General features: G+C 42.7%; 2 protein-coding genes and 1 long non-coding RNA gene across 3 annotated transcripts in view; 1 reads left to right on the forward strand and 2 right to left on the reverse strand.

The window, feature by feature from the left end:
• Window positions 1-7,236, reverse strand: part of SYVN1 (synoviolin 1) — an 18,457-nt gene extending 11,221 nt beyond the window's left edge. Inside the window, exons 1-5 of the mRNA XM_078608460.1 lie at window positions 6,925-7,236; window positions 3,436-3,528; window positions 1,957-2,109; window positions 1,026-1,074; window positions 50-153 (exon numbers count right to left, since the gene is read on the reverse strand). Of these exons, the coding sequence (XP_078464586.1) occupies window positions 50-153; window positions 1,026-1,074; window positions 1,957-2,109; window positions 3,436-3,528; window positions 6,925-7,053 (528 nt within the window). The 5' untranslated portion in view covers window positions 7,054-7,236. The remainder of the gene's footprint in view (window positions 1-49; window positions 154-1,025; window positions 1,075-1,956; window positions 2,110-3,435; window positions 3,529-6,924) is intronic.
• Window positions 7,237-11,550: 4,314 nt separating this feature from the next.
• Window positions 11,551-36,316, reverse strand: XPO5 (exportin 5). Its single transcript, XM_078608461.1, has 32 exons — window positions 36,091-36,316; window positions 34,501-34,622; window positions 33,795-33,867; window positions 33,142-33,279; window positions 32,598-32,780; window positions 31,567-31,599; window positions 31,267-31,452; window positions 30,530-30,606; window positions 29,920-30,019; window positions 29,718-29,801; window positions 29,460-29,585; window positions 29,277-29,367; window positions 28,131-28,253; window positions 27,469-27,611; window positions 26,484-26,636; window positions 26,222-26,278; window positions 25,989-26,078; window positions 24,821-25,017; window positions 23,115-23,214; window positions 22,540-22,721; window positions 21,191-21,291; window positions 20,651-20,741; window positions 19,855-19,991; window positions 18,585-18,682; window positions 18,289-18,335; window positions 17,374-17,462; window positions 16,710-16,769; window positions 16,510-16,592; window positions 15,958-16,065; window positions 14,827-14,964; window positions 13,337-13,540; window positions 11,551-12,882 (listed from the first exon to the last, which is right to left on the reverse strand). The coding sequence occupies exons 1-32, from the start codon at window positions 36,190-36,192 to the stop codon at window positions 12,730-12,732; spliced, it is 3,669 nt and encodes a 1,222-aa protein (XP_078464587.1). The 5' UTR covers window positions 36,193-36,316; the 3' UTR covers window positions 11,551-12,729.
• A 142-nt stretch (window positions 36,317-36,458) lies between these two features.
• Window positions 36,459-50,639, forward strand: LOC144728802 (uncharacterized). The gene is made up of 3 exons (XR_013587569.1): window positions 36,459-36,532; window positions 41,688-41,911; window positions 44,268-50,639. It is a non-coding gene; the product is annotated as an uncharacterized LOC144728802 (long non-coding RNA).
• Window positions 50,640-72,089: the final 21,450 nt, after the last annotated feature.

Raw genomic sequence — 72,089 nt, forward strand, 5'->3', positions numbered from 1 at the left:
TGCAAAAGCGAAACGCAAAACCTTGGTCTACGACGTTTATTTCACTCACCTCAAAGCCAAAAACGAGCTGTACTGAAGCTCCGCGGGTGATGACACTGTAATAAGCGAGGTGAACCAAAAAGCCATCCGCTGCAGAGAGCACCAGCATCAGGGCTGAAAGGGCAGGCACATCGCAGAGATCAAAAAGACTGAATGGAAAACACCGTCTAGGAGCCACAGACACAAAAACCCCACCGCATGAATCGGTCTATGGAGCTCTTTTTGGAGGAGAGCGGAGATGCAAAAATTAAAATTTAAATCACTTTGCAGCAGAGGGATTCTACTTAAATTGCCATGTGCATGCACAACCCTTGGTTCTAGCCGCTGCTGAATGAGGGGCTAACCCTGCCATGTGGGTCACGGGGGTCATTTTGCAATATTGCTCCACGCTGGGCACTGTAGATTGGTGAAGGCGTGGAACGTAAGATGTAGAATTACACTGCAACAATGGGTTTTGCTGGACTGCCCTCTGCTGAACACAATGTCGCTGTAATATCAGGTGTGCCGCCTTAGCATAATGCATACAATATTGTTAGGTCTCAAAACAATCACAAGGTGTACAAATTACAAAGCCCAATTTGGTTGTGCTTACGCTGTGCATTCTCATTACAGTGACTCGAGATTTAAAATTCAGTCTATGACCGGTTCACACATTACTCGCCAATAACATTAGCCATGGCCGGGCTTCGAACTCAGGTTGCCAGGTTCATAGCACCGTGCAATAACCAGTGCTCCTCAACATATGGTTTGGATTATTGCAAGCGATAAATGCATATTTAGTTGTAATAGCATAAGTAATATACTGTAATAACACTTTAATATCGAAGTAATTTTAACGGTTTACTTTAATAGAGAACCTTTGCACTGCCGAACTGTATATTTAGACAATATCAGCGAGTAAACACAACGATATACTCCAAGCGAATGTGAACATGGGAAATATATTTCGTTCACTGCGCACATTACAAAAAAACTACGGTACTCACAAAAAACACGAATGTGAAAAAGCCACGATATGACAGGACTTCTTTCCATCTGCAGGATGAAAGGACAGGATCAAAACGTTTAGTTTTTTTGCTCAAAACATTCAGCACAGTGCAGGTGATTGTTTTATGTTTCCATCATTTGAAAAACAGTCACCGGATAGATACCCACAGCAGTGCATGGATCATTGGTAATGTGTACGCTTAAAATCACTACCACCAGTAAATACTATATACGGAGAAAAAGAAAGCATATATGTATTGATTTGATGACAGACATATTTACGAAAAAAATTATTTTAATATGCAGCTTATGTTCTGAACGTAATGCTAATATAATTTACAGCTATGTGTTAATCCACTGCTATGTAAAGAATTTTCCACGCTACGTCGATCAAGGAGCTTGTTTAAGAATACTTCCCCATGTGGGTTAAAGGATGAGGCGATGCCCAAGACCGATTCGATATCGCTCGCCAATGACATTAGCCGTGGCTAGGAATCAAACTCGGGTTGCCGGGATCATGGTGCAGTGCATGAAACACGGCGGTGCCCCAGCTGGTATCCAGGAGGTAATGGTTTCGATCCCGACCCTGACACTATTTTGGAGTTTGCATGTTCACCCCGTGGTCCTGTGGATTTTTCTCCGGGTCCTCCGGTTTTTCCCTACACATTTAGAATCAACATGCGCGCTTAGAGTATTTGGCTGCTATAAATGTCCACATGATAAGCCACTTCATTGGGCTATAATGTGGCCAGCTCGCTCCTGAAAAAGAGCTACATAGCTCAGTGGGCTTTACCTGGCAAAATAAAAAAAATGTATAGCTGCTGCGGTTTATTTAAGCGCTTAAACTTAAACGCCAACAAACAATGGGTAAACAACAGAGCTGAGACATTGAGTGCAGAGGACAAGCGGCGAGTATAGTGCCATACTCACAAAGTCAACGCGATCCTCGGCCAGCCAGTGAAAGCACTTGAGGAAGAGCAAGAGGGTGAAGAGAGCCACGAAGCGAGGGCTGACATCGTCCCTGAACACCGTGAAGGCGAGGCAAGTCTCCGTCACGGCGTACCAGGAGCGCTCGATGAGGTGCTGAGGAACGCAAGGATCCGGCGTACACGTGTATCAGTCAGTAATATACCACTGCTGGATCGAGGCTCTCCCCCCCACCATGGTACTTACGTCGTGGGAGGGGGTTAATTGACCATGCTTTGCTGCGCTGGACAGTGCAGGCTGATGATGGAGGGGAGGCATTGATGTGGGAGCATTGAAGCACAGTACAACAAGAGTGGGATGCAGAGCGGCTTCACGGTCCAGTTGCAGAGTTTGAAAAGTTACCCGCAAATTACGTAATTAGGTAAAACCACTTTGCAACATCGCCCACTGACAGACTATATCCATGAGTGAAATTCACCGCCTTCATGATAACCTTTGTGCTCAAAGAATGGCGTGAATACAAAATGTACCATATTTCAAATAAATGCATGTTCATGTTTTTGCTGGAATGCCCTCTCCTGTCCAGAATGTAGCACAGCCCCCGTGGATGCCTATGAGAATCTTATGTGCATCGTAGTTGCCCATCCAAGGACTATCCAGGCTTCAGCCAGCTTAGTTTCCGAGGTCTCATGGGATCGGGTGCCCCGATCATTGGTGGGGCACACATATGATCAGATGAAAGAGTCTTCAATTTTGTACCGATATTTGCACCATTACATTCTAACAGTTGCAAGTAGTTTCATGACCGTGACAACCACATCCTGATATGAAGTGACTTGCCACAGTCGTGTCCTGGCAAGTTGCGGAAATACAAATACTGTATAATCTATATTTGAACAAGTGCTTTTACCATCTCACAATGTGTGGCATTGTGCAGTAAAGAGAGAGTTTGATAAAGATGGAGGAGACCGTGCAGAAATTTCCACAGGGTCTCATACAAACACATGCTTAAAAATAACCCCGCTGTACTCTGACACACATGCAGATGGGTCATGGGTTTGGTACATGTTGTCATGACAAACACTTTTAATGCAAATAAGCAAATAATGCCCTCCATTGGCAATAGAGCTTGTGCCAGGCTATACGCACTGAGACCCCGTTAAGTGTCGATGACTCACTGGAGACACAAGCGTTATGGGTTAACCGACTGACTCCCCACTATGCACATCCACATAATACTGTTTAGAACTGCCCGTGAAAACAGTGTCCACATCTCCTGCCTGGAGTTTATTTCATATATACACATACACATTTTCACACACACACGATGACTTGGAGGACGAACTGGACTGGCGTTAAAGCTGGGGCTAGCCCCAATCCTTTTTTAGCTTATTATAAGAATAACATGGGGGCTTAGCCCCCTTATATAAACGAGTTCAGTGGCTCAGCTTAAGCTATCTTGAGCCTCACCATAAGCCTCACCTCTGTTTCTGCTGCTCGCAGTTGCCCGAAGAAAACTTTTCGCATTAACTTTCCCAATAGGAAGACCAGGACGAACGCCTGCAGGTAGAGCACCTACCAGAGGGAATACAGCAGCAGCAGCACAAGTTAAGCACCTGTATTAACACAACCCTTGGCAAACAGTTCGACTCTACCGATTACCAAACAAGAGTATTAAGTAAACGAACAACACAATCACATCACATTTTTTATCTAACTTTTCTCCCTTTTGACGTTTGTTTCAAGGGCAGCCTCGCTAGTTGGCGTGGCATTTTATGAAGACTCCGCTTGGGGTGCTAGCCCATTCATTCTACGTGAAAAGTTATATGCTAGTGCCACGTCACCATCAAGCCCACATTATAAACAAGCACTGTGTGAGTGATGTAGTGAAGTGTTGAGCCCCGTTTGATAAGCTGTTGACAGAGCAATAATGATAACAAACCCACATAGATCTTCGAGGTATGTAAAGGTGTATGTTATGAATACATTTTGATCAATTCATATGCGAATGATGCATTATTTTATTCGTGCACTCAATAATATATTTTTTTACATTATTTTAAGTTATTGATTCACGTGACCTCTGCAGGCATGAGACTCCACATAATGATGCTAATTACTTAGTTAACCAGGAAAGCCACACTGAATCTGAGAACTGAATCTGCAGACTTTTTTTCAGGGGGTCCTGGCATTGGGATGCTTGTCCAACACCAATGACACCGTATGTTTGTATCTTTGGGAGGAAAGCGGAGATCCGGAGGAAACCCACGTCGAACAGCAGGCGAGAACATACAAACTCCACGCAGAAAAGTTCCCAAATTCAGGAATCAAACGCAGGTCATTCTTACCATCAGCCATGAGTGTTACCAATGTGCCACGCTGCCACCACCGTGATGAAAATGAGTGAATCTTTGAGTTGAATCACAAATACAAAATCATGAAAATCCATCGATCCTGAAGATATTGTTGCACACCTTGAACCCACAATATTTCCACATCATTGGAAGTTTTTATTTATTTACTTAGCGACGATAAATGCCGCACGGAGAACACACAATAAAATACCTTACACTGTACAGTATGCACATTACGAATTAATAAAAACGTGAAACAATAATCACCATTCCCATACGAGAGTTTTATGTTTCACATAAATAGTTTCGCGTTCAGAGAAAAATATTTAAATGACAGAGAACGTTTTCATTGATTAACTTTTTAAAATTTATTTTCCGACTCAACTGGTTACAACAAAGGAGTGTTTGTAGATGCCCTCTTTTGCAAGCCTGTCTGATTAGAGGTTGACAATATTTTCAAAACCCGTTTTGAAAAAAATCAAACAGGAATCCTCCTTTGGTAGCTGTGTTGGCATCAATCAACGACAAAATAAATTGTGGTTGGTGGATCGTGGTGAGATTGACTGAGACAGCCACCTACTGGACACCTGGGTGATTGATACTTTGAGAGAGCAGAATAAGAAGCAGGATTCCAAAGCCTTCATATGCAGCAGAGTTTGAGTATTATTTTCTCACATGTGGGCACTCCGGTTACCTCTCACAAGCAAAACACTCATGTACAGTAAAGGGACTGGTCAAAGATACCAAGAAAGACCATCTTGAAAGAGTAGAGATTCCGTTTTTTTCTGATTAAATAATTACATCGAATACAGCATGCATGGTTATCAGAGCCAATTCAAGTGTCTAACTTACTTATCCTTCATAGGCCACGCTGAGGAAGTGGTGGAAATTCCACACTTCCATAGAAAGTGGAGGCTCTCCATAGCAAATTCAATGTAACCAACTGGTATCATTATTATCAGCACCACCATCATTACGACACTTATTTGTTACATTGCGTATGGCTTTATTTTGGGGATTTCGAAAAGTTTTTTGGTTTGACCATGTTTGCTTGTTGTAGTACGGAGTTAGAATGATGGCTTTAATCTAAGTTGTCTTGTGGTTGTTGTTTGATTTGCATCCCACTGGGATGTTTGCACAGCGTTGGTGTACGGTGCTTTTTTCTGGAAGACTTTGCAGTTTTTTCCTGGATGTTTCTGTTTGCGCAGTCACTTTAAGATGTTTTCTTGTTCATGTTTTTGTTTGTTGCGGTTGCACCCGATTCAAGAGCCGAATGGCTCACATGGCTATACCAAATAAATGAATCTGAAACAACACTGAAATTTATATCTTCCAGTTTTGACAACACTACCACTGCCATTGAGTCCAAACAGCCTGGGCCCTGCTAGTTTTACATGCGCTTGCATAAGATAGCTAGGAGTTGAGTGTCAAAAGACAAGAAAGCAGACTGCTGGTGAGAGTGGTTTGTAGCGGTGGTGGTCGTGGGGAAAAATGTCAACCTGAGTTCAATTCGTTCGACTTTTGGTAATGCCAGTGGCAAGTGTTGTCCTGGGGACCAGTTTAAAACAGCAGCTGCTACTAATCAAATGATTTGTGAGGTGCGTTGGAAGCGAGGCACACGCGCAAATAACACAACTTTCACATTCTTCAATAACGCTGCAATGAAGGCAACACTATACAAAAGGCGGCGTTTCGGGCAATGCCCCTACTTCATAGGTGATACAATGATTATCAGGTTAACTTCTCCAGTTTTTAAAATAATCCAAGTACTTCACGTGAAGTGTGTTTTATGAAACTGGTTGGTCAACTCGGCATCACCGAGGCCGACTTGGCCTTACACATCAAGAACCAAGTGAAGTATGAACATCAACAGCGGGGAGACAAAGCCATCCTGATGGATGTACATGGTTCTGGCCACAACACCGCCGAGTGCCCGTAGACAGCCCTAATGTGTGCTCACGAACAACACCTGCTCCAGTGGTGGGCTATCCTTGGCTACACGCGGGATCTTTGTTGTATGGTGAAGCGATGCTAACGATGGTGGTGAAAATGCTGGTGATGATGGTAAGCGGTTGTGGGAACAGTGGTAGTACTGGCGTTTTTGTTGATGGTAAAACAAATGCCTGTACTGGTGGTATTACTGCCCCGGTCGTGCTGCTGATGAGAGTTGATCCCACTGTCGATGCCGAGATGTGATACTAATCCGATGGGTGCTGCTGTTGCTACTGCTGGTGTCGATAGCTTTGGCAAGTGCTGTCACTGCTGCTGGTCGTGGCGATTGTGAGAGGCGCTGCCGATTCTTGGTGGCGTTGACATCGTTGGCAGTGGAGTTTCTGCTGCTGCTGCTGATCAGTGCTGCGTGCGGCTGGTCGTGTTGCTAACGCTATTGAGTACTGCTTCTGCTGGTGGCAGGGCTGGTGGTGAGAGGTGATACTACTGTTGTTGCTGCTGCTGAAGCTGCTAATGGTTGCTACTGTTGGTTTAGATAGTGGCTGGCGCTGGTGTTGATAGAGCTGTTGAGTGCTGATACTGCTGCTACTGCTGCTAAGTGACACGGACTGTTGCTGCTGCTGCTACTGATGGGTGGTTTCCCCCACGAGGGTGCCGTCTCACTCACCGCTAGGCAGGGGCTGGACTTGGTGAGGTAGACAACGGTGGGGTAGAACTGCCGCTTGGTGTAGGTGGCGTGCAGTACCACGGCCGAGGTGAGCAGCGCGCTCACCCCGCTCAGCACCGCCAGCCGCATCGCCGCCGCCGCCGCCACCGCCGCCGTCGTCAACAGCTTCTTCTTAGCAGCAGCACGGTAGCAAAGACGTCGCTGTTTGTACGGCGGTCGGGGTACTAGCCAGAGAGGTGGAGGAGGAGGCGGTGTGGAGATGAACGCACGTACAGTGGAGCGGGCAGGAATGTACACGACATCACATTGCCGTGACCCCTGACCCCGCGCGCTCTTCCGGGATATACCATCTCGCCCCCCCCCCCCCCCGTTCGAAGCCACACGTTTAAACGCCGGCAATTTTCGTTAGATTGTTATGTTAGAAACTAAACTAATTTTGTAAAATTTATTTTGTTTGTTGTTGTACCGAAAAACGCTATACTTGCTTAGCCGTTGCTGCTGTGAGAAATTCCACGTTGTATATCTGCTGTGAGTAATTTGATGGGTGGAGTTTGTTTGGGTGGGGGGGGTGTTTGGCGTCGAGTGGTACAGTCCGCAGCCCGTGGTGCTGATATTTCCGTGGCCGCCACTGATTGGTGGAAATTCTCCCCGGAGGTGTCAGCGTGGCGGGTCGCTCGCACGTGGCGCTGTTCGTCGTTTAACACAGGGGGGGGGGGGGCATGGGATGGGTTTTAACCTTTCTGGCAATGATACAGGTGTTGTTAAGATGTTAAAGCACCAGCTTTTTGAAGTCTCGGTGTTAGACCAGACAATGCAATGTCGGGGCATTGAGGGCGCGGGGTTGAGCGGCTACTTCACGTGACGTCCCTTCAAGTTTTCAAGTTCATGTATTAGGTATAGCCCTGTGAGCCATTCGGCTCTTGAATCGGGTGCAACCGCAACAAACAAAAAACAAAAACATGAACAAAAAACATCTTAAAGTGAATATGTAACTGAGTGCAAACAGAAAATCCAAGAAAAGAGCAAAATATTGCAGAAAAAAACACCGTACACCAACGCTGTGTGCAAAAATCCCAGTGGGATGCAAGTCAAACAACCAACAACAACCACAAGACAACTTAGATTAAGGCCATCAGTCTAACTCTGTACTACAACAACACAAACATGGCTAAACCAATACACTTTTCGAAATCACCAAAATAAAGCCATGAAACCAATGAAACAGTGATCATAGGAACTGTGACGGAATTTTCACAATAAAGGGCATGAACAATATGTACTACCAAAACCCTGCAGCCATAGCTGGCTGCATGAGTCACTCCACAACAGCAGCAGGAGCATCAATCGGAGTATTCTAATTTTTCAATGCACCTTTAAGATCAGCACACTAAATCAAAACACAGGTACTTTGTAGCGATCGTCCGGAGAAATCAAAATACAAGAATAGGTTTTTACACTTTCTGACAATAAAGCCAGGTGTGAAGATGTTAAAACACCAAAGAGAAATCTTTCACAAGTGGAATCATGTCTGCATTAACCACGCATAGTTGTGGTGAACATGCAAACAAAACAAACGCTCGGGTAATTTTTGGATTGCTTTTGAAACTGGTCCACACCAGAGACAAGCTTTTTTTAGTTTCAGTATTAGAACAGACGACGCCAAAAGGCGAAAAGCACAAAGGCAATTCACTATCAGGGTATTGAGAGCTCGGGGTGAGCAACGAAATCATGGAACCTCCCATGATGTATCACCAGAGGTGTGGACTCGAGTCATGTGACTTGGACTCGAGTCAGACTCGAGTCATGAATTTGATGACTTGCGACTCGACTTGGACTTGCATAACAATGACTTTGTCCCACCTATGAGATGTGGACTCGAGTCATGTGACTTGGACTCGAGTCAGACTCGAGTCATGAATTTGATGACTTGCGACTCGACTTGGACTTGCATAACAATGACTTTGTCCCACCTCTGTGTATCACCATTGATACCATTATTTGACAAATTATTAGAAACCCAAATTGGTAAATTTATCTTAGAAAATAAGCTACTACATCCTAAACAATCGGGTTTCCGTAAAAAAATACTGTACTTCACAGCTTCTGCTGTTTTGGACTCATGTTTAATATTCTGGAGAGAAACGAGTACTGTGCCTCCGTATTTTTAGATTTATCTAAAGCCTATGACACAGTAGACCATAGCATTTTATTAAATAGACTTCGAAGCCTGCAATTATCGGAGCATACAGTTAACTGGTTTAAAAGCTGTCTCTTTTCACGTAACCAGCTAGTATATTTTGCTAACCTGGTTTCAACCAAAATTTGTATTACAAAGGGTGTACCTCAAGGATCCGTTCTTCGTCCAATATTCTCCATACTGTATATGTAAATAACTTGGGTACCCAGCTTCAACATTCTAGGATCAACATTTTTGCCGATGATACTATATTGCTGGTCGCTGATCATTCCCCCCCAAGATGTTTACATAAAGTTACAAAGCGACTTTATTAAAATTCAACAACTCATCACACTTAAACTGGTCCTTAATACCAGGAAATCAAAAGTAATGTGTTTCTCTCAGAAAAAGACAACCTGCAGTTCTTCCCCAATTATATACGCTTGAAAACAAACTTATTGAGCAGGTAGACAAAACGAATTACCTTGGGCTCATAATAGATTCAAAACTTACGTTCCATGATCCTATTGATCATGCTGGAAAAAAGTAAAAATTTAAACTGGCTTTCTTTATAGGAAAAAACATTGTTTCCCAGATAAACTTCGTCTTGAGTTGATAAGGGCAACTTTCCTGCCTTTGATTACTGACATATTCTTGGTTCTTTCGGTAAAGTCATGTAGAAGGGAAAGCTTTAAATCAAAATTTACTGTGACATTGTTTATTAGTCTGCATAAATTCATTGCTAAATAAGCTCAACCCAATATATAATTCGGCTCTAAGATTTGCTCTGGATACCCCATATAAAACTCATCATTGTTACCTATATAGAGACTGGCCTAACATCCCTCCATGATCGCATAATTATTTACCAGGCTTTTTTTTATTTAAAATGTCCTTAGTTCCAATTCGGCAGAGTATTTGTTGGATCTGTTGACACCACGGGATGCCAGACCTAACCTGAGGAGCTCACCATTGTTTTATGTTCCTATAGGTACAAAACAGCATTGGCTGTGGTGGGTTTAATGACACATTTATATTTACACGATCTAACTCAAATACACCTTTATTATGCAGCGTGTTGTGTGGGGTGGGGAGGATCCCCACCTACTAACCACATACCGGAATTCCATTTGAATGTTTTTTTAGAAGTGTTAATTACTCTGCAAAGTCAGTTTTACGACTCAGTTCCTAAAATGTGCTCGGAGTCGGGGGAACGATTTTGCTACGCCTGTTGGAATAAGTGTAGTTTTATTTATATATGTGTAGTGGAGTAGAACGACACTGTATTGGCTCGGTATGGGGGCTGTAGGCAGGTGTCACGGGGGTCGTGTCGGGCCGTGACACTCTGCGTGAACCCAACAGGACACGTGACCAGATAAAGGGGGGCCAGGGGCCCCAGGGGGGTCACATGGTTGGGGTTCGGGCCTTACCCGAAGGATCGGGAAGGGGGGCGTGGCCTGGGGCGGAGCCCACCATGCCGGAGTGGTTATAAGCGGGGTGTGGACGGTGATCTGGGCTGTTCTGCTGGGTCCACTCTGGGATGAAGCCACCATCTACGATCCTTGGTCTCCGGTCCAGAAATGTAGTATCCCCGTGTGTTAGCGAAGTTAGGAACGGTGGTTACCACCACCCTATGTCGTTATCCTGTTAATGTTAAGAGTTACCCGTTGTGTTTAGATAAGTGTTGCCTCCAAAGTCCCAGTGTGCGCCTGAATTTAACCCACTATGTTTGAGTGATTTGCTTCCCGTTCCTATGCTTTGCACTCCTATCGTGCTTTGGTATTGTAACGTTCTGACCAACTCCTACTGGATATGTGGGAAAGAACTTTATCGCTCAACAGATTCCTCCAAATATTCTTGTGTAATGCCCAATTAAGTAATGTTCAAGTAATTATTCTGCATTTGCTATGTTTGGCCAGGACTATGCTGTACCAGTCAAGTATATTCGAGTTTCGTGGGGTTTAAATGTTATACTGTATCACAGTTAATTTGGGTTTCTAAAATGTGATGTAACCTCAATTTGGTTGAAAACGGCAAGTTTGATTTTGTTTTAACGACCGCACTTGAGGCAGAGGTAGTACAGTAAACACCGGTTTAAGTGTCCAGGTACATCGGTTTTCATTATCCAGAGCTTTTTAAATGCACTGCAACCTGCTCTCCTTTCCACACCCCTAATTGCAGTTTATTGTCAGTCCACTGCAGGATGAAATCCTTCTCCCCCATACCTTGTTGGTCATGGCCCATAAAAGTTGTTTGAACGTAACGCTTCACGCGAATTGACATCACTCACCAATGATGCCCGTGTGCGTTTAAAAGGATATCCGTTGTAATTAGCACTAATCCCAGTCTTGTTAACGTTGAATGCTTCGCCATCACTACCAGACCTAAATTGTGAGCACTGTTTACAAGATGCGTTGAAGTGCGGAATGAGTGCATCTCGAGGCCACGTGTGGATAATACATCGACATCATTTATTGATTTCATAGAACAACAGTGTCAGTAAACGGATATGGAAAGTCTCCAAATCTTAACTGTGCCACTTTTTTAATGTGAGAAACCAAGTAACGGCTTCATTCGTGAGGGGAACACTACATGGCAACACACATATAAAACAATGTGGCGCACTCAAATAATCAGTTATTACAACTAGACGATTGGCTTCTACATATAAAAAATACAAATGTATACTCATCACCTGTCACAGCACGCTTGTAAATTTGTACACGATATTTTCCAAACACTAATGAGTCAAGTTTTAGTAAGACTAACACAACTGTATCAAACAAAAAAAATAAGATTTTCGTTTTAAAGATTGAAGCATCATCTCGTAGTTTAAGCTCTTTACACCCCTTAAAAATGCAAGTGACAGACAAATACATAGAAATTTAACGCGTAAATCAATAATTAAAGGTCACTTACATTTTGGGTTTAGGGCAGGACAGTACAGTATGAAAGGGAATAAAAAAAAGCTGCAGCATAAACCTTATAAAATATTCCTTCGTTTTGAATTTCATAACTTAGGCAAAACTAACACTGCTATTTATATTATCTTCCCAGTTAAAATGCCTGGGGGCTACATATCATGTCTAAGCAGACGCTGCTTAAAGAGAGTGCGTACCCTTGGTCATGCTCTCCAGAACGTCATAAATTATATCAATGTCTGAGAAAGTATAGGTAAAAAATAGTATGGTGGGTTACCATATAAAAAATGAGTTAATGTGGATTTAAGACGACTGGTGGTTTTATGATTAAGAAATAAAGAATAAGTAGCCATTAGGAATCTGTGTTGGCCATAAGTGGCTTGTAACCCATTAATGAGCCGATTCGATGACAACTATTACACCAAAAAATGTTCAACTTTGAATCAAAAGCCTTTATTAGACATTGATTAACTCAGTCATGAGTGTAGGTGTATGGCAGTGCTGATGGCAATCAGATAAACAAGAGTACTTAATTGAATCAAAACGCTGTTCATTTGTGTGAAATGAATGAGCTCGTTTGCAGCATTACATTTTAATAGGCAAGTAATTTTTTTATTTTAGTTCAAATAAGTACCCAAAGAACGAACCACGCAAAATGAAATTAAGATGTACATACCCCATGTGCATTTAGGTTAAGCCAAGTGGTAATTATATAGACTGGGCCTGAGGAACGAAGAGTGCCATGATGCCAATGTCACTTTTCTCCTGGTCTTCAATACTTACGGTCCGCTTTTGCCGCTGAAATAACCGCGGCAGGTCACGGATCTGAATTTCGTTGCGGAACTTCTGCCCGATGTCCTTCTGCAAGCCGTGAGCAGACATGGAAACAGATGAACAGTGGCAGGGTCATGACACAAGTGTGAAAAGGTAAAAGAGCAAAGCACAGGAAAAAAAATACGCCAGAGCACCCCACTGCATTGAAATTCACGGTCATGTTGTACAGCTCCGTGTTTTCGGGTTGGACCACATGTTTGGCATGATGTCCAACGTATTGATCGACATACCAGGAGCTTCTACAATTAGAGGTTGCTGTAGTTCTCAGGACATGGCGCAAAACATCAGCCATTATGCCCAATTAGCTATGTACGGTGCGAAAGAAGTTTAACATACGTACAACATGCAGTAAAAACCCCAAAAAAACGCAGAGAAATTAAATGCAGATTTTTCAACTAAAAAAAAAGATCGACTAGGACTAAAATACAAGTACAGGAGACAGACAATGAACGAATAAAAACAATCTCAAGTTGTAACCAACCGCAATGACGCCAGCAATCAGCTTCTTGAAAGTGTCCTTGCGTCGCCTCTCGGCCTGCTTCACAGCGTTAGGTCCAACGGGCCCCGGAGGCCCTTCAGGAGCCATCAGATCGCCGATCAGCTTCTGCTCGTACATACTGAGGGTGTCTGCCGAGATGTTGGGGATTTGGTTCATTATGGCGTTCAGCTCGGTGAAGCGGGGCCGCTGGAAAAACAGGGTTTGAGAGATGGGTTCACACGGATATCATTTTAGGAAGCAACTACAGCTAAAACAAATTGTGCAATCTTAAGTGATAAACTTGCAAGAAAGCTACATTTCACAGCTGAACGATGATTTTAACTTATGTTATTTTAATTTATATAGGGCCTTGATTAAGGCGCTGAACAAAGAATTAGCTATTTGTACAGCAGAAGTGAGATGCATTGATGAGAAGGATGGTTTCAAGGGCTACAAGACTGATAAACGACTTGAAACCGCGATGCATCAGTGCGTTCTATCGAGCAACACTAACACAGAAGAAAGGGTGCATTTCTAAAGAGAAGTCAGTGGCATGGCAAGCCAATATAAATGAATCTACACTATGCCAGGAAGCTGGTCGCAAGGAATAATGGCAATTCTCAAAAAAACATTCTGGTGGCAAATATATACATATATGCACAGTCCTAAGTTGGCCACGTGGTTCAGAGGTCAGTTGACCAAGCCGAGCTCAAATCCAGCCAGCCACCTGTCATTACACTTGGTTCTGAACTGTTGTGAGTGGATGGTTTTTTAAAATAGCCGCAATCGGCAAATCCGTGATCCGCAAACCCAATGACAAATAGGAAAACGAAAGTTTGATTCACGTTCTGCAATACGACACTCCCCTCCCCCTTTTGTTTCATGTCCCTCTACATTACTCCAAACATGAAACAGAAAGTATTTTGAATGTAAAATTATTATTTTAGATAAAATTACATATAACTCATAGTGTAAATGCATAAAATAAAAAAAAATGTAGTGTACAGTACTGTTATGTACACATAAATAAATGCAAACCTGAAAATGAACATCAAGTTAATGATGCAGCACTCACCTTTTGCAAGGCTGTCATGGAATTCAACTTTCTTGCTAAGAGACATCACCTTCCTCTGCTTCTTTTCACTAGATTCACTACCAATTCATTTTGTTTCAGGGGCCATTGCAAAATAATCAATAAGGGTACTGATGAAAATGTAAGAAAAATCACGCGGCTGAACCTCACTGCCTCACTGGGAGCACGTGAAATGAGACCGGTGATGAATTGCGTTTGAGGCAAAACGGCGTGGAAATTTTTCCGTAGAAGCATCATTGCGAAAAGCGCACTTATAATGTGTACAGGCATCCCGTGGTCAACCACGAATGTTCGAGCTACAGCGGAGCGATCAATACATTTGGCGTGAAAAGTCAAATCCGCGACGGGAAAACCCTCGATGGGCAAGGTTATGGTGTACACAGGCACCGCAGCCACTCACCATGTTCTCATAAATCTGGAACGCCAGGTTCACCAGTATGGACTGACTGCAGTCGTGTTGACCATGCACTTCCAGCCCCCGCAGAACAGCTGTGAAGCACCACACCATTGCTTCCGGTGATAGCGAGTGCTGTGCTGCCTGTGAAAGCAAGTATAGTGGTTAGGTGTTTTATTTATCTTCTTGGTTCTTTCGGTAAAGTCACGTAGAAGGGAAGTAATAAAATAATAAAAAACAAAACGTAATAAAATAATATAATTCTCACGACGTTTCGGCCACAACGCAAGCAGCCGTCCTCAGGTGAAGAATATGTATGTATGTTGAACTTATTTCGCACCGTACGTAGCCAACCGTGCTAATCGGAGGTGCGGGTGTTACTCTGTTGTAGAGTGCTCTGTCAGGTCGGTTATCCGCAGGTACCCACAGGTAACCCGCAAAGTGAGTTGAAACCAAGTCGTTTTTACGGCTTGATGCTTGGGCTATTATTCATCGCGTCATGTCTGACCGGCAACCGAACGGTTAACTGTAAAAGCAACTTAGTTCTGACCAGTTTTGTGGGTCAACCATAGGTCACCTGCAGGAAACCAAATCAATGCAAGATTCTAAATTAGTACGTGTTTTATGACTATAATTTACCATTCATTACAGCATCTCAGACTATGAATGCAGTACTAAGAGGGTGACCCAGTTGGAACTACTCTACACAAAATATGGAAATTATAGAAAAGTGTATTTAATTTATAACAAAGCCTCTGCATGAGTCCGACCAATCTAAATGCACTCATACATATGTTAACCCTCTCCTCTGCTAAGATAAGGAGCCATCACAATTGTACTATTCAACTACCCGTTGAGAATAAACTCAAGAGAGTCCTTACAAATCAGTGGGGTATTTTTACAAATTATGTGTAACATAACAAGTGTTATTATTCGGTGATTCTGGGATGGCAGTCAATAATACTCCCTTAAAAATTAATAAAAAATATATATCATAGGCGACATATTGAGCAATTGCCCTTCATCAGAGCACATCATGTGCTGGTGAAGAATGGCCATATAAATGTTTGCGTGCAATTAACCCAACAGTCAATACTATGACTGGAAAGCATTCCCAAGGCACATCTCTGTTTTCACCTGTTTGAGGACCGGCCAGCAGAGGTGGGTGGCAGCCTTGTGACAGGTGGGAGTGTCATTCCAGGAGAGGGCAGTGAATGCACTCAAGAGGATCGCTTGGCAGGCCTCCTATTGCACAAGAGGACCATGTTGTAAAACAACAACAACAACACACTATGGGACCAGGTGGTGGTCAAACTTTCCTGGCCTTACGAGCCGCCTCACGTGGCTGAGGCCCACAAGACGCACACGGTGGTCACACCGCCAATTCGCTCACGCTGGATGGCTGCGGAGTTTTTAAAATTTGGAAATCTGAAGAAGGATAACTCATGGAAGCTGTCAGGAACAACTGCCCCGGGTCACTTTTATTTCGCAGATTTTTCCCCGTTTCAAACAATGTGTTGACAATAAAATGAGCTGCTTCTCTTGTGGGCTAAAATTAAACTGCCCGAGATCTGCATGCGGCTCATAAGCCATGATTTGGCTAGCCCTGCTATGGACTATGGCATTTGCCATAATACATTAATACTGCATTGCATTACTTCACATTTATGTGCGTAGATTTGTACATACCTCATTCATGATCAGCCCCTTCCCCAGTTCACTGATTTCATCAGATTCACTTGGGGCAGCCTCTATCGCCATGACCTCATCCTCTGAACAAAGAAAATAACACAGCAGTCAGGGGACAGCTAATAAAAAGGTAATGAATAAACGGTATAAACAATGCTCATTGAACTACACAATAGTGAAATGTTTTATTCAAAACGCACCATCCATATTCTCCATAGTGGTTGGCAGCTCTGCAGATTTTTTCACACTGACACAAGCACCTGCACAAGAAATCGACGGAATAGTCAGAGCAGAATTACAGTCAGCAATGGCCAGATAACAGCAATTGTCGTGCATATTTTTATTTAAAACTTTCGTGACTGCAGGAATTAATATTCTTTGGTTTTTTCAGTAAAGACTTTACCGAAAGAACCAAAGAATGTCGTGCATTTCTTATGTTACCATTTTAAGGCCACACGAGTCGCTCGATTGATGCGAGTTGCTGATGATTATCTTAAGGGACATAACACATCTACTCAGGGCCATCTGCTTAAAGTATTGGTTGTTAACCAGGGGTGCACGCACCCCCTGGGGGTGCGAGATGCCCTTCTAGGGGTGCGAGACGTGGCCAGATCTTTTTTAGAACGTAAATCATCGAAACACAAATTAAGCACGGGCACGTACGTACAACGACTTTATTTCATCAAACCTATGTATTTATTAACATACTTTTTTTTTACGATTGAGAACCAAAGGGGGCGTTAGGCTGCAGTAAAGATTAAGAACCACTGGTGTATTATTTTATTATTTCCCTTCTACGTGACTTTACCGAAAGAACCAAGAAGATGTAGCAACGTAGTGAAAATGATTTGAATTAGGACTCACAGAGGATCTCCAAGTATTCGCGTGTCACCAACCGCGTCAGCTGATCCTCCAGAACCTCCTGGGCATCATCCGCGCGATCCTCCTCGGAACTTTTTTCGAAACGCATTACCAAAATGGCATAGACAGTCATCAATAACGAGGTTACACCAACAGTGATGATGCTCAATCTACTGCTGGATGAAGGCCTCCCTAAGGTCATTACCATCCCAACGAGTGATGACCTCATCACTCCACCTCCACGACGCGCTCACATTCTTGGGGACGTTCACAGCTGCCACTCTGTCGTCATTAATTTGTCGTTGTTTTTTAACTCGACAAGAGAGGCCGGATACAGAGAACAAACCAGTAACAAGAGAAAGAGGGCACAGAAATTCCGCAGACAAAAGCCCCGAAACGGTGCTCAGGGAGAAAAGCGAGCTCACTGCCGTACTCGCAAAGGGACCGCAAGCGGGAACTTAGATTTTATTTTATATGGGGAAGAGGAACAAAAGGGGGAAAAGGGTGGGATGGGGGGGGGGGGATCTGTCATCATTCTTAATGATCGGCCAATCGTCCTTTCCAGCGATGTGTCCCTGTTCAAGCCTACTTGCTTTTCTTAACAGGAAATATGATTTCCCCAATATCGAATAGTTGTTTAAGCCACAGAAAAAATCCAGCATGCTCATTATCAGCAACGTCCTTTAGGAGCCGTAATCCACGTTAAAATGTTGTCGGTCTTTGCCAGGGATGGATAGCACTACGGCTTATTTAACACGTAGGCTTTCGCGACCAATATTAAAATTAACGACACATTTATATTTACGCGATCTAACCCAAAAAAACTCTTATGGACTACAGTTTATAATGCAATGAACAGACAGGAGGGTGCAATATGTAACAATGGACACTGCTTCATTAAACATGTATGTAACATACCTCTCCATTGACCTTTGGACCAAGTTCTGCCACAGTATGCTCAATTTCTGTGGCGAAACAAAGAATCATGATATACGTTTAGGCATCACCACACACAACACACGGAACCCAAAGTTTAAACATGACGACAATCTCATAATACACTGTGAAGTGTTTTTTTTTTCATTTGACTGCATAAACGAGGTTAGACAAATACTTCTTTAAAACACCAACTTAACAAGACAACAGTTTGTGCCAAAGCAAGGGTTGTGTGTCGGGCATATTTTGAACGCCTTGTTAATTCATACGCCGCTCACCTGCAGCATCACAGAAAACACGGGTCCACAGATGGGAATCAGAACGGAGTTGTAGCTCTCAGCGGGGCACGTCTGAATGAACAGCTTCAGAAAGAACTGTGGGCAGCACGGTCAAGGGAAGTGGCTCTGCTCAATGTGCACGACAGAAAACGTTCACGCTCCACCATCATCGTTTCGACATGCTGGTGCATGCAGCGAGCGACGGCGCCAATGCGTGTGCACATTACAGAGGTCGTGACGTCGCGCAGGAATGGGCTGAAGAATGTTCTACGGTTAAGTGCATGTACAGCCTTTCTTCAATCCACCAATAAATAAGGGCTTCCCCGCACCATGTAGGTCACGACGGTTGTTTGACTAAACTTCACCATTCTGGTCGGTGCAGATGGGCGATAGTGGGGAGCACACATATGGGAGCATCGGAGTATAGTACAACTATTAATTTTGCTGTATCGCCCAGGTGCTGTCCAACACTTGTTTAAATAGACAGATAGAAGAACAGTACATATTTGACAATGCCAACAATAATACCTTCTGCAACAATTCCCACAGATGGCAGCATTTGATACTTTGTGCAAAGCACGCAGGCGTACAGCAATACAACTGCTACACACACACTCCCACATTGAGCATTATTTACTTACACTAAAGAGGGATAGGTGGAATTTTGCTTGCTCACTACTGCAACCTCTCTCCCTGCTAGTTCTCAAAAGCACTGTGACCTTAACCTTTGACGTTTTGAAAAGCAATTCCAAGCAAGACATTTGTGGTCTCGGAGTCTCTGAAAAGTTTGTCCAAAATGATCAAACGGTTCAGATGTCGTGGGTACAAGCAGGAATGCTAGGCTTTTGATATTGCCATAACCTTGGTCTCCCTTTGACCTTTTTATCTAAAAAGCAATCAGAGGCAAGATATTGTGGTCATGAGCCACCCCTGAAAATGTTGTCAACATTGATCCAACCGTACAAAATATCTCATGAGCAAACGAATTGATGTACAGAAATGATTACTTGGTTGGCTTTCACCCTTTGCGGTCAGAACAGTTTTGTTTTCGGCGAGAATGCATACATTTTTTACGTAACAAAGTTTTACACCGCACATCTGAAAATGATTCAATTTACAAAAATTATCATTGCACGCATGGTGCGAAAGAAGTTCAACATATATACATACAAGTGACTTGAATTGTTGGTAGTAGGCTTATTTTGATTGGTATACAAGTAACGCAAAGTTGTTCACTCATACGACACGGGGAAGCAGCAGCAATGGATATTGAGCAGGGCTCGAAGGCGGTGTTCGGTAGAGATGTCCAGATGGGAGAGAGCCGAATCGAGCAGCAACTGCGCCACATTCGGGATGTTGTAGAAGTCACGTCCAAGGGCACTCCCTACCTTGCCCAGTATAATGTAGCTGTCACATGCGATGGAACACAAATATGCTTCATTTAGCAAGAACAAAAGGAGGCATTAAAAGCACTACAATAATGCCAACTGAATAGCCAATGTGAATCTCCTTTATGACAACACAATGTTGTAAATACATGCAATGTTTCACTACTGTACATGCTATTTTTAAACTACCATCCACGGCCGACTATTCGTTGGTGAATTACCCAGGTTGTGGTTTAACAGTGCTCACTCACCCCTTTAACTCACGTCGCTTTAGTGAAAAGCTGCTCCTCACTCTTCGAGACTCAGTAATTCAGTGCCCACGTTGACCACAAACACCTCCCACATGTATAAACACCCATTAGTTGACTAAACTAACTTGATATCTATGCACCTCCGTGTTTGTGGATTGTGTAGCGGCTGAGATGCATGAATGATGCTACATAAAAATGCTCGTCCCTTTTATTACCTTGGATAATCACCAGGTGACTGCATTAGCATTCCTCTTTCAACATAAACGTTTCTGGACCGAATGAGTTTATAGTCACAGCATCTTAACTTTTTTCCTGCGAGTGGATTATACGTCCCATAAGCGGACAAGCTAATGCCTTTAAATATTACATTCCTACATTTTTTGAAGGGATAGTGAAGAGAATATGAAGCAGATGTAGGGAAATTTACCAGCTTTCGTGCATTGTGGTGATGAAACTCTGCATTCTTTCCAGCGGCGTTCGGATCTTCTTGTGGTGCTCAGTAAGGGGCAATGGGATGGCTTGAGGCAACCATATGAAACGGCCAATAAACAAACAAGAACACACATTAATCCTGTTATATTGTATTAAAGGGCACACTGTGATACATTGTCTAGTCTGGACCAATAATGCAATAACTCAAAGCACAAACTAAATTAACATTAAATGTATCCAATTAGAGTTTTGAACAGCATCGCGTGGCATGATTACATAGAACACGTTTGATAAAACCTATGATCATCCCATCTTGATTAGTGTCCTTCAAGCCTGCAGGCAAGGTTGGTTGGCAATCAAAAAAGGTGGAGCTGCTGTATTGTGATGCAGCGAAGAAGCTGAACAGTGAACATTTCCCCCATGTGGTATTGTTGCAAGATAGAAGATAGCTCATAATTATAACAAAAAAATGTTTTGCTGTGGTCTCGGTCAGGCACACAAACAAACAATTAATAGATTGCACACATTCACCAACCTAGCAAGTTATGTTTTTCCGATTCCATGCACTCAAATGCGAGTTCATAGTCCTTGTTTAACTTGGCACGTTGCTCCGGTAGCCAGAAGGAATGAAAAGTCCTGCAACACAGGTGCACATACAACACATTCCAAATGCTTTTTAATCAAAACACTGTTGGAATTCCACTGAGTATGGATGCTGTTTCCAGAACAGCTGTCTGTGTTGTGCCTATGTGTCCCAACATAAGGCACAAATGGCTAAACAGTGTGAGAAATGTAATTATGTAAGAGTGACCTTCAGCATACTATAGGTTATTGGCCATGCACTGCAATATAGGAAATTCGATTTTTTTTTTACCCAATGAAGTAATTGAACCAAGAAGGTTTTATGCTATCATACATTTATATTGGCATACACTATATATCAAGCATTGCAAGCTGCATTTGAAATGCGTGCTTTAGTTAGGTAATGTCAGAATTTCAGCAATGCTTTGGTATATACAAAGTATATATATTTCAAGCTCACAAAGAATGAGTGGTATGGTGAGCACGGTAGTTCGTACACTCTGCTATGAACTCGGTAACCTGACTTTGATCCCTGGCACCAGCTAACATCAGAGCATGAGCAATATCCGAATTAGACCTGGGCTACCCTTTCATCAACTCGCACTAACTGGCGTGGTGAAGTATGGTCAAGTAATCCTGATGATCAATAGAAACACGTGCACATTCTTCAACTTTTGATGAGCTTTTTCCAAAAAAACGATTATTCTCTCTTGAATACTGAAATGCAAGCATAAGACTGTACCAGCAGTGGCATTTGCCGCCAATCACAGCCACATTATAAAAAGAAACTGGGCCCACACAGCATGACTATTGTGTGCCTATCTGTACAAGATTAATTATACTTGGTCTTAGGATAAATAATGTAACTTTCATATCCTGTTACACCATAAACATGTGCACTTGCACAATCCTGTTGTCAAACCACTGCTGGATGAGGGCATCCCCACAAACTGCGGGTAATGGGGGTTATTTCATGTTACTTCAACATGCTGGTCAGTGCAGGTTGGTGAAGACAGGGAGCACTGACGTGGGAACATACAAGTACAGTCCAACAATGGACTTTGTTTAAATCCTCTCTCCTGTCAACAAAGTAGCCCTGCAGCATCCTGAACACCTGTTTACGTAAGTGTGTCACCCAAGCAAGCACACTATCCAGGCTGAACTCTACTTAGCTTCTGAGATCCGATTAGATCAGGCGCATTTCTGGTGATTTGGTCACGGGCGTACAAAACACGTGACGTCCACAGCATTTGCATCCGGTGTAACTACCCGCTGCGTGCGACTTGACGTGCGAAGCCTCACCTGGAGAGTGTCAGCATGTTTTCCAGCATCTTGCAAACAAACTGGGAGCACGCGTTGCGATAGACAGGGCCGCCCGAGGGCGTTTCGCCAACCACGAAACCGCCAGCCTGTGCCTCCTCTATGCCCTCCGGCCATCTGGCTCGCTTCACCAGCATGCACATCATGTTCATGCAGTACACCAACTGCAAAGGCACGACAAACGATTCCTTGACAACGCTCGCCGGGCCCCATGCACAGAAACAGCACCTCCCACACATGCAATGGGATGTCTTTTCCCCCTAAACCACGCAGGAAACAATTCCACCTGCAAACAACGGTTGTGTAAATTCACACTTTAGATTGGAGATACGTTTTTCTCAAATTAATATAACTGCGAGCTGGGCCGTCGATAGTTGAAACTTTAGTTGATCAGTAATGAGCACAGGGTAATTTCTACAACAAAGCACTAAAATGGCAATTTTTGTTTTCCATGTGAAAATTAAGCACATGGCATGTAAAATGTTAGTTTAATCACTTGCAAAAAGAGCAGAGGTCGTAAAGCAACTTTTTAATACTTTTGGTCCAAGACCAAGTACCTGACCACGGTGAAGGCCTGCGATGTCCTCCATTCCATCCGGCACAATGCTCTTGTCCAATCCAAAGTACGCCAAAAATCCATCTGTGCTCCACAGGGCTCTATTGGAGAGGAAGGTGCAAAACGAAAGCACCAAGTGTGTACGTATACAACATAACCTAAATCGCCTATACAATTAAGTTTATGTACATTCCAAAGAATATACAGCGGTTATGCAAATCTACTAAAGGGTGAGTGTGTTCATCCTCACGCCATACAGGTCATGGGGATTTGACCATGCTTCTCCACGCAAGTTCGTGTGGGTCCGGAGGTGGGCTGGGTACACGTGTGAAGTATAAAAGAGTGCACCAGTGGATATTTATGCACAGGCCCCACACCGTCAGATGTGCCTCCGCATATTGTCTACACGTTTTAAGCACCAACATTTGTTTCTGGTTAAGTCAAATATTAACACAATCTAGTTGAGTAAAATGTATGGGTCCTCCAATGTGCTATGCACTGCATTTGCACCCTCATTACAGTAAGGTAGGCTTTCACTTTCAGAGAGAGAATTAGATGGAGGTCTCTGCAGCCAGACTTTATCACCCAGTATAACCGCTGGGGCGAAAATAATAAAGGCGGCCAGGCGTAAGCCGCAAGGACACATATCCCATTATGTAAAAGGTAAAGGTGCAGCCCTGCAATTGCTTGCTCACACCGCTACTGGCGGAAGGGTCTCCACGTGAGGGGCGTTTTTGAGAGCCCCTTTGGAGGGTATTTGGCCAAATCTTCTACGCGAGACAAACATCTTGGAAGAGGTGGGAGTAAGCCACACTTTAACCCACCACACACAGCCTGCCGGTCGACTAACTAACCAATCAAGTGTGTCCTTCCAATGCATATCCAGTCACTTAGGTACAACACAACGCATGACCGTTTTCTCTTTTACGCATTCTGGAAGGCTCAATTTCCAAGGAAGCCAACAAAGGGATTTAGCTTAGTATATAATCAATAAAGTTCTGGTGTGGCAAATGCATCAACCCAGCTATAAAGGGAGCACGCCACACTGTGTATGGGAATTACTTATATGTCAGTCATCAAATCAGTTGATGGGAAATATTATTATTATTCTAACAGGATTGTGGCTATGCCAGCATATTTCCAACAAGCTACATGACGTTATCTTGACCCTCTTGTCAATGGTACGCTATAAAATCTGGCAACCAAAAATGATGACAGCACCGATACAAACCCAATGATAATTTGATGGTTAACTCGATAGTTTTACTCCTTTTAAATAAAAACTTAGCTAAATATAGTTGGGTGCAGTAATTGTGTGCGGTCTTTGGTGCGCTGCGCTATAAACTCAGAGACCGGAATATTGACGCCTGGTCACAGCCAACATCAGTGGCGAGTGAATATGTGAACCGGTTCTGGGCAACCCCCTTCACCAACTCACACTGACTGCCATTGTGAAGTAAGATAACAAAAGTTACCACGAACAATATGGGGTGGGGGAGGTCTTCTTTGTCCACCAGTGGACTGTCAAAGGACTGTAAATTAATGTTACTCGATCTTTATCCACGCAATGCACCTGTTTTAAGAGTTATTAAATGAACGTTAGCGAATGACCCATTTACTCTACAAGGGTCCTTCTACGTATAGAATCTACGTAAGTGTCTCACGCAAATGCGATGCCTGGGAAACCCAACAAGAAGCAGCACTCACTGCTGCATGTCAGGCTCCATCCACAACGCCATGAGGGTGGTCAGCATCTGCTCCAGGAAGGCACGCTGGCGATCGTAGTTGCATAGCTTGTTGCTGATGATGACGAGGCACTCCATGAAGGCGACTCGCTCCAGCTGGGTCATGCCTTCCATCTTATGCAGGCGCAGGAGATGCTCGCAGAAACTTTCAAAGCACGGCTGCGACGGGCACATTTTAAACATCGAATCATCATTGTCGTCAATGTTAATACCATGCCTCCTACGTGGCACATAAGATTACTCAAAAGGAATTTATTGAAGAGCAAATACAATGCGCAGAGCACAAAACGAGGGAAATATTTAAAACTAAAAATAATTGCGTGAGTCTTCAAATCTTGATTGAAATTTCATATCAGCTCTTTATATGCCATCTTCAAAGTATTACATTGAATGATAAAGGAGTGAGGAATTCAAAGGTGTGTTTGAAATATGAGACGTTACAATGTCGTACTTATCTAAGAAAGCACCGCCAAGTCTGAAGACCTATTTTTGAAGGGGCTTGCATATGAAGGGATAATACTCAAAGATTTACAATGAACGGTTCATTATCACACTTGCTGAACTGTAATTTACAAGCCAATTTACAGCTTGGAAACTTTAGGAGTTTCACCATCAAAGCGCTGGATCAGGTGTTCAACACCATTATACATGCTTAAACATAATTTCAAAAACATTTCAGTGGTTATTAATATTAAGATCATATAATTATAGGTAAACATTAATGAGTACCAGAGAAAAAAAACGAGACTGTGGCTGTGGAGGCTTTATGTGAAATTTCACAATGCACTCCATAGGGTAGATGCTGCTATAAATGTCCACATGATAAGCCACTTCGTTGAGCTATCATTTGTGGCCAGGTCGCTTCTGAAAAAGAAGCTACATAGCTCAGTGGGCATTACGTGGTAAGATAAAAAAAAAAGAGTTAAAGCTTTATTTGCCTTTACATTGCACTGCTATCGTGTTTTTGTATTGTTTGTTGTTGTAACATTCTCACCCCGTGCCCCTATTGGACACATCTGTGATATAAAAAAAAAGAGCTTTATATAGCTCATCGGATTCCTCCCGTATAAATAAATAAACTGATTTCTGGCTCGGACATGGTCATCTCTCAAAGAACGGCGTTTCCGTACCAGAAGCAGCTCCGGGTAATCTCTGCAGATCCTCACGAGGCACGAGCAAGCGTGGCGTCGAACATTTTTCACAGATCGGCTGCGTGGCACCTGGAAAAAGTTTATAACATAAAATAAAAAAGTGCAATATAACTCTATGGCAACTTTGAAAGAAAATTATTTGAAAAAAAAAAACCCACACAACTGAAATGGTGAAGTGTGTGTGTGTCAATGTATGGTCAGTAAAGACTTACAAAAGCACCAGGTGCCTTGATTCCTTCTTGCTGACAAAATGTCACGGAAGAGAACAACTGTGGACAAATCAATTTCGAGCTACGTGTTAGTACTACTGTAATTGTTTAAGCATATCAGTATCGATAAGCATCACAGTATTAAGTTTATAACACACATTATATGTTAAAACAATCGAACACATTAACATTCTAGGGACGACAAAAAACAACACACTGAAACTCTCTGCTAAAATTCACTGACAGATTATGCAGGGCACCTCACCTTGTCGAGCACCCGTGGCACAGCAGAGGAATCATGCGACAGGAAGGGCATGAGCGTCGACATGCACGAGAGGGCGCATGACAGCACCAGCGGGTCGCCAGGTTCATAGGACAGCACCAGGTTCAGTAGGCGGATGCCTTCCTCCACCAATTGCTGTCGAGGAGGTTGCAGTAGGTGTGACAAAGACAAAGATCCCCCATATTGCCTTTAACAGACTGTTGGGGCAAGGGCCATTGGCAGGTCGCACCGATGAAGACCACCACGGTACATAAGGGGGTGGGTGGCCAGCATGATGCCCGGCCGCCTTTGTCCCCGAGTGGCGACGTTTACACACCGCACCAGGTACTCATTTGATGCCGAGTCGACCTAGGGGAGGCTCAGGACTGGTTCAGATATTCGTCACCAATGTTAGTGGTGATCACCAGATTCGTAGCGCAGGGCGCTAATCGCTATGCTACAGCAGGTGTGAACACACACACACACACAAAGGGCAGCCAGTGAAAACAAAAATCTTTAGATGGGAACTTACCTCTGACCTTCATCTACTAGCTCAAACACAGCCCCTCTAACAAACACGTTTTCAAGCCTGGCTCTGTTGTGTTCCCCTGGGACAGGGCATACGGGTGGGAAGGAATTGTTTGGCAAGGATTGATAAGGTCACATATTATTAAAGTTTCGAATTTTCAGGGCACCATAACAATTTTGTGCAGAAAACTTATTTTATTACAGGTACAAAAGTGATATATTATGATGCCCACGTTTATAATGTGTTTTTAACGTATGTTTACACTAAATACAGACAAAACAAATGACATCCCGTCGAAGAAAATCGTATGTTTAAAAACAATTACAATATTACTCTGCAGAATATATCAGCCTATAACAAAGGTCACCCAGGTATTTAATCTAGCCAGGAAAAAGTCGTGTTTTTATCCCCAAGCAATGGCAGAGTACAAATGATTGTGCTTTCAGTGCAAGACCTCACAGCGAGCAGCCCCTTCTTCTCCAGGGCTTTGAGGAGATGGCTCATGGTGCAATCCATGAAGGTGTTGAGAGCATCCCACTGAATGAAAGATGGCGAGTACGTGGTGCAGGTCCCAGCTTCGTCGTCACAGATCAAGCCGTTGGCTATGACAATCAGAGACACACACACACACACACGAGTCAGAACTCACTCAGGAGCGTAACACAGTCGTACACGGTGCCAAATAAACAAATGTGTTCTTGATATATTTAATGTGTGGACAATTAGAAAATACAGTGACACCACTCTTTGTCGCGTGTTCACTCGCGATTAAACAGGGATAACAGAATGGACAAGTTTGCTGTGATGCCTTATCCAATTTTTTGTTTGGCAATAGATTAATTTCATGTTTTCAGCGACCACTTTCCGATGAGTGATAATGGGACAAATTTGCTGCACAATTCCTCTTATTGATAAAAAAAACACACAAATTGGATTCATGTTTATCATGCGAATCCTCTCGCCTGCAAAATAAAGTGAACGGAAGCTCACGTTGATCTATTAGCGGCCACAACTACGCGAGTCGTAGACAATACGGGCGAGTACAGAGGAAGCTTCACTGCATTTAACCATCAACATTAATTCACGTTCATATTTGTATGACGCGACCAATTTTCACTTACTTGTGCCTGGTTCAATTGGAGCGGTAAGCTGAAACTGCAGCCACTTGCTAGCCACCTGGAAGGTTGCCTCCGGGGCTATACGGCAGGCCCATCGGATACCTTCTCCTTGTTGAGCTCGGAATGCTGCAACAAGCACGGCATATGCAACCATTCACTGAAATGCTAAATCGATAAATGACTGAATTATTTCATGTAAATTTAGAGAGACTCTTCCATAATAAGAGGACTACATTTTGATTCACATGGAAGGTGAATCAATAACAAACTTGGCAATAATCTCAGGTCAGGAGATTAGAGCAGTAGGACATAACACCATAACAACATTTTATCAAGCTCAGCCATGTTTAAGATAAACATATAAATAACAATTGAGAGCATTTGTCAATCCACTGCTGGATGAATGCCTCCCCATGCCATGTTAGTAATAGGAGCTGTGTGACCATATTTCACGATTCTGTTGGTTGAGTTCATGAGAAGAATGGCCCACGACCGATACAAATATAACTCGCCAGGAATGGTTCAGATCTCTCTCCCCACTGTGACCAGGAATCAAATTCTGGTCACCAGCTTGAGAGTCTAGTGCGTGAGGCGCTGTGCCATCACTTTCCAGCACTACGGTTCAATGAACTCAAGTCCACCCAAAATGAAAGAAAAACTATTCACAAATCTAACCAACGTATGAAAGAAAAAAATGCGAAGTCATGGTATACACCAGAGGTGGGACAAAGTCATTGTTATGCAAGTCACAAGTAAGTCTCAAGTCTTTGCTCTCGAGTCCCGAGTCAAGTCGAGTCAAAGATGAGGCAAGTCCAAGTCGAGTCTGAAGTCATCAAAATCATGACTCGAGTCTGACTCGAGTCCAAGTCGCATGACTCGAGTCCACACCTCTGAGGTGGGACAAAGTCATTGTTGTGCAAGTCACAAGTAAGTCTCAAGTCTTTGCTCTCGAGTCCCGAGTCAAGTCGAGTCAAAGATGAGGCAAGTCCAAGTCGAGTCTGAAGTCATCAAAATCATGACTCGAGTCTGACTCGAGTCCAAGTCGCATGACTCGAGTCCACACCTCTGGTATACACCATACACAACGGAGGAGGTTCCATCATATTCAGATGTTTAGAGTTCCCGCTGTGGGTGAAGGTGCAATCTCACTTGAGAAAAAGTTGTTGTATTCCTCATCGCTCTCGAAGTCCAGACGAGAGTACTCGCAGCTTGGGCTGTCATTCTTTGAAGGAAAGCCAACCTGTGCGCATCCAAAAAAAAGTGTAAGCGTTATAAAACTAAATAAATAAAGATGGCACATTTTTAAACGTATATGCCCTAGGCTGTACTGACCTTCAGCAGTTTTGTCGTGTAAATGTCCAGCAATTGTGGCAGGATTTGCAGGAGCAAAGCATCCTGAGAGATGATTTCATGGCGAAAGAATGCACACCATGTGCTCATCGTGCTGAAGCTGAGATACTGAAAAGAAAAACCAATGACAAGCAAAAAAATTTCACCCGATTATAAGTGACCTGTAAAATATTACGATTGAGCGCAATATAAGAATCAAGTTGCACGAGTTGTATTTGTTTGCTTACATCTTCACCTCACCTGACTGGGATGTTTGGTGAAAGCCAAAATTGAGAGAAGATACTCGTGAAAAGTTGCCGGTTGCACGACACTTCTATCGACGCCCTAGCAGCAAAGGGGTTGTGAGAAATAACACGCAAACATTTTTACACGCACAAAAAGGCATTTTAGACAACGCATTCAAATGATGTTTAACCCCGAGGTCGATTGTGCATTAACTCACCAAAACCGCATTGAGCTGCACCCCAAGTGCTATGAGCACCTGGCACAGCTGCTTGAGGAAGAAATAGTGCCTCTCTTCGAGCCCCGCATCGTGAGCAGACCTGGTTGGACCATCGGAACATATCGCCATGGACAGTGGGGTGTTAAAATTATACATATAAATCCAAGCAATGAAACACCGGCTTTTATAGTCACAAGACATAGAGGCTTTGCTGGACCAAAGGGCATTCTTTATTCTTATTTTATGAGCAGGCAGTTGCATACCAGAGCGAGATAAATTCATGAATTTAGAACTAGGGGCTGTTAAGATATAATTATAAATGCATATGTGGGAACATGTGTTTCAATAAGTTAGAAATTGTCAAAATGTATGTAAAGGAATATGTAATATTTTGATTTGCACCATAACAGTGACACATACAACAGTCTAGAATGTTCATTTGAAAGTGGTCACAGAATTTTGGTCATGTTTGCAGCATCAATTGACCATCAGAGGTGAGGGAAATCCATAAAAAATATCTTGATGAAAAGTGTACCAAAAAAATTGCAGTAACTTCACTACTTATGCGTGTCTAGATCACACGTGCATTGTTACTGCATAACAGACTTACACAGCGGCTTGAAGGATGGACATCATGGCTGGCTTGGAAAATAGAACCAGCAGCGGTTTCCGTTCCTCCATCTTACCCTGCCCAAAAGGTCAAGAGACACAACATAAACAATTGACATGAACACTGTAGCATGACCTGAAATATTTAAAGGGGAGGCATCCCAAAACCTCAGGGGAGGTACGACACAATGTTGAACTTTAAATAATTGTTAAAATCTAAGCAAGATGAGTAACAAAATAATCAGATTTTGTCGATAATGAATTCTGCTCTAGCTCATACATAGGTATGTATGAGAAGAGGCTGTGACAACCGCCACATTTCAACTGGTGTAATAAATGTAAAAAAATATTTGAGTTGACTAAAATTTTTGCAGCCTCCACAACGCTCCAGGGCTGCATCACATCACTCTCCACAATAATGTCCTATGTATAAACAATGTACGTAATCCCCGTCATACAAATTCGAAATCTATCATAATCAGATAACATCCTTTGCTTTCATGCATTTTTTTTACACAAAAACCCACGCTCCGCGCACACCTGTAATGATCCATCATAGCTGAAAGTAATCACTCGTTTAAGTGATGCAGGATTATGCACTCCATTTTACAAATGGCCATCTGTCCCACATGTACTACCATATGAACCAATGACCTTAATACCACAGTAATTAATATTTTTCAGCTCGGATGTGTATTATATTAAAAAAAAATATGTATTGAATACACAAATGTTTACCTTTCGACGAACAATGAGCAGTAAGCACTCCGCAGCCTCCAACTGAAAGCGTGGCTCTCCCAGGAGTGAGCAAAGCGTGCGGAGAAGGGCACAGTCCTTAAACGCCAGATGTGTCATGTTCACCCACTCCACAAAGCCGGCAAGAGTTGCAAGCGTTGCGCACGCCACCCGGCAATGAGTTGTGGCCTGTCCGACATCAAAACACATTTACTAAAGCTCGTGAGACTTGCAATCATGTGAATGCCTCAATGTTAAAATTACAGTGAAGTGTGAGAACATTTTAATAAAAATTTAGTTCACCTGTTTTTGCGCTTCTTCTGTTGGAGAGTCTTTCTGTTGGAGAAAATTAAAAAGTAAATTGTCAGAATTCAAAGCATCCATGTTCTGTCCAACTTAACTTTCATAATATTAAACTGCACCGGATGAAAATGGATGTACCCATGGAATTATTTTCACTCATTAAATTTTTCTGGATAATTTAAACTAGGCAATGCTGGAAAGGACAAAAGGACATGTGGTCCAATAAACCAAAGTTTGGAGTATGATTTTATTGCATTGGAAAGGATAATGAAAACTGAATGCACTTTGGTATTAAAATGGACCCGAGTCCAACCCCCCCCCCCCCCAACCTGTATCCTTTCCTTTAACATGAACACAAAATACTGGTGCATTGGCTCATGCAATCCTGTCAGCAATTTCTCACGAACGACCAAATAATGATTCTTAAGACGGCCTATTAATGCCCGATTTGTAACAAAGCGATTAATTATTGTTCTCTAAATCATAATTTATACTTTGAAAATAATTCAGTGAAGACAATGACGACTTTAAGACAAATACGATTACATTTAAAGGCATGCCCATATAAATAATTTGAGGACCGCTTGCTGCGTCTACATGAACATTGGCAATAACTTATTGGGGGGGGGGGGAATAAATACTTTGAAAAGAATCCCACATTAAAAACAAATAGGATAATGATTACTTTGGAATATTTCACCTATTAGTTTGCAATTCATTTGCCGAGATGCTAACTACCTCGCCTAGATACAGAAGTTTGTGGGTTCGATCCCAACCCTAACGCCTGTATATTCGGAGTTTGCATGTCTCTCCCTGTGGTGGCGTGGATTTTTCACCAGGTCCTCCGGTTTTTCTCCTCCACATTTAGAAATGTGCGTTTAAGAGTATTTGGCTGCTATAAATGTCTACGTGCTAAGCCAGTTCATTGAGCTATCATTTGTGGCCAGGTTGTTTCTCAAAGAGAGCTATATAGCTCAGTGGGCCTTACTTGGTTAAAATAAAAACAGAATAGAATAGCTAGTTAGACTTACGAGTTGCTGGAATTTGTTGGAGTGTTCTATAAGAATATCCAGTAGGAAGCCCAGCAGCATCACATTCTTGTGGGTAAGCGCCTGCATGATATCTCTCCGTCGCTGCTGGGGCAGCGCCTGGAAAGCCACCACATCCTCTGCCAATCTCAGCAATACTAGCAGCATCAGCTCCGCTTGTGTCTCCTACAAGGGGTAACGTGAACATCATACAATACAGTCATGGTTATTTCTTTAAAATACCGTTATAGGATTTGTATAGCCATTTCATGGCCATTTTAAGGCGATGGAATTTGTTAAAACAACATTAATCTTTAGAAAGTATAACAGTATTATTTAAGTGTGATTAATGATTATCATGTATTGTAAATGTATGTACTGAATGTACATCATTCATCAATCTTGTATCATGAAATACGTAACTAACTGGTAAGACAGAGAACTCTCACAGAAAAGCAAAGAAATGTGCAATTTACTTCAACAAACATTTTTAACCATAAGTTTGAATAGTTAGTATGTATGCTAAAATATCAAATTAAATCCTTACGCCTAATTTGCTGGTTGCGAAGAGTTCTTGCAGCATCTCAGGCCATTGTTGAGGCCACTCTCGTTTAATCATCTCTACCATTAGCCGTGAGACAGCATCTTTTATGTAGGGTTCTTCTTCCAGAAGGTGTTTAGTGCCCTACACACACGTACACACATATACGGAAGCTTAGTATACCTATACATTTCATTTTCATAAAAGTTGACACTTCCAAATTGGTGGTTTCTTCAGTGAGTCACTATTTTATAAATACCTGAGAAAATCCTAACACAGATGAGTGAAGCAACAACTTAAAACACTTATTTGTTAATATAATAAACTGCATTGCAAGAATTTGATGGTCAAGCTCTAGGACTCGGATTTGTTTGCAGACATTTCGCTCCACATGGTGGAAGCTTCTTCATTATTCATTCCTGAAGCTCCCAGAAAGTGGTGCAGAATGTCAGACATCGTACATACATCGTACGACAACACATGGTACAAAAAATGCATCGGAGAGCTATGAAAATATACATACAAATTGCAAAATATCCAGAACCCATGACTAAAGAGTTTACTCTGATCATGAATATTAAAAAATACAGTAATACCTATATATTTGAATAATTGTTTGGCTTCATTGTCACACTTGCATTGTGTTGTAATTGCCATACCTTTGAAAGTAGCCCCATGACATTTTCTTTCACTTGACACTTTTCCACCTGGCTCATGTTATTCCAGCGAAACCTGGAGTAAAAAAAAATGCCCATCAACACCATGAATGAAACACACATGCAATGCAGGAGAATCCACTGCTGGGGGCACCATGGTGGCAAGATATTAACGACCTCGCCTGATATCCAGGGGTCGTGGGTTCAATCCTAACCCTGATGCCTGTATATTGGGAGTTTGCATGATCTCCTTGTGGTCATGTGGATTTTTCTGTGGGTCCTCCGATTTTTCCCTCCACATTAAAAACATACGTTTAGAGAATTTAGCCTCAAGAGTTGAGGCACTGCTCCTCCGGATTGAGAGAAGCCAGTTGAGGTGGTTCGGGCACCAGGTAAGGATGCCCCCTGGAACTCTACCGGGCATGTCCCACTGGGCGAAGACCTCTCGGCTGGCTTATAAAAGCCTGGGAATCTGCAAGCTGTCACCAGGGAATGGGAAGTCTGGACCGCCCTACTCAATACGCTGCTGCCGCGACCCTCACCAGGACAAGCGGATTGAGAAATTAACGAACGAAATTTCCATGTGATCAGCCACTTCGTTGAGCTAAAATACGTGGCCAGGTCGCATCTGAAAAAGAGCTACATAGCTCAGTGGGCTTTACCTGGTAAAATAAAAATAGTTAATATAATGTTTAGTTTAGTCACTTACTTAATGCAGTGCTCCAACAGTTGCAGGCCCAAGTGTCTCACAATGCCTGCGTTGTCTTTGTCTGCCATCATCATTCCGCACTGGACGCACTGCGGGGAGTTCTGTTTGAAGTCTTCACAAAACTGGGATCGTTCACACAAAACAAAAAAACGCCTTCTAAATATCGTGTAACAACGAAGAAAATAGAACAAATACAAGTGTGATCAGCAGCATGCAGACATTCATTCTTGGAATTGCATTGAGAAACTTAAAGAGGAGCAACTGGATTCGATATGTCCGGGTTAATGACATAATTCAGGACACATTGCTCGCAAAGATGATGGCAGATCATCACCATCATGAGTTATGATCAATCCACTGCTCGATCAAGATCTCCGCAAAGCGCCGCTATAACTCACAATCTTGTAATGCAACAAATCATCCAGCACCTGCATATAAACTGATTGTATCGTTCAATCTCCGCTGCAAAGACTTCTCGGGCGCATTTCATTCCTTTGCTGTCATTCCGTTATTATCTTTTTATATTTTATATCATTTCATTAACCTCTCTAATCCATGTTCCACTTTCTGTCACTCACTGTAATTGCGAGCACGCGTCCCTTTATGCTTATTTGGACACTTTTCAGTTTTTGTTCTATCCTAGTTTGTAAATGACCCATGTTTCTGAAGCACGTAATAACAGAAGGTACAACACACTGATGAAACACGTTCTTTTTTTTGCACATTGGGTGTACCTTACTTTGGCAGATGGTCAAGACATGACGGAGTGTCAGCCGAACCATGGAACGTTTGTCTAAAAGGTCGTCTACCCGAGGAGATGGAGGAATTAAACTGAACTCGTGCGATAAAATCAGCTCGTGTGCCTTCACAGAAGCGGCTTGAATTTGGCTGATTGTTGCTCATCGTGAACTATTCACGCACCGAGCAGCCGAGCTTAAAACGACTACGCGCGCTCAGCTCCACGCACGGCGCACACTTAAACGATCAGTAACCAAAGCGACAATGCTTTACGTGAATACTACGACGTCAGTGTACAATGCACGGCTGAGAACGTCAGCATAAAATCGCATTACGTATGTCGAATGAATGAGGTGGCGCCGGGTGTCGAGATCACATCTGTGTGACAAAAGCACCACGCAATTCGCACGCAGAAACTCCCACGTGCACCGCACAAAACGCAATAACTCCACACACACACAGCACGCCGGCATAACGTACAATGATGGCCTTCGGCAGAGGCCAAGATGCGACAAGACGGAGTGCTGCTACTGCCACATTCTCAATCCACTGCTGGATGTCGGCCCGTTACCCCAACCCACACTACACGCCGGGGCCCGTTGACTTGGGAGCACATATGGTACAGTACAACAATGCATTTTTTGACAAGCCCAGAACCGCGTCTGATAATAACTTGCTGCTGCATTAGAAACAAAAAAATAATAATTAAAATTGACCCTTAAACGTGGCCCATTGAGTGAGCGAGGCCTACAGCTTTTTGCGGGCCCCCCGGCCTTTCCTGAACATCCCGGCCGTGCCATGTACGGGACAGGGCGGCGGCGGCGGCGGTGTGGGGGTAGTACGCTCACTCACCTTCAAGGCCTCCGCACGCTGCTGATGCGTCGACGCCGAGTCCATGACCACGTAGAGCGCTCTTATGAGCTCCTCGCAGACGGCGGAGATTTCCTGAGCCATTCTCGCTGCGAAGTATAAACGTGACGATGCGGCCGATGCGATTTTGGCCGAAGAGGCAGAAAAAAAGGCGAGAAACACCGTGGTCGTGAAGCGTTCCACGCGCGTTCAATTCCCTAGCGCGCTTAGGCGATCCGCCATCGTGATTGGCTGAAGGCCCCCCCCCCCCCACCACGCGGCCGCGAGGGCGCGTAACTCCATTGGCCACCGCCTCGCACCGCGTTCCAATCGGCGGCGACGCCGTCCCTGAGCGCGCTACCAATTTCAAACGGCGATCCGCCGGGGCCCAGCCATCAATCCGACGTCAACTTCGCCAGCGGCCGTGCTCTGTCCACTGCTGCACGTGAGGATTTCCCTTTCTCCTCTCACCCTCGAACCCCCCAAAAATCTGTCTCTATCGCTAGCAGTCTTTCACTGCGGTAGGGGCAATCTGTGGCAACCACTCACGCTCGATCCACTTCTGCGTTGCGAGGTCTCGCAGTTACCACTCGCCACTCTGGTGTCGGGGAGAGCGTCTCTGGAAACTTTCTTAAAACATCGTCAGCGAATGCTCTCTTGTCCAGGCTTTCGCAAAAGCAGTCGCCGTCCTCCTTCGCAGCGATCCACAAGATCTAGCTCCTTCCTCGACCACGAGTTTGGTGTTTTAATAACATCCCTGCCACTCGTTAATCTCAACCACAGCGTCCAAGCATTGCCTGACTTCGACACTGCGATGTACTGAGAAAGGATTGTTTCTCGAAAGTCGCCTATTTTTTTTATTTAATGGCAGTGTTATTAACAAATGCGTCGAGCATTGTTCGATGCCCAAGCCCCATTAATGTGGGTAACAAGTCCATGTTTATTTCGCTTTAACATCGAAGACACCGCTGCTGTCATCAACCGCATGAGAACGTCAACCGGCCGATGCACAACAGCTTCATGAATGGAAACTTTAAAAGTCGCATGCGTGCGATTGTGGCCATTGTGACCCAAAACTACGGTATAAACTTAAAACTAAACCACTGTTGTATATTCTTGGTTCTTTCGGTAAAGTCACGTAGAAGGGAAACAATTAAATAATAAAAATATAAAACAATAAAATTATCACGACGTTTCGATCGCAACACAAGCAATCATCAGGTGTGAAAACCACAGCAAGATTTTTTTTTTAAAGTGTTGTATAGTTAACGAAGGAATTTGCAAAACGACACAAACTCTTTCATAAAGCCCTCCCATGGCGAGCAGACCTCGACTTTGGCATTTCGCTACTGAACTGTCATACGATTGAATATAATTGGGTAGTATAGGACGACATAGCTGTCAACCCTTACGGTGTACCCGTATTCTTGCACAGGGAAATTGAGTTTTCAAGTCCATATGGCGTACAGCCGTTTCAAAACTGGCATTTTTTTATTGTCTATTTGTGTTTTTCCCTTGTGATGGGATTTTGTAGGATGAACGTTGAGATTTATAAGGGCACGGGGTGACCAATACGGTCTGAAATGGTCTGTAATAAGGTAGGCACTGAAAAGGGATTGACAGGTATGGCGTGATGAGTAAAAGAAATAACTCTTGGGGCTGTAAAGAAAGGGTAAAGGTGTGACCCTGCAATTACTTGTGCACCCCACTGCTGAAGGAAGGGTCTCCACTAGAGCCCCACTAGTCCATTTTTAAATCCTTTATATTAAGTTCGCGTGCTTGCTTGCTTGCGTGCTTGCTTGCTTGCTTAGGACCGTGCAAATATTTCGGTCGTTATTTAACCCACTTCCCGTGATCCAATCGAGCTGACATTTTCCACACAGACTCGTTGTGCCAGACAATTATTGTTCGTGAAAAAAAATTCCTAAAATGTTACACTTTTTAGGCAAAATTTTTTTATTTTACATATATTCAAATAGAACGCATTCATGGCTTTGGCTGAACGTCAGAGTGTAAGAGCCCAGAGCGTAACCCCTCCACAGGCCGTGGCGGAGTAGCGCAGTTGGTAGCGCCCTCGCTTCCCATGCCAAAGGTCGCGGGATCGATCCCCGCGTCCTCCACAGGCGAATATATTTTTAAATCCTTTATATTAAGTTCGCTGCCACGCATATAAAGGATTTATAGTGAACAACTTTGTTTTTACGGGTTATACTTATTAAGTGATGAACTTTGCTAAGATGAAATGTCACAACAAACACGCTAAAGCAAAATGTGACAATGGCCAACACTCCTTTAAAATATGTTTCCAATTGCATTACCATATACCTCTCCATTGAGTTTTGGACCAAGTTTTGTCATGAAGCCTCTAACTTACCTTTCTTCTCTGATCCATGTGTTACTCCTTCTGACTTGAAGTAATTTCAAGCATGAATCTCTTTGTTTACTTTCAGTTTTACCCTTTTCTTTGTCATTGTCCATGATGCTGATCTGTATCTCATAGCTGGTCATACCCTCCTGCTTAATAGTGATACAATAATGCACCTTATTTCTCTATTAAAATAGTTTCATATAGTGTCAAGCATGGCATAGCAGAGAGTTTTTTAGGATAAATTTGGAATCTTAATTTTAGGCTATAACCACCAGCATTGGTTCGTGGGGCTGCACTTTTCTGATAAGACTTTAATTTGAAACGCTTTCTGATGTCTCCTACCAGTAACCTAAAGGCACCCAGTGATATTAACTTCTAATCACTGATGACACTGAAATTAGATAAAACATTTCCCGTAAGAACATTAAAGTTTCCATTGGCATTAGTTTAAAAGGCATGCTGATGAAGCGTGAAGTTGAAACTGGACAAAGGCTGCCCTGTTCAAACAAATGCTAATGGAAAACGTATTTTTTATTTAATTATCTGCCGAAGGGCAGGTTCTTATATCAAGTTTCCTCCTCCAATCTTACACTTTACTCATCAATTAGTCATTAAATATTAAAGTTGCCGAACAACATTCATTTTTCAACCCTTCTAAAGCTTCCTTCAGCAAGTCTTCACCTGGCAATACATCCAATCCAAATTTATTTTGCATTTTATTAATTAGAATTAAATGTCTCTCTTTGTGAACCTGCTCAAGCCTTTTGCAAATTTTTTATGTCCAGCTAATTTGCTTCATTTTATGCGACACATCCATCCAAATAAAAATCCATCTTTCTTTTGTCTTCCTTCAACACAATAGCAGTGTTGAGTGCCCAGTCAAAGAAACATCAAACATTTGATCAGTGAGAGGTTTGGCCGCATGCCACCCTACAGCTGTGTGTAAAGTCAAGGTGCGCAGTGGGGACTAAGTGTCGAGGAGAAGTGTCAAGCTAGCTAGCCTCATTACTCCTGACTGCGTCACACCTGGATGTAGCACTCCTGGCCCCGTCACACCTGGTTGCGCTACACCGGAGCCATGGACTCGTGTGAGTGACTGGCTGGAGTAGAGGCTGCGACAAACCTTTTTTTGGTCAAGGGAAGTAATAATACACGATGTCTTACTTTATAAATGTCCACGTCTGTGTTGAATATAACACCACACTCCGTACTAGGCTCTTTGCGGGTCTCTTCTGTCATGCTGTACTCATCCATCTTATCAGCAGCACTTTGTACTTGGTGGATGCCGCTATGCCCATGACAATTCTAGTTCTAATCTCCTTCGAACAACTGTCATATTCTGTGAAATTACTACCCACATACCTGAACTATACCACCAGTTTTATCTGTTTTCCATCCACTCTGATATTTAATCTTCTTACACTTTTCCGATCAAGGCTGATAAACAAAACTTTACGTAATGTATTGTGCGGGGGTTACGTCGTGGTTCAATGGCTCATGCTATGAACCCGGCAACCTCAGAGCTAAAAATCAGTGGCGAGGTGATGGTCTGAGCCGGTTCTAGGTCCCTCCTTTACCAACTCACATTGACCAGCATGGTGAAGTATGTTCACACAAACCTCTGTGACCGACATGGCATAGGGGATACCTTCATCCAGCAGCGAATTGAGGCAATGCTGTGTAATATGTATTTTGTACTTTACGTACGGAATTTTACAAACTCATGAAATAATTTTAGCAGTTTATTACCTTGCCTTTTTCAAATCATATAACTATATTGCATATATTTCCCAATCTCGTAAAAAAGACGAGCTTTTTTAATGTGCTCTCACCTGGCACCATGGGATTATGTTGTATTTGACATAATTTAAATTATTGATTTAATCATTCACAACTACAGGCTACATTAATGAAGTGCCATCATGGCTAGATTACTTATAGTTGGATGTGTTTCATTATCTGGCTTATGTATGGTATTTTTAGTACTGGTGAATGTGAATGTGCGATGGCGGGGAGGAAGCCGCAATGGCGTGGAGGAGGCCGTGATGGCGTGGAGGATGCCGTGATACACTCACTCATCATACGCTGACTCACTCACACATCATACACTGACTCACTCACACATCATACACTCACACAACCACTGACCCATTCACTCATGATACACTGATTCACTCATCATACACTCACTCATCATACGCTGACTCACTCACACATCATACACTAACTCACTCACACATCATACACTGACTCACTCATCATACACTCACTCATAATACGCTGACTCACTCACACATCATACACTCACTCACACTACCACTGACTCACACATCATACACTCACTCACACTGACTCACTCACACATCATACACTGGGAGTGTCATGCTGCCAGATATGGCTGCAAGTTTGGTCGTGCATGTGATGTATATCGTTTATTGTTAAATATGAATAAAATTTCCTATGATTACGGTTGTTACATTGTATTTTATAGCTTTATTTTGGTGATTTCGAAAACATGGTTAAGCCATGTTTCTTGCGGAAGTGCGGAGTTGGCCTGATAACTTTAATCTAAATTGTCTTATGGTTGTTATTGTTTGACTTGCATCACACTGGGAATTTTTGCACACAGCGTTGTAATACGGTGTTTTTTTCTGAAAGATTTTCTGGTTTATCCAGGATGTTTCTGTTGCGCGTCGTCGCTTTAAGATGTTCTCTGTTCTAATTTTGTTTGTTGCCGTTGCACCCGACTCAAGAGCCGCATGGCTCATAAATGAAACTTGAATCTGAAGTACAGTACGTATAAATTACTACCACAGCACAAAGTAAACCCAACACTGTATAGATATTCACAATTATAAATGGATTGGCAAAATTATCTTGGCACGTTATGCAAGAAGACTCACACCATTTATTTTTGAAGATTAAAATTATTAGCTATGCGTTTTCTTTAACAAATGTTATTGCAGATATATTGTTTCCCATTTTCGCGGATGTTTAATGACATAGGCAATCTAGTGAATAATTTTCATGGTTTTGAATAAATGAAAACACATAGTAAAATTCACTTTTAATGGTGCTATATCACGTTTTATTGGTTGAAAATGGAAGTCCATACCATTTAACTACAGTTTTGTCATTAAATTAAATAGACTGTGATATATATTTTTCACTGACTTCATGAGGCAGATTCTGTTAATTCTAAAGCATTGCCTTGGCACTTTTATTCCAACAGATGGAGGCCAAGACACATTTGGGAATAACTAAACAGCTATTCAATATACATCCCTGCAGACCCGACGCAATGCGGAAGGAAAAAAAGCACTGTTGATATTGACCAAAATTTAATGGGCATGCCATTGTATACCAAATGATAAAATCACGTAATTTCTGTTAATATATGACAACGGAAGGAATTTAGTCGGCCTAGCGCAGCTTTGCGCCCACGCTCACAGCAAGGTACGATCACATTTAGACAAGAAAATGATTTGTGACACAACAATAAAGTCAACAACATGTCGTGTAAGGGTCTCCAGATGTTCAATAAAGATAGCAACATAAATGCTCCACAGATCAAGGGACACAGCAGGAGTCCGTGGTTGATGTGGTGGGAATCTCTTTGGTCAAGGTTATTCATGTTCAGGTGGATAAATGCAGGTTAAGGAATTACAAAAAAAACGATACCTCAAACAACCTTTGCCTAATTATTTTTTAATTGTAATCTGCCTGCCAATTATGCATCGTTAGATATAACATTACAATGAGTACAAACGGAAAGCCAGCAGGACAGCGGGCAAAGAGAGCTATTTGAATAAAAATATGAGCATAAATGTAATCCATGCTTTGTTGTGCCAGCTATGTTTTGAGGGTTTAGACTTATAATATCACTAGCTATCTCAGGATTTTGTGTTTTTTTTTACAAGCAGTGCTTTTTGTCATATATTCAATTCCATCACGAAAGTGGCTGCTGTCGACTTTACTGGCATAATGGTAGGATATATTTGATGTATCAGAACCCTAGCACACAATATATTGGCTTTTGCACCATGGGGAACATGATTGCGGTTGAGAAATGCAACTTCTCAGATACGATCTTCCTTTTTCTATTGTAATTTTGGGATATGGTGCGTGTAGTGCATAGGCACAATTCTTAGCTCATTTCCAGTGTTCTGGCATGAGCTACAGGGTACGTACTTGCATTGACAGATACCAAATTACATTTATACTTGTGTGCACACACATCCACACAGCCACTCACATCGGTAAACAGCCACCATTTCATATCTTGCTCAATGTTTTAACCAAATTGAGCTTAAATCACGTAAAGACAAGAACATGATTTGTGATGTGACAATGTAATCTCTAAACTCCACTTGACTCTGAAAAAAATGCAACGTAACTGGCCTTGGCCAAACATCCCAATGCTGAAATATTACCTGCAAATTACATATTTAGGAATACACGTCGCAAAAATTAGCAGGACCTTCCTGAAAAGAAGGAATGGGACTCGGTGAGGATTTCCTAGATAAACAAGTGAATAATAGTGATGTATGAAATATAGAAGTGTATTAACCATCCAAAAAGTGATTTGCATATTTATGAATATCATTGTTTAAACATTGTCTTCATGTCTCACAGTTTTCATTATTGAAATGGGAGCCTGATTTAAAAAAAAAACATCTTCACTCATTGTTTTCATTAACGTTCGGATTGACAGGACAAGTACTTATGCATGTTGCATCAGAGGCTTTGCAATTGTTAAGCAAGTGACTCGGACATTGGCATGAAAGTACACGCAATGTTTATTGTGGCCATGGAGAATTGCGGACTATTGTAATTGTCTGGCACCACGGGTTTGTGGGCTCTGGACCAGCTCGACGTTGCATCAATAGACAAAACAAAAAAAACTGTATTAACATTCCATATCGTCTCCCAAGGCAGTGCTCAAATATAGTTGAGCTCTTGTGAGTGCATTGGATCAGCAGTGCTGCTGTAGTTGAGATTTATGTTTGGGATTTGGCTCCTTGACACAGATTGGGCAGGGGGCACTGATTTCGAAATGGCATGCTGCCACCAGGGTATTGGGGCATTGAGTTGGCTATTGCTGCCAAATTAAATGTAGTTTTCTGAAATTATGCTGACAGTATTGCTGGTCACACACACACACAATAAAGAATAAAAATCAGGCTCTTGTAATTTAAATGCTTTATCCTGTACGCTTGTGTTTTACAAAGATATATTTTTTATGCAATACACTTGTAATATCAGCACCAACATTAGGCGTTGGGCGTGTAAGACAATTGATTGTTTTGTGAGCATTGTTCCTCTTGGATATAAATTCTATTTGTGTCTCTTCACCCGGAAATTAATGATCGTTTATTTCAGCAGTGAAAAATGGGAATGGATTTGCACTTCGCACTCGTGCATATTAGATGTGTGTATGAAAATTGTTATTACATACTGCGCATGTATCTGTGCACAAAGAGCCCACCGTGTAGCCTTAAGAGGCTGTTGGAGCAAATGCTGTTAGCGAGCACCTATGAAGGCCGGCACGGCACACAAAGGGGGTGGGTGGCCAGCAACCACTCCCGGCCGCCTTTGTCTCCTTAGTAGCGATGTTTACATATTGCACAAGGCACTCATTTGAGGCTGAATTGATGTCGGGGAGGCCCAGGACCAGTTCAGATAATAGCCTGGTTCGTAGCACAGTGCGATAACCGCCACAATACCGCTCCCCACACGTGCACACCACCGTAACCACATGTATGCATGTTATGTATGGTGTCCATGGTGTATTTTTATCTGCACCCAACAGGGTTTACAGATGCGTGGAAATACAAGCAGCAAAATGGACCACTCACTGATGGGACACTTTGGGCCTGAAATCAGCAAGATGTATGGGTGTAATAAGATGCTACTGCATACAAAAAGATTTGGATTCCAAACTTTCCTTATTCACAATGCTCTTGAGTGCTAAAGCCATTACTCAGCAGCTTTCAACTAAAACCCTCTCTAAGTTACACTTAGTCCCTTTATCTTGTGTGAAATATTTGTCGACAGACACTACTTCATAACCTTTATTTGCTTCCACGCTCTGGCAGTTTCCAACATGTGGGGTTTTTCACGCACCAGTGTATTGTAGGTTAATATTCCAGCATGCCATGAAATATTAATCTGCTAGAATGCGAAAGCACTCGTAGCATATAGACAAAGATTTTTGTTTTTTTAAATAAATGAAATATTAACTACTAAATAATGAATGGGCCCTTAAAAAAGGGTGATCGTGCCTTCGGATACATTGACAAAATCAATGTGGCCACGGTCGGAGATTTCTATGAAAGGGAGTAACCTTCGGAATCCAAGAGGCCACCATGCACGGAATGCGTATGTCTGTTATCTGTCAGTCACTCTGATCAATACTTTGACAGTCTGTCGTGCCTGTGATGTAACCTCGTTATTGCATCGATCAGGAGATATGCACTTGCTGGTGTGTTGGTCGGACTAGCCTTGCAGGTGGCGTCAGCGTCTCATTTGTATTCGTCGAAGGCCCCCAGAACCACCTCTGTCCGAGCTGTAATGATTGAAACAGGCTCAGATTTGTTAAAGGGCCAGTGTACACCTAATCGATGGAAAGGGAGCATTAGACCCAGGGCAGTAATTTGGTACACAGTGTGCAGTTTAGGCAACATTACATTACGAGTAATTCAATTCGTAAGGCACCAAGCTGAGAGGTTTCTCTGCAGAAATGAAGGTAATTATGATATTAATGAACAATTAAATTGCTGTGATTCTCAATCGCATCGAACTTGATGCAATAATTGCTTTAAGTTCGGGTGTATGATGGTGCAAATGCCAACCTCGTCAGGTTAAGCATTTAATATTAGCCCCATGTCTTCTCATGAAATGCAAGATTAAGTTTTGCGACGCATTCAGTGCACCGGCGGTGGTGGTCATATGTCATGAAAAATGGATATTATTCTGAGGGCATCATCAAGATAATTTATCCAGAGCGTTGATTCAATTTTCAAACGCAGCTCACCTCATTGGGCAGAAATGTATGTTGCCATAGTAATACTAGGCTGTGTAAAAAATATATATATATCTGGAACATTTGACTGCAGGGTTGACCTAATGGGACAATACAGATAACGTTAAAAACAATGTGAGATGGCATAATTACAGGACTGGTATCCAGAGGCAATCTTGGGGATATTGAGGCCCCAGCATGTACCACTGCCTCCACTGGTGGCATATATAAATGAAATATTAGGCAAGCATGGCATTAAAGGCAATTATACTGTGACGGCCTGCATAATAACCTTACTATCTCGGCTAATTAGCTAGGAAAATTGAAGTGCAGTACTTGACAAGTAATGCTTACTTTTACCCACCTTAAAATGCCCCACTAAGGTGGTGTAATATTAGAAGTGTCAGACTGGTGATCAGCTTAGCATGGAGTCACCGTCATGCCACTAAGAATTGCACTTTCATCATCAGAGATTACAATTTTTAATATCCTGCAGCCAAATGTCCAGACATCCTATATTGCTGTGCAACGCGGAACCTAAGAAGAACGATGGCTGTCTGACACGTGATGATTCACCTCTACAGCAGTTCAATACACGGACACGATCCAGGGTCGTGGTTCAATTTAAACCACATTGCTTTTTGTGGCTTTAAACTTTTTCGTGTAATTATCTGGTTTGTAACGCGTCTCATTTTTGTTTCTTATCTATAATTTGTTCGCTCGATTGTCCTAGAAGTAATATGAAATGTTTTATATGGTTTACATATACAGGAAAGCCTTGCCCGATGCGGCTTCATTGAACGCGTGTTTCGGCTATATACGGTTTACCTAGTGAGGTCTGTTTTCTGGAACATGGGGGCGATGTTTCCACTCCACGCGGTTTAATGTGGCTAATCTCATCTCCGCGTCAAAAAGTAAGACCCCCAGAGTGGTGCATCTGTTGGGATCTGTGAATGAATCGACTGTGAGAGCTGTTTATTTACCATGTGTATCTTGTGCATGTTTTTGCGTGATAATGTAACACTCAACGCGCACAACACAAGTGTTTACACATTGGCGAACACATCTAGCCGTCCACTCGTTGCAGACGTCAGATGGATACCTATGTAGTGGTTCAACTCGGAGGCAGTAATTCTTGGAGCCACTTTTATTATACTCACAATCTCCCTTCACACACCCTACATAGGCTACACACACCCTCGCCTATACACAACACTAGCCGTCTAATACCGATGGTGCTGACCGATACCGCCAACAACCGTATAACAGCGCAATATCAAGCGACGACGACTGCGGCGACTAAGAGAAGAATGGTGACGATGGACTTGAGCAGCACGACGGGATCCCACTTACAATCAACAGCCCCGAGGTCCCCTACAGGGGCCTTTCTCATACTGTCACGTGGCCTGGCTCCGCCCCCGGCCACGCCCCCTTTCTAGAATCTACCGGCGGGTTCTGGGTGTGCCCCTTCTGTGACCTTTCTGTGACCTTTCCGCGAGATCCTCTGGTGTATCACGTGGCCTGCTGATGTCAGGGCTGCCGTAAGCCGCAGATCCCCTTCCCTGCCAGCAGCCAGCGCTATGCTGCTACATTACTATTCTATGCCACTACACCTAGATGGCGAATCATCAACACGCTCTCAAGACAACGACACAACAGCAAGAACGCAAATGTACGCAAATGTTCACACATTGACGAATGAGGACGTTAGTCATACGGACGTCTAGATTTCGAATCATTAACGTGCAAGTGACTGTGTTAGGAACGATAGTCAGGCTGAGAATTCAGTGTCAGGGGAGAGTGCTGGCCCTGAGTACCGCGATGTGTGATAGAAGTAGAGACGGGGGTTTTGTGCTGCGGTGAAATTGAAAACTAAGTGTGTACACACACACATAGAAGAAATGGAGAGCGAATCTACATTTTTTTGTACAATAACATTAGTTAAAGAAAGAGGGAGGGGGTGATCATTTCGGACCCAGGACCGCAACCCTGCTTTTCCCTTAAGGTCTATTATTCGTCGAACGCGGTTTTGCCCAACGCAGCATCTTTTAGGGATGTAACCACCGCGTTCGGCGAGGTTAGGCCTGTACCCTACAAAAATATACCTACATGCTTAATTTAACGAATGTATCTTGCATACGATAATCGATTTTAATCCATTAAAGTGTGCATTATACTATGCCGGCCAGCTGTAGTGTTAATGCTGTGTTAAGCTGCTGTGGTTGAACGGCATGCGATGCTTAATATGCTGCACATTCTTGCATCTGCTCCGATGTAACCAATTTCCCAGCACTGTTCCGTTTACATAAATTAAAAAGCAAACACAAAGTCAAAACAGGGCATTGTTAAGCCCCAGACGTGGGGCGAGAGTTATGGGTAAGGCTGGAGATAATGAGCTGGTTATATAATTTGCTTTGATATGTGTAAAATAGCTGGTATTGTCATCCTGCACAGGGAGCAGCACATATAACCAAAACTCTACACATCCGTCAATAACACTGCCCTCATAAAAAATAACGTTTCGCCATCATGCTAAGTAGAAGGGCATTGCCTGAAACGTCACCTATTCTATAATTGTTTTCCTTTTTGGGGGCATTCTTATTGATGGATGCGTTGAGTTGGTGTAAAGTGGAGTTAGTCTTGCGAGTGTGTGTGCTACCCGCTCACAGGTTTCACGTTCCTCCATTTGCCCAGTATGGCCTCTGTACTTTGCTTTTCATTGTTTGGTGTTTGCACTTCTGAAGGGGTGGGTGCCACGCTCCAGAAGGAACCATCTTACAGACGATACGCAATGCGACGCGAGGATATGTGCACCCAATAGAGAGTATGAACATCACAGATCATGTGAGCTGCTTCAATAGAGCAGGGGGGTTAACCCAAGCCTTCTGGCTAAAATCTCACTACAGCTCAATCGGATCTCCTGCCTTTTCCAAATTCCCGTCACGTGACTTATTTGTAAACATTTTATTTTGCCCCCTATGGTGGTTGAACATCACTGTCAACATGGTGTATACGGCTCATACGGATGTGTATTGTGAGTTCTAAATATCGCTTTTAAAAAAAAATCGAAATATTGATGTGCACCAGTTAAAATCAGCGGTGACATTGAATACGCTGATCACGAATCCTGAGGCGTTATAAACGATTATAATCCCTCTAAGTTGGGAGAACACAACACGTTGGTAGCCAGATGGTTAATATTCCACACGCTCCTCTTGAATGCAACCAACGTAAAGCACAAACAATGTATTGTACAGCATACATTTCAACGCGAAGCCGATAATCGAGTAATTTTCCAGACTAGGTGAGAATAGCTGCACTGACAATTTCCATGCAATGTTTGACACGTGACTATCTGTTAACAATGCTCCAGATGTTGTGCAAGCAGCATGACTAGGAGGCAAAGACACGGTCGCAATACGCAACGTGTGTTCATCAGAATATGTATTTACACTAGAAGAATGCGATGAGCTTGGAAGCGCTTTTTCACAGATATCCATTGTACTCGGGTAATAAAGTAAAGTTGTGGCCCACATTTTTCGATTTTAAGCTTTCGTGACTGCATGGATTAATCTTACTGGTTCTTTCGGTAAAGTCACGTAGAAGGGAAGTAATAAAATAATAAAAATAAAACAATAAAATAATTCTCACGACGTTTCGGCCACAACGCAAGCAGCCGTCCTCAGGTGAAGACCAGGTCTGTCTCAGACTCTGTCTGTGGCCGAGACGTCGTGAGAATTATTTTATTATGTTTTATTTTTATTATTGTATTACTTCCCTTCTACGTGACTTTACCGAAAGAACCAGGAAGTTGTGGCCCACAATTGTTTACTCACACAACTGCTGGTGGGGCGGCCTCCACCAGAGAATATTCTTAAGAGTCCTCCACTCATACTTTGGCCTACTCTTCTCGCTGGCCAGACGTGAGAGGGGGTGGGGGGGGGTAAGAAACGTACCCATTGTTTCTACTGCCGTGCCGGGAGATAGAGCCGGCGACGTCTGTATGACAAGTGCAGTGTGATCACCATCACAACACAGCAGCAACCCGGCAGGTCATCGTACTATACTAATATGTCTACGAATACTATTTTTACGATGCCAATCAAATATAACGTTTTTTTTTTGTAAAGGCGCAAATGGAAATCGCAGTTGTAAATTATTGAAAGATGATTGGAATCAAAATTATGAAATAAAAAAAGAGATGAAAAAGAGCAGGAGGAAGTATTTTATTTTTAAGCGAGCGCGATAATGAGTCACAGCATGCCGTGGCGTCTGAAGCAGCAAGTTTTCAATCTGTCCATATTGCCACCTATATACTGTTTGGATCAAAAACTTTGAACGCTGTCAAGGTTTAAAATTGCATGAAGAAGTGGCAAATACACGAATGATCACACCAAGAGACAGAAATATGAACACTTTGATCAGGGAACAACTGCAATTATCAGAGACAATATTGATTTGTTAAGATAAGTAAATGGGTTCGGGCAGGACACGCGTTTCGAAAGGAGTATGGCCAATGGACAAGACTGGTCATGGAACGGCAGCCAATGGATAGAACACACCCAAGAAGACCACAAAGACGTGAGAGTGATGATAGCAGTTATGCGCAGGACTGTGGAAACGCAGGGCCATAAGAGATTGTCACGGAGTGGGGAGACTTTCATCCAGCAGTGGATACACTATGGCTGATGATGACGATAATAATTATCTACAAAGTTATTGTATATTTCGTAATATGGATGTGGTAGGGCATTTAGCCCCAAAACGAATGATATATCTAAAGATAAGTATTGAGAATATATTCAGGACCAATATTGTAGTATAATTCTTTGAACTATTGAAAATATTTTATGGTTCCCTACTGATGTTATATGTAATATAGTATATAACAGCTACTTCAATGACTCTCAGAAATTAACTTTGCACAGTACTTTGCCCACACGAATAAATTTACATCATTTTCTGGCTGCGGTTATTGCCAGAAGCTAAAAATGGCCATTGTTTTCATTTCATTGTAAAGAAATATGCGATTAAACGTTCACGATGTATCCAATGAAGTAGAATTGAATTACGCTTATTCCTGTTTATGAATTATCCCGTTCTATAATAACACTCTATTTTCGTTTTTTTCCAATCATTAAAAACCTACACTACACCGAACATTTTTGTTGATGAATATGTATCTGCAGTTGTACAAGTCATCGCTTTAAAATTAAGAGATCCATTGATTTTTATATCCTACATGGGACCACTGTTTTTCACCGAGTCAGAGTGTTGTTATTCATGCGGGGCTAATTTCTTACAAGGTATGAAGTATTGTATTTATTGTGGCAATTCATGTTGGAATTTGCAGTGCACTGAACAGCGCATTCAATTAAACTCCACATTATTAACTTGTTAATTCATTAATTTTATGCACTCCGCTTTGCCGCGTGGCATCTCTCAGGTAGACAGCAGTGATGTAGGAATTTATATCGTGCTATTAAAGTTTATCTTGTATTCCAACCATCTGGCATTGGCGTAATTAAGCATTTTACAGTTAATTTATTGGAGTGTACTTCAGGAGCACAACACAATCAATAAGTTAGTTGCAATGCCATCGAGGAGTTGTTTCTCTCCATCATTGATTCCCGCTGGCAGCAATGATAATGCGTTAACGTCCTGCGAGGGGCAAGGCCACATTCCCCAAACACGACGGGACGCGGGACATGTGGCACGAATGCTCTCCGAGCAACACGTAAAGAAGTCGTTCCACCAGATTGACTGTCTGCTCCCACCCTCCGGATTATAAAGAATGTAAAGGCGCAGCCCTGCAAAAGCTTTTTCCTCTGACACCACTGCTGGAAGAAGCGGACTCCACTGGAGGGAGCTCCACCTGGCTCCTTTTAGAGGATATTTGGGCCTCTTTCACGCTGGTCAGATGTCTCGGGTGAGCAGGGAGTGCCCACAAAGATCCCCCCCGTATCGCCTTAACAGACCGTAGGGGCAAGTGCTGTTAGCGAGCACCTATGAAGAGGCCGGCACGGCACGGCACACGAGGGGGTTGGTGGCCAGCACCACGCTCGACCGCCTTTGTCTCCCCAGTGGCGATGTTTACACATTGTACTCGGTACTAATTTGAGGCTGAGTCGACCTAGAGGAGGCCCAGGACCGGTTCATATAATCGTCACTGGTGTTGGCCGTAAGCGGGAATCGAACCCGGGTCGTCAGGTTCGTAGCGCAGCGTAGCGCTAAGCAACTTTACGATAAACTAACCATGGTGTACCCATTTATACTGAACAGTAGACAGGGGCCATGGGATTTAAGAAGCTTACCTATTGTAAGACTATAGTATTGTAAAGAACTATAAATATATCTTCCTCCTTCTGTCCTCACACTACTTCATGGTTGACATCCCTCCCATCGTCGCTTTTGCCAAGTTCCGATAACCTTACTCAATGTTATGTTTTATCTTGCTGTGCTATTATTTGCACACTCTTTTGCTAGCCACTGTGTGTTCCAGGTCTTTGGGTTTTTGTTCCGTAGCTTTGATGTCATATTAACAGAAAATGGTGCTGATCACATTTGCAGTACGGTTACATCTAATTTGAAATTAAATTTATATTTAATTTTGTTTGGTTTTTCCGAGCCAACTTGTTAAAATGGAGCCACTGGCATTGTTTCATGGAACAATGAATACATTTTGGAAATGGAAATCCCACAGAGCAGTGTGCCCCATGTGTCAGGGAATAGCTGCAGAATACATTTTTTACAGGGCCTTACCCCATAAAATCTTTCAGGTAAATCTATTTTTGCTTGACACGGATATGAGTCACATTTGCCTACATGGATTGTGTACGTGTCCAATAATTGGTGATGGGGCTGAGGCTATCAACTTACTTCGCTTGTGAAGCTGATTTTGGTCACGAGTAGCTTCCCGGATTCAAATCCAGGACCTCACCGATGCTACGCTTTGAGCTCTAACCTCTAGGGCCACCTAATCAACTCGGACAATAATTTTCATCTACCCTCTGCACCACTTGTGGCTGCAGTTGATTCCCTGGAAACACTACAAAGCGGTGTGATTAATGATGTTTAAATTTCATTAAAGCACGTGCTTTGCTCTGTATATAGATCATTTACGAAAGACATGAATAAGTAATTAATGCAGGTACTGCTGTGTTTAATTAATGCCATAATATATTTTTTCATATCGATCATTATTTTCATAGCATAGATGGTACATTTAGCAATATTTCATCATGAAATATTACTAAGATCCACAAACTCATGCACGATTTAGTATCAACCAAATGAGGACCAACTGGTGAAGGTGCATCACTTGGGTGGGAGGTCAAAGGTGGTCTCTGCCATAGGAATGGAGAATTTCACCTGCTGGCTGAAAACAAATCCACTGGAGATAATTAAAACAAAAACAATTACAGTCCTCTGGCAATCCACTGCTAGATAACGGACTCCCCAAATGATGTCTTGTCACGGGGGGGGGGGGGGGTTCAACCATACTTTGCCACTCGCATCAGTGTGGGTTGGTGAAAAGGGCGCTCAGAACCAGTTCAAATATCGCTCGCCACTGATTATTATAATAATTATTAACTATGGTCGGGAATCGAACTCAATATCACGAGGTTCATAGCGCCTCGGATATGCGCACCATGGAATACTCATTTGAGCCTGGGGGAGTTTCGACTAAACTTTGGCTGCAAGATTGTGGATGAGGGCTGCTTAACAGAGCAGTCACATCCACAAAGGAGTGCGATAAGCCACAGGCATTGGTCACGAGAGATACTGAATTTTTTTTGTAAAGGCCAGCAGACGCCAAAGAGAGATGCACATTTATTTTAATAACATTTCGTTTGTGAAGTAACGGAAGATGTTAAGCGACACGCAGCTTGAAACATTAATCCAAATTAACGTGTGCCAATAAACCCAAGGCACATATTTGTCATGGAATTTCACAAAAAGTTAAATGTCTGCTGGTCTCGGCATTACCTGCGATATCAAGCAGGATATTAAACACCGCATGGGCATTTATTAAACGTTACAATAACGACAACTTCAGATGGGGTCCTATCTTTGGCAGACATAAGCGCCACAACCTCGCGTCGAGAATAGAAAGTTAACCGCATTGTACCCAAGAATGTACAATCTCACCCGCAAAAAAAGACGTGGAGCCATTTTTTTGGCCTAACTAAACTTCTGGGGCAAGGACTGTCAGCATGTACCATTACAACTGGCATGACACATTATATGATGTTCTGGTGGGATCAGCTTCCCAGATAATTTCTCTCAGCGGTGATTGTGACACATTGCTCCCTTTGGTATGTCGACCCAGAAAAGTGTAAGCCAGGTGCAGAAACCAATTTCTACTTGATGTGTACGGCCGGCAATTGATCCTGGTTTTTATCACAGCACAGAATGCTAATTACCATGTAATTACAATTCAATTACTCCCCATGCATACATTCATAAATGGGCACATGCATATATGCATGTTTGTAAGCAATACATTCTTTCTCAGAGGAGGGTGAAATTAAAAAGAGTGATAATGTACACGTTACAATTTGAAAGTATTATATTATTACGCGGTATTATTTAGGTGTCTTTTCGTTGCAGATGGTGGCGTTGGAAGACCTCCAACCAGAATTAGATTAATCATGGCTGATGATATTCATGATGGTGAATGATAATCCACAGTGTTATATGCATATTTAGTGTTACAAATCATAATGGGGTGGAGCATTGGCACAATTGAGCACTGCTGCACTTGTGAACTCTGCGACATGAGTTCTATTCCTGGCCACAACTAACGTCAGTCACGAGTGACTTCTGAACCGGTCCTGGGTTCGGGGCCGCCACCCCCTTTCCCCAGCCTCGCCAACCTGCACACACAAAACCTGCACTCGCCAACCTGCACTCACCAAACCTGCACTCGCCAACCTGCACTCGCCAACCTGCACTCGCCAACCTGCACTCGCCAAACCTGCACTCGCCAACCTGCACTCGCCAACCTGCACTCGCCAAACCTGCACTCGCCAACCTGCACTCGCCAACCTGCACTCGCCAAACTGCACTCACCAAACCTGCACTCGCCAACCTGCACTCACCAAACCTGCACTCGCCAACCTGCACTCGCCAAACCTGCACTCGCCAACCTGCACTCGCCAACCTGCACTCACCAAACCTGCACTCGCCAACCTGCACTCGCCAACCTGCACTCACCAAACCTGCACTCACCAAACCTGCACTCGCCAACCTGCACTCACCAAACCTGCACTCGCCAACCTGCACTCGCCAACCTGCACTCGCCAACCTGCACTCGCCAATCTGCACTCGCCAATCTGCACTCACCAACCTGGTAAAATATGGAGATTTTGTTTAATCCTATAACTGAAAGGGCATGGGAAGGTCTTCATCCAGCAGTGGATTTATAAATGGCACTGAATGCGAGTCCACCAAATATAGCTCACAATTGTACGATAAAATTTTGACCCCCCCCCCCCTCGGTAACATAGCCAGCGTTAGAGTTGTTGGTAAACATCGTCCACCGCGTCATTGTTATCGGCCTGCCTGGCGGTATTTATTGCCGCTAGGTAAATCTTCTGGTGCGGTAAGTCCGCTCAATCCCATGGAACCTTCTATTGACCTGGGAATAGTGAGGAGACGGATCCCAACTTGTGGTCCATTTCCATGAGAAGGGGGGGACGCTCGCGAGCGGCAAGTAATTGAAAATTGCCTGGACGGGGGCGATAAGCAAAGCCCAGGCGATAGCAAATGGGACGCTCTGATTTGATTGTGGAGCCTGGCGATGCACGCCCGTCAAATGTTGGGAGCAGCACAGGTGGCAGTGCCAAGGGGCCCTGCAAAAAGAGAAGGGCCCTTTAAAAATGTAACGTCGACAAAATGGAACCTGACACGATACGCTCAGTGGTACCTCGGCCCACATTTGAACACGTGTTCGCGTGGTGAATCTTCGTTTTTGCTTTTCATATTTATTTCAGCGGTGGAAAATAAATAACCGGTACAGGAGGGAATTGAAGGATTGTTGCGTATATATTTCTAGATTTAAAGCTTTCGTGACTGCAAGGATTCATACTCTTAGTTTTTTCGGTAAAGTCACGTAGGTAAAAAAATGAAATATAAATTTTAATTTCATTCACGTAGATAAAAAAATGAAATATTAATTTTAATTTTATTTTTTACCTACGTGACTTTACCGAAAACTAAGAGTAAGAGTATGCGTATATATTTGTTTATTTTTAACTTCTTCACAATGGGAGCACTAAATCTTTAGGAGGTGACATTTAGCTGCTGGCTTGCGGATGTTAAAGACTTCAAGACATTTTACTCGTGCATTCGATGTATTTGCATATACAGTGGAAGCTGTATATAAACACACCCCTTCTCAGCAAGGCGAGGTGTCTTTGTGTCTGAAGTAATGTGCTTGTATCAGATGGTGCCCTTCACGATTCCTTCAACCGTTTAATGTAACCATGTGTTGATCCATTTTTGTTTTAGGAGGAGGCCACGTGTTGTTTTTCATGCCAAATTTCTTGGCATTAACCCCCAACCAATTTTGTCATAAAGCCACCACCATGTGGCCAAACCAAAAAAAAACTAATTTGGATCATCATATTGGCTATGAAAACCTATGTTTAAAGTTTGTGGCACTTATACTTTAACTGTGCTTATGTTAGGTGTGCTCATATCCAGCCTTCACGGTGTCAGGTAAAAGGTGGGTGAGAGAGGCAACGGTTAAAGGCCTTGTAAGATTACATTGAACAAATCTTTGCTATACAAACGGTGCATTCCACAGCTCTTGATTGGCACAAATTCTTTAAATGCTGCAACAGCAGCTGCCAAATGTGCAGGTAAGTGCATTGATTTTAGGGCAAGAATAGCGAACCAACTTGTATTCATTAACCTCCATCCTCTGAGCTGCCAACGCATTTAACATGCCTTTTTAATACTTGACTTGAGCACCAAAAGAAAAACATATCGTTTCCCAGTAACGAAACAATCGTACCTTGTAAAGAACAAAAATATACAAGCCTTTTGGGCAACAATAACACGACTGCATGCGCCATTTAAAGATTTTTTTTTTCACCTAAAAAAAAAAATTCGGAATAAAACCACGAGCTGTTTATATGTCATCAATATACATAATACAAACTACAAAGCTCTGTTGCAACGAGAGTCAAACCACCCCCCTCCCCCCCCGCAAAAAAAAACACCACCAAAGAAGCATGATGTAATTGCCCATATACTTTTCCAGCTCAATATATTTTTTTGCAATTTCCCTTATCTAGTCATTCGGCATGCTAGGACACAGTTGAAAGGGCTGGCATGTTTTTATTTATTTATGTATTCGATATTTGTAATTTTATATTTATATTTTTTTATTCTATATATATATCTTTATTTTCATTTTCTACCCTTGCACGGCTCCTGCAGTTTGTTGCTTATCACTGCCAAAAGGCAAGTAGATTTTGTTTTATTGTTGTTGTTGCTATTTCATTGCAACTTCCAAGCCGTTTAATGAGTTGTAAGCAAATACGCCACTCTGCATTTGGCAATGACCCCAGCACAGACTACACGTTCACTTGGGGAGAGGGGTGGGAACTAAAATATAGATTTTTTTTTCCATGGCCTCCTGGTATTTGTGATAGTTATTGCAAACATTGCTAATGAATCTATCTGCTTAGCTTTAAGTTGGCCTGAGCAGCACATAACATGGAACTACAAGCCAGCAGCCAGTGGTCTCCAAAACTGTCGCGAAACAGATGGCTCCGTACTCATTTGTTTTTCTTGCCGAAAGCGTGCGCGAGTGTTCTTCGGAACGGTAAATGGCGCGTGAAACTTTGTTTTGATCGTGTTCGTCTCCCAGCAAAGAGTCACGAAAATATAAAACTCAGCACGAATGCACAAGCATCGCAGTGAAACAAAAACATCAGTTGATGAGGGGTGGGGAGACAAAGCTTACATCTTTTTTTTGCCCGCCTAGTGAGAAAAATGCTGAATAGTTGTTTTGCCCTGCTGTTTGTTACAAACAAGGACTCTGTCCGCTTCTGGAAGGACGTTCGCAGCTGTCGGGAAGATTTATATGGATCACTTACTAATCAATGCTTGAATGCATCCAATTCAATTAACTGCCGCTAACAGAGCTCCCACGTGTGGACAAGTCCATTTGTGGCATCCTGCAACAACAACAACAACAACAAAAGATTTCGGAACGTCAAAAGCGGCGGTCGTGTGGCAGATACGTTGTATGTAATACACGGGCCACGTATGTAATATTGCTATAATTACCCACGGGAAGGGGCAACTGAGGCATCAAACTGAATGGGAATATCATCCACCATGAATTACGTTGGCCTTATCTCCAAAGAATGCTCGAGATTAAATATGTTTTGCCATTATTGTGGCACGCATGATTGGATTGTTACTGCATATCTTGCTAAGATAGGCTGAGAGTACAATGGGGCAGGATTTATGTAAGGCCCACAAATTTAAACATTAACTATTATTTTCCCTTCATGTATTCTGTATATATTTTTTGCAACAATGATACATTGAGTGTTTTTTTTGTTACATGTAATGGCTTAATGGAATAAGCCCAATTCTTTGACAGAATGCGGCATTCATTGGCCATGACACTATTACTGTGCATGCTGTTATCTTGATCAGAATTCATAATTGGGGGGTTCTTATACCAGGCTCTTTTCAATATAATGGAGCAGCAGATGTTTTCTGAGCAGTGTGGTCCAGAGAGCAGACACTCGCCTGTCTCGTGACTGAGTTAATGTCCCAGAAAAGAGGGAGCGAAAAAAAAAACCCTAGCATAAAATGCCTGCGATTCGGTAACGAAGCCCCAAGAGTGGCTAATCCAATTTAATTAAAGTAGAGTGGAGCCCTAATTAATGTGCGCATCAAAGGTTCATTTGCTTTGGAAATTATTAACTGGCTGTCCAAGGTAAATGCATTTTAATTGTCAGAATGGATGACTGCTAAGACTAAGTGCAATGCTTTTAAAAGTACTGTCATGGAATATAACCCTCAATGCACGGTTAGGTTTTTGGGAATTTGAGTGTGCATAACACCTGTTACGAAATTACATCTGACCCATTCCAATTAAAACTACGAAAAATCAGCATGTGTATTTTAAGCAGCATTCAGAAAAAAAGTTGCATTTTAGAAAAGCCAAATTCTCTAGTGCACAATACAGAGGGGCATATTAAAAAAAGACGAAATTGACACGCTTAATGAAAATTATAACAAAAGCATAAATAACCATGAATTAAAAGCAGCTAATGCATTATTCATATTTGGAAGGCATTTTTTTTCCTTCAGATTATTTTAATATTTTTTGGTGACTCGAAACAGCATCCACTAATCAAACGTTTATCGTGGCACCTGAGCTCTTCCCAAAAATATTTAGAGAAATGTAATGCCTGGCATGGAATCCAACAATGTAATAAACCAGAGGCATCAAGCCCGATTCATCTCAACATTCTATCCCTCTGTTGATACAACAAGGGATCCATGGCTTGGTAGCGCCTGTACAAGCGAGATTTGGTGAACAATCGTTTTGGCTTCATACAGTTTTAATAGTGTTGTTTTCCAATCCCCCAAAGATGCTAACTGCATATCCCTTGTAATTCACATTTAATCAATAAGCATTCGGGATGGGCTATGATTAGGGGACCCCGAGCAGCATATGCCGGGCCCAGCAGGGTGAAAATAACAACGGCAGGTGTGCACAGCCAACACTGATTCTGACCCGTCTCACCTCACCACCAGCAGGGCTGCATGTCACCGGGTACCAATACCGAAGCGTAACTATCCTGCGATGAGCAGCAGCGTGAGCCACTCAGCCACGTAATATCAATCCAGTCAAGCGTTCTCAAATCTTATAATGAAATTGCAACTCTGGTTTTTTTTTGAGTGGAGTGGTTTTTTGTTTTTTTGTATTTTTGTGCCTTTTCCTTTTCCTGTAGTAACAAGGGTCTTGCATGGCAATCGAGAAGAGGAGGCTTCGTGGAAATGAATAATTAAATGTTGTGAGATAAAAACAATCATTTTTATTTTATTTAACGTGTAATGGAAATTGATTAAAACAAAACAATTATAATAACATATATATATATATATATCTCTGCGGAAAATATGTAAAGTTAAAGAGCGATGACGCAGTGGTTCGTGCACCGCAGTGTGGACCGGGTGACCTGAGCACAATGTGTGGCCATGGTTAACATCAGTGTGCTCCCTCCTTCACTAAACAACACTGGCCAGCGTGGCGAAGTATAGTCAGACAAGTCACACGACTGAAATGTCATGGGGAGGCATTCATCCTGCAATGTATTGACAAAGGGTTCTACATCAATCTAGTGGTTAAACACATTCCTGCGGAGGGAGCTGGTAGGAACGTTGGGTTGCTTGGTCAATGGCCAGGGTCAACGGTGGCGTGGTGTATTCCGTAAATATGGCCGACTGTAAGGGCGGGCACAAGCCGGCGTGAGTAGGTTTAACGTTGAGTTTTATAAGGGCACCACGGGGTGACCAGCCCCTCCACACCCACCCCCCACCCAGCCCCACCCTCCCCACCCAGCCCCTCCCCACCCTTCCTCCCCACCCTCCCTCCCCACCCAGCCGCTCCCCACCCAGCCCATCCACTCCCATTTCTGGATTCACGACGGACGGACGGACACAATAATCCCCTGTGGGCTGGTGTAACCAGGAGGTTCTTACCAGTATTATTACATCGAAGTATGATATCCGTATGAACCACAGCATATATTTCTTTTGCCAACACTTTGCAGCCTTTGTGCTCCAAATTTTCCATGTTTCTATTCGTCTGTCTTACGTGATGCTCAACAGCAATTCTATATTCCCAGCTGGGATTCAGTTTGGAACGTCCAGAAATTGCATGCAGTGATCCGTGAGGTGGAGTGTCGCAATGCAAACCGGGCTCTGCAGCGGCAGTGGTAACCAATTTGAAGGCACACCCACAAAAACGGCCATGTACAGTACGCATAGTTGAGTTTACTGGCTTGAATTTATTTTGCGTTAATTGCGTCAAGTAAATGATGACAGCAGTGAATTCGTGATGCTGCGTTGGCAGTGGTGCACAAGCAGGAACAACAAAAACAACAATAACAACAACAAAAGTCGACACATTAATCAATTACACTGCCCCAAAGGGAAAATAAATATGTGATAGGCAGCGTTTCAAGACATGGTCCTTTTTCAGAGCAGAGATTGAGAGGCCAGATACATTCAATGACTAATAGTTGCAGACTTCACTCTACAGCATTGGGCGTTCATCAACATTTTATTTCAAAAATGTGTATACATCAACAGTCTTTATTTTATTTTGGAATAATTATCAATTTATAGATATTTAGTAACACAGTCAAAAAATATAAGCATAGACTAATTTGTGTTTAGAGTAAACTAATAAGAAAATGACGCATTGCATTCTGGGTACCCATTGTGCTTTAGACTCAAAAGTTCCCATGCTACATTGGTGATATATTTTATACATTTTGACAAATATCAAAAGGTAGTATGCATATTTTATTGAATGCCAGAACATTGTGAACACAATCTCCAGCGGTCAATATTGACATGAAATGAATGCCTTTTCTAAACAGCTGTCGTGAATGAATACACTGAAATAATGTGAAACCTTTTAGAGACTTTGTTTCCTTACACATGTTCATAGCGTGTGATGTACATTGCAAATTCATTGCAATGGAAATGTTGGCAATGTTTTTTTACATTGCGAAAAGTCTCAAACTATTAGCGTGCCAGATCAATTGACAAGCAGGTAGAGGCAATGTCCCTTCCGTTGTTATGTTATTTCCGTCATAATGTGCCAGGTTGCCAAAGTTGATTCGTAAACAGCGACTATCAGCCGCAATGGTGACATTCAGGTGGATGGATAGCTTAAAAGAGCCCAGTGGCTGTTACAGAATGCTACGCCATCATTTTTTATGAACATGAGAGTAGTCTGTGGCTTTAAAAAATATATCCTTCCTCAGAATATTGGTGAGTGCAGTTTTCACAAAAATAAAGCCAGCGAGGTATACATATCCGAAATATATTTGTACATATTGACCATGGTTATTCAAAATATAATCACATTTTTTAAGCTCACTCAAGTGTCTGCTGTACCACTAAGCAGCGTGGGAATGAGACAAGCACATTCAATCGCCAGTAGATGATTGTGCACATGGGTATCCTATGGTCACTGCACAGATAATAACACCGGCATTAAATCAACAATACGAGTGTGGACATAGTCATCACTTTCAGGGCCCAATTCACGAAGGGGCTTTAGGTGCTCAGATTTTTCAGGAGCCCCGCCCCCAAAAATTTGTTTTGCTTTAAAATGGTTGAAACACAACACTGTAGCACAATGATAGATCAGATACTGTCAAAAAATCTGGTAATAAAAATTATAACATCACTCTGTACCACTATACAGTTATTTGTTGTATTAACATAAAAAATGTTTTTCTCGTGAACCTTTTGATTTAGCTTTTGCAATTCATATATCACGTAAAAAAATTCATATAACTGAAATAACCGAGGTACATTACAATAATTGCAGTGTTTTGGGTTCAGGCATTGGGTGTGATGGCAAAAGAGCCAAGGGAATGAATTTAATTTGCAAAGTAGTGCCTCCCCGCCGCCCCCCCCCCCCCCTAAAAAATAAAAAAGGCAGTCCCAGACCCACCTCAAACCTAATCTGGCCCTGATCGTCATCCACACGAGCCGGTGGGTGCCGGTGTGAAAATGCCACACACGCATTCTAGGAGATGCCCTTTGTCTCCAGCGATGATACTTGCTAAAAGTTGCATGGCACGCTAACACGTAGAGCGATGGACAGAGCGAAACATGGATGGGGCGGAAACATAAATTAAGTGACAGTAACCATTAAACTAGCTGTTGGGGGACACACAAAACAACGAACTGTGCCAGTGACAGATGGATTCTCAGATGCCCTTTTGGGCACAGTAATTTGTTTTTTGTTTTTAATGTATGGCAGTATACACATGAAAAAAAACCACATTCAAATAGGGCAATGTGATGTTGTAATTTATATCTGTGAGCAACGAAGTGACAGTCGAGCACCCGAATAGTAAATGCATTTCTGTAAATCGTGCTTTTCCAACGGAACATTATGCACGACTAAAACGCCGTGCAATTTTAACATTAATAGGCACATACGAGGTTTTGTTGGAGAAACAGCCAAAGGTTGATGCTGTAATATGTTACTTTGACGAGATGTATAATATAAAGGGTCTGCTAATATTCATACATCTCTTTTAAAAGGGCATCTCATTCTCAGGTAAGAAGTCTGCAGCAGTTGCCACGTAGATCTCATTTGGCAAGGGCGTAGGGTTTAGGACATGGTGGGGAGTTAACAACTCTGCTATTTTTCATAGAGCAGCACTCGATCTTCAATATACAAACAGAAGACAGGATGTATGTATGTTGACTTTTTTCGCACGATACGTAATCGGAGGTGCAGGGGAAGGACAACAAACTAAATACAAAAATCAGTTCTAAAGAAATACATTTTAAATCTAGCTTTAAAGTTGCATAGCTCCAGTGGCTTCCTAATATCGGAAGGAAAAGTGTTCCAGACGGCCGCAGAAGCGCACCTGAAAGTGCACGATTAAGTGAATGTCCTTTTTCGATGGTTAGCCAAACGTTCGATGGGACCTGAGCATTGAGGGCCAGAACCCGATGACATCAGCAAGAATAAACAACATTCACGGCACACTACTCAGAGTGGCCAGTTTAAAATTAGCCACTTGATGTTACGTAGTGTCAATTATCATTTGCTTTGTTTTATACTGGTAGGAACCTCCTGGTTATACCAGCCCACAGGGGATTATTGTGTCCGTCCGTCGTGCAGGGAGGGAGGGGCTGGGTGGGGACGGGAGGGTGGGGAGGGGAGGGGCTGGGTGGGGAGGGAGGGAGGGTGGGGCTGGGTGGGGAGGGGTTGGGTGGGGAGGGGCTGGGTGGGGAGGGTGGGGAGGGGCTGGGTGGGGAGGGTGAGGCTGGGTAGGTGGTGGGAGGGGTGGGGCTGGGTGGGGAGGGGCTGGTCACCCCGTGATGCCCTTATAAAACTCAACGTTTAACCTACTCACGCCGGCTTGTGCCCACCCTCACAGTCGGCCATATTTGCGGAATACACCACGCCGCCGTTGACCCTGGCCATTTACCGAGCAACCCAACGTTCCTACCAGCTCCCTCCGCAGGAATGTGGTTTATGTGGCTTGCTTTGGTGCTCAGAGCCTGATGCTGCAAAATCCTACAGTAATCCTAAACAAACATATTTTTTTCCATTAGACTTGCCTCATTTAGATTTGTTTGCATATTTCTAATTTAAACTTTTAAATACAAAAGGCATTACCTTAGTACAGCTGTAGTAATCTTTAGATCCTGAAACAAATACGGTATGATGTGTTCCTCCGATGCCTTTTATATATTATCCTTCACAACTTACAATACAATAAAACACTAATAATTATTTCAATTAAACATTAGCTACCAGTTTACATTAAAATTGCAAGCTGCATTATTACATTGGCATAAAAGTCACACTTTATAAAATCAATCAGGTGAAATTTACTTTGCTACATCACAGTAATGCAAGCTCGAAGCTAATTACATTCCTAAAGAGTTTTTTGAACAGGAAATTGCAATTTAATAGGCAACTTTTTTTTTAAAAAGTAAAACGTAAAGCAAGACCCATGAATGAAGTGACAGAGGTTGTAAAAGTTATTTTAGCTCGGTTGTTTCAAATAAAATATACGATGTACCTTTTATGGGTGTCGGTCATTTTTCTAACCCGTCCCATAATTTTGAAGAGGACCTCAAATTTACCCTGCTGGCCACGGTTTAATACCCCAGCATTTCTGAATATATTAAGTTGCTTTTAATGTCCGCAGGTGCAGCCGACAGAGAAGGGGTGGTTTCATGTCTGGATAGAACTATCGACATGGTAATTAACTGTGTGGCCTTCATCTCCGGCCCAAAGTCAATTGGCTGCAAGCACGCACAGGCGCACACAGAATCAAAACTCTTTATTCATACTGGAGGAATCTGACGAGCTATTCAGCTTTTTTTGCACGTATGTCCAGGAGGGGTGGGTCAGCAAGTTACATCGACAAAAAGTAGAAGAAATGATAGAGCGATGAGACAGAGAAGAGTTAAGCAAATCAATAATACATACATGTAGATGTAGCATGGAAGTATAATCTTCTTGGTTCTTTCGGAAAAGTCGCGTAGAAGGGAAATAATAAAATAATGAAAATAAAACATAATAAAATAAAACGTCCGAATGAACATGCTGCCAAGCTTGGTGGTGTTCATTCGGACGCTGTCTTTCTGACAGCCCTGTTCTTCACCTGAGGACGGCTGCTTGCATTGTGGCCGATACGTCGTGAGAATTTTATTTAATGTTTTATTTATATTATTTTATTATTTCCCTTCTACGTGACTTTACCGAAAGAACCAAGAAGATGAATCCCTGCAGTCACGAAACCTTTAAATCGAAATTGAAGTATAATTCGCACAAGTATGTACATTGCTGCAGATTTCTCAAGTCAAATGCAGCACACACGTGCGTGCATGTGCGCGCGAGTGAATAAAATATAAATAAATAACAAGCCAACAATGTCTGTGAAAATAAAAAAAATGCAGTGAAAATAAAAAGGCACAATTTTATTTCATGACACCGACAGAATCTGACAGCTTAACAAGATCTCCGCTGCTAAAATCAGTGTTTCAGCCCATGGCCTGGGGTGCATAGCAGCGCAGCGTGCTTTGATGTGTCTCCCGAGAATGTTGCCACGATTTTGTAGGTGAGAGGTAGGTATCCAGGGTATCCTTTGAAATGTGCCAGAGGCAGCATTTTGCCAAAATATCATCAGGCCACCGTTTGTCTTATTTTATGAATATTAACACCGCATCGAAAACAATAATTATCAAAAATAATCCCTGCTTTAAAAAAAAAACATTTGGGAGGGAATGTTTTACCATGGGGAACAATTTTTTGTCTTTGAAATTACAATATTCTGAAACTATAAATGTTTCTCACAACGAATTCTCAACGACTTTATCTCGTAATTTCAAACATATCAACGGGGCAAGTACACAGGCCTCAGACAATATGAAATGCCGTTTTTTATTTAAAAATCTACATTTTGAGAAAAGGTACTACTTATTTTCTACTGATTTTCGCCGGTCGAAGTTGAAGAAGCAATTCATAAGGGCTTGGCCGCAGTCTTTACTGGCAGGCTCTCCATGGGAAAACAGGTGGAGCCACTGTACTTTGATATTCGTCAAGACCAAGCCCGCAGCAACAATTAGCATAAGAAGGCTCTAGTAATGAACGTCCTTTATGTTTGCTGTGCACCTGTTGACTGATCGCAATGAACCTGTTCCCTGGAGCCGATCTCCAGCTGCCGTACTGGCTCACTTATAATGACACTCACACACTACCTGGGGGGTCGCTACTGTAACACGCACAACTTAAGCATCTAAGCCAACGGCAAGGATGCATTGCATATTCTTAGGTTTTTTCGGTAAAGTCACGTAGGTAAAAAAATAATAATTAATAAAAGTAAAATAAAAATAAAATAAAAATCACGACGTTTCGGAGGCAACACAAGCTTCCGTCTTCAGGTGGAACCGTCACAGCACGATAGCTGTATCAAGTGAGAGAAATTCCAAGAAAACAGTCCTTGTATATATACTGGTTGAGGGTGGGAGGAGCCAAGGTAGGCCCTGAATATTATTTTTTAAATCCTTTATATTAAGTTCGCTTGCTTGCTTGCTTGCGTGCTTGCTTGCGTGCTTGCTTGCTTGCTTACGACCGTGCAAAACTTTCGGTCGTTTTTTAACCCACTTCCCGTGATATAATCGAGCTGACATTTTCCACACAGACTCGTTGTGCGAGACAATTAATGTTCGTGAAAAAAAAATCCCAAAATTTTACACTTTTTAGGCAAAAAAATTTATTTTACATATATTCAAATAGAACTCATTCATGGCTTTGACTGAACGTCACAGTGTAAGAGCCCAGAGCGTAACCCCTCCACAGGCCGTGGCGGAGTAGCGCAGTTGGTAGCGCCCTCGCTTCCCATGCCAAAGGTCGCGGGATCGATCCCCGCGTCCTCCACAGGCGAATATATTTTTAAATCCTTTATATTAAGTTCGCTGCCACGCATATAAAGGATTTATAGTGAAAAACTTTGTTTTTACGGGTTATACTTATTTGAGGTTCGGTGCGGCTGAAGCACGCTGTTAGGAATGAGCCTTTGTTGTGTAAACTAGGTGCGGATGATGCATTGCATCTTCCAGATTCGCTGATGTACCTCACAATTAATGGATTACGTTACAATTGCACACATTCTGGCAGGGTTAATATCGTTCAGGTTTTGCATTTCTGTACTAGAATATGTGCGCATCTGCGTTGTGTGCGTGTGTGCACGGCATATGGAGAGTGGTGTCACAGTGGTTAGCGCGTGGTTAGAGCTACGAAGCATGTGACCTGACTTTTATTCCAGGCTACGGCTGATATCAGTGGTGAATGGACATCTGAACTGGTCTTGGACCTCCCCTCGGTTGACTCAGCGTTGAATGAGATCCCGATGCAGTGTTTAAAACAAACAGCACCGGGGGATTCATACTCATTTTAGTGATTTTAATTTAATTTTTTATTAATTTTAATTGAATTTTTTTACCTACGTGACTTTAGCGAAAGAACTAAGAGTATAAATCCTTGCAGTCACGAAAGCTTCAAATCTAGAAGCACCGGGGGAGACAAAGGCAGATCGGCGTAGTGCTGTCCTGAACACCTCCTCACGCACCGTGCCAGTCTTTAATTGGTGCTCAATTCACTGCGGTTTGCTACGACAGTCTGCGTGGGCATTACAGCGGCGGGAGGAAGGGGGGCCTCAAGCTTATGTTGTGTACAGATATATCTATCCATCCGTCTAAATGTGATTTATAAATTACTGTACAGCGTTACAGAGCGCCACCGCGTATACGTGGCATTAAACACGCGGCGTTCTTAAATGCGTCTTCAAAACTGGAGTCCCAGAGATTAAAAAAAGCATGCATGCACCACGTTTTGAAATGACAAATTAGGTCCGCCCGAAAACAAATCATGCCCTGCCATCCAGCAGAGTGACAATAACGCGACGCTTGCCTGTGCAATATGGCAGCAATATTGGACATCCTTCCACTAAATTGATGGTGATGCCCCGCGCATGCCGGCAATAACTATACGAATCGAATTACTACTCGCTCACAGCCTGCAACGCACGGATGATGAGTTTTTGTGAAAATCTCATATCGCTGTGCCGGTAATTATCAGGACATACTGTCAGGCGAGGTTATTTGTCAGGCTAAAGCTAATGTTATGATTTATTCCCCCCACCCCTTTTTATTTAGTGATAACTCGTACCGGAATATGTGAATGTGTGCGTGCGTGTGTTTTAATGGCACTTAATGTGTTGACTGGCATTACATTTTAAAAGTGCTCATTTGCATGCTGTTAAACCCACACGGGTTACACTTTGATTTATGGAGTCAAAATCATTTGACTCGTGATACTTATACGTTGTCGTTTATATGCGGACGGCGTTTGTTATGATTGCAATAACGTTGGTTTGCCCAAGGTTATGGGGGTGGCGTTACATAACAGCGACGGGCATTAGCGCTCTAAATAACCTTTCAGTTTGGCCGCGTACAATTGGGCTACGCGACTGGTGTGACTGCATCTCGCCTTGATCTACATGGCAACGGTGAGACCCCACGGCGCAATTGTTATAACGACGTGTGGTCTAATAATCGACACGAGTCTCAAAAGTACGCGCGGCAAATATAGTTCACAAACAGCGAATCGAATGCGTTCGCCGAGTATGTCACAAAAAATGTGTAAGTCGTTCATCGGCCGCGTGCGTGACCGAAATGTGCGTCGCCGTTCCCAAAGGCAGGCAATCGCGTGTGGTTCTTAACGCGTTTGACGGATTTTCCAACAACGCGGTTCGGCGCGACACGGAACGCGACGCGACGTGTTACGCGCGCCAGCGTTGGCGCCACGTGCGTTAACGCGACGCATGCAGGACTTCAATTACGTATGTATCTGGCTTTAAAAAAAAAAAACGCGTTACAACTGCTCGGTTTCCGCCGCGGCTACGGAATAAACAATTTGCTTATAGAAATTGCAGATTATTTGTCATGGTTGGATTTTTCTCGGAGTCGGCGTCAAGATTCTCTCCCCCCCCCCTCCCCTCCTCTGGCCTAGGGGAATCTCCCCGCGCACGCGGAAATCCAATTTGTTCTGCTCTCTGCTCCTGCGGAAGATGCGTGCCGGCATGGCCTCAATAGGAGGACATTTAATCTAATCTCACAATGAGAGGCTGCTTCTGCATGGCATGCCGCTGTTTGCTGCTTCTGCTGCCGTTGCTGCTGCTGCTGCTGCTTCTTGTTATGCCTCATGCTTGCGCCTACCGCATGGCGTCATCTTACAGGTTGTTTTGACCCAATGTGTTAATTCAACTGCCTCCATCCCGCCGCCTCGAACCATCTCATCAATACCACTTGACACGGCCATGCCTCCCCGTCCTGTTCTTCGCAGCTCTGAGCTCAGCGATTCCTAGAAACACGCAATTTAGTCATCCCTTCATTGCCATCTATTTATCAGTATGCTTAGCTATTGAGTCATTTGTTTTCTGCGTTCGGGGTTTTATTATATTTTCAAATTTTACTGCATTTTGAAAAGCTCCAGGTATTGTGAAAGTAAATAGTTGATATTCATGTCGATGTATTTTTGCCAATTGTTATCCACCGCAATTGGAGTTAAGCTACTCGAGTGGCACATTGTCCGTTCATTTCGAACAGACAATGGTTATGTGCCCATTGGGATGCACTTATCGTCAATAGTCTAAAGCCAGTTTTCGGAGAAATGTAAGTACACGTAAATGTGGACGTTACTGAGCATCCATCCTTTTTGATTTCGCGAGCGGAGTTGATCAGTAATGGTTGCATGTTTCTGGTTGAGCTTGGTAAGTGAGCCATTAGACGACTTCAGAAAGAGCTAGGCGGATATCTGAAATGCTGGCGAATGATCGTCGCTGTTAGTGGTGTTACTGTGTCGTTTGAGATTGGTGGCCACAGTCATCATACTCTGAGCTATTCTGAAAACAAAAAGTTCAAGATCAGAAGAGGCTAAATTTAATATTCATCCTTCGTCGCATGCTGAGCAGTGAGCACTGGGTTAATGTCAGCGATTGAAACATTACAGTTGCCCAAATGTGTTCCCGTTGTCGCTATAAATTCGTCAAATTTTTCGAAATTAATTTAGCTTCAGCATGTTCAAAAGAATGCCTTTCACGGAGGTCCACAGAACATTGTCCCGTCATTGAAGGGAACTCTCTGAAGATGCGTCACGTCTGCTTTTTGCCTGCGTACTTAAAATACCATTCGGCAGCCTGAAACTAATTTTCCCCATCCCCGTAAACTTGCAAGCGAGTCACAAAGGGATTTTGCTCCTCACAATTATATTTTAATGCGCTCCAACATCATGGGGTGCATCTCTCTTTTGTTGTTGTTTTCATAATGGAAATGAAGAAAAGATTGCGAACAAAAAAATTCCAGAAAAAAGACATTCTGTATGCAAATGCCCTGCAAAGCAGAATAAAGTAATTAATAAAAAAATACAAAATCATTACACAAAGATTCAAAAACGTCTGTCACTTTTAAATATAGAGCAGTAGTATTATTCAAGGCACAATTATATTAAATTCATTGTGTGCGATTTGCATTTGGGAATGTTTTATTTCGCTAGCATGCTCCTACATATATTTCGGTCGTCTTTTGTACACACACTCAGACACTATTTAGCCTCTGGGGATTATACAGGACACCTTTAAATGGAGCAAACAATTTTTTTTTTCAAATTCTGTAAGCATAGCTGCTAATACGATGGTAATATATTCATGTAGTCGCTACTCATTAGCATTATCATGCACGATGAGAACGGCCCGTGTTGGTTGGAGAATGATTGCCACTGGCATGCATGTGTTCCAAAGCCTCCGGTTTACATTTCGCTCACATTAGCAATTGAAGCATTGCTTGGCATTCTTCACCAAGAGCGAGGCCAACGCCACGTTTGGACACAATGACGAAGCGTCCTGGGTATTAGCAACAACGGGTCCTTTGCAGGATGCAATCATAATCTGCGAGCAGCCGGCAAAACAATTCAACTGCTCTACACGTGTGAAAATTGTTTAAGGGTCCGGGTGAATTTATATGACAATGCTGCAGTCGATTACGATTATGCATATATAATATATATATGCACACACAAACAAGAAATATCGAAAACGGTGTGATTTTTGTTTTGTTATCTAACAGAGGCTGTTGGGTAAAACAAATTATTTTTCATAAACAACGACCGGACCGAGTTGCTCAGCAGTCGAGTCGTGGGAAGGTTGAGAGCTCAAATGCTTGCTGGGGTTTTGACTCGACCCATCATACCCTCGGGGTCAAGAAAATAACTCCCATTTATTTGGATGTACAGTAATCCCTCGCCACTTCGCGGTTCAAGTTTCGCGGCCTCAGTGCATCGCGGATTTTTCGAACTGATTTAAAGGCCTCATTTATACCTGTGCAGTAACACCATCATCATCATCATTCATCATCACATTCATCGAACTGCACAGGTCTGTCATCGTCGTCATTGTCATCGTCATTGTTGTCGTCGTCGTCGTCATTACTGGAGTCAAGTCTCAAGATACTACTGTCATTGGTGAGTGTAGAACACCATAATATGTATCGTATGAGAGAGAGAGTGAATGTATAATATTAAGGTTTTATAACTAAATAGATTTAAGTAAAATATATATATATATAAAGTATAAATATACATATTTTAAACATAACTGGTACCCACACACACATATACGGAAATTCCTAGGGGGCCAATCCTACTTCGCGGATTTTCACCTATTGCGAGGGGTTCCAGTCCCCATTAACCGCGATAAACGAGGGATCACTGTATCAACATCAGTTGTCCGTAGTTTAAGACTTACCCCCCTTGCCATAGGAATGTGGAATTTCCACCACTAGCTCCGGGAGCTCGAAACAGGAGACGAGCACAGCCTCAATGCTCATTTGAGCAGGAACTCACTTTGATTCGGATTTACATTGGTGGTCATAAAATACATACACAACGAATTACAGCCATTTTCATTCCACCACTGTGTAATGACCGAAATTAACAGGCACTCACTCCACTTTCAAGAGCCGATTGGCTCACAGGGCTATACCAAATAAATAAATGAAACTGAAGCCAATGTGCAGCCTAACGGTTATTCAAAATTAGGCCAAGGTCTCAGATTGGCGGAAAGAGGCTTCCACGGTGATTGGTCGGGGAGGCGGGGCTTTCGACGTGATTGGAGGAAAAAGGTTTGAACGAGAATAGCCGGGAACCAGAGCGGAAGCCCAGAGGCGATGGTTGGGATCCTTTCGAGGAGAAGGACGGTGATTGGCTGGGGGGGAAAACAGTGAGGGAAGATTCTA

Source organism: Lampetra planeri, chromosome 30, assembly GCF_965212315.1.
Source record: "Lampetra planeri chromosome 30, kcLamPlan1.2.h2, whole genome shotgun sequence".
NCBI lineage: Eukaryota > Metazoa > Chordata > Hyperoartia > Petromyzontiformes > Petromyzontidae > Lampetra > Lampetra planeri.

What these genes read in the sequence shown, in the direction of transcription:
- XPO5 (XM_078608461.1), bottom strand. Translation starts at nt 36,192, where the DNA reads ATGGCTCAGGAAATCTCCGCCGTCTGCGAGGAGCTCATAAGAGCGCTC. An exon ending in TCATGGGGCTACTTTCAAAG is followed by an intron (nt 33,280 to 33,794) that starts GTATGGCAATTA and finishes ACGTGTGTGTAG; the next exon opens with GGCACTAAACACCTTCTGGA. An exon ending in GTCCAAAGGTCAATGGAGAG is followed by an intron (nt 17,463 to 18,288) that starts GTATGTTACATA and finishes TTTCGAAAAAAG; the next exon opens with TTCCGAGGAGGATCGCGCGG.